Here is a 71890-nt window from a genome sequence, read left to right as displayed (position 1 = left end):
TCCCACTAGGTGTGAAACCTGCTTGAGATTCTTTCTCTCCCTCCCCCTCCACCCTTCCCTTGCTCGTTCTCTCTCTCTCAAAAACAAACAAACAAAAAAAAAAACAAAAAAAAGCAAAAAACACAACCCTGATATTCTAGAGAAAAACTGGAATGAGAAAACTTCAATTTATATGATTTTTAGCAAATCAAATACCACCAAACTTATTTCTTGGGACTTTGGAATACAGAAGACAGAGAAAAGGAACCTCATAAGCCTCCTAGAATCACAACCTTCTAGAATCCTAGGAAGTGGCTGAACGGCTCAGTTCCAGGCCTGGGACCACAAAGTGATTCATCCATCACCCTGTCATTTGGACTTCCAAAGCAAGAAGCATTCTGAAGAGAGAAGGAAGTAGAGGCAGGAAAGCAATACCTGTAGCCAAAGGAGCTTTGAAACCCACGAGCAATCTTGACCTTCATGGCGGCCCAGGCCCAAAGCCGAAAGCTTGTATTCTTAGATGAGTGGGTGAAGTGTTGGCAACTGATTCTTTCAATTCTTCTTGTGTGTTGGTCAAGAGAGAGGAAGGAGAGAGATATGGGGAGGGGTGGGTGTTACCAACCTTTGTTGGCTATTCATCTTTGTCCCTTCATGTCACACAGGAGACATCCCATACATGTTTGATGAGGGAATGAAGATATAATGCCCAAGAATTTTTTCTGTGATGAAAAATCACAGATCCAAGAAGTTCAGAGAACCCCAAACAGGCCCAACACACACACACACACACACACACACAACCACCTGCCACGTCATAATCAAACTACTGAACACTCAAAGATAAAGAGAGAAATTATCAAGGCAGCCAGGAAAAAAATGACTTATATAAGGTGAGAAATGATAATAATTATAGCTACTGCTTGACCAAAACCATGGAAGCCAAAAGACAATGCAGATATATCTTTACAGTAGTGAAAGGAAAAAACCTGTCAACCTAGAATTCTATTTCAAGCAAAAATGTCTTTCAACAACAAAAGCAAAATAAAGATTTTTCAAACAAGCAAAAGCTGAAATGATGTATTGAGGCATACCAGGTCTGTAAGAAATGTTAAATTTCTTCAGCCAGCAGGAAAATGATGTCAAATGAAATTCACAATCTCAATAAAGGGAGGAGTGGAGAAGAGTAACAGATATGGTAATATGGGCTCAATGTTTTAAAAACATTCTGTTCCTTAATATATAATTTTTTATTATTTAAAGCAGAGTTCACAAACTATAGCCCACAGGTCAAATCGTGCCTGCTGCCTGTTTTTGTAAATTAGATTTACTGAGGGGCACCTGGGTGGCTCAGTCAGTTGAGTGTCCAACTCTTGATTTTGGTTCAGGTCACGATCTCACTGTTCATGAGTTCAAGCCCCATGTCAGGCTCTCTCTCTCTTCCCTCCCCCATGCTCTCTCTCCCAAAATAAATAAATAAACTTTTTAAAAAATTTTAAAAAATAGAGGCGCCTGAGCGGCTCAGTCAGTTAAGCGTCCAACTTTGGCTCAGGTCATAAATAGGCCTAGATGGATTAAAATAAAAGTAAAAGCCTGGGAAAATACATGGTGTATAGACAACACTAATTTTAAAAGCTCAAGAGTTTCTATTTATAGCAGACAGAACAGACTTCAGGACAAAGAATATTATCAGGGATAAATACGAATGTTAAGGTGTACGGGGGACGAAGAATTGAGAAAAGGGTGGTCAAAAGGTATAAACTTCCATTTACAAGATAAGTAAGCCCTAGGGATATAATGTACAACATGGTAACTATAGGTAACATTACTGATTGATGTAAAGGAAAGCTGTTAAGAGAGTAGATCCTGAGAGTTCTCATCACAAGGAGACATTTTTGTTATTTCCTTGCTAGCGTATCCACATGAGGTAACGGATGCTAACTAAACCTGTCATGGTAATCATTTCACAGTATATGTACATTAAACAATCATGCTATCCACCTTAAACACATACAGTGATATATGTCAAATATTTGTCCATAAAACTGGAAAAAAAGAAGATGTTCTATTATGACAAATGGATCAATGCTTCAAGAAGCTATAAGAAAGCCGATACAGTTGCCCATAATAATAGAGCTTTCAAAACACAGAAAGCAAAAGCTGATAAAAAGAATAAATAGGGGCAGCCGGGTGGCTCAGTCAGTTAAGCGTCTGACTTCAGTTCAGGTCATGATCTCACAGCTCACGGGTGTGAGCCCCGCATTGGGCTCTGTGCTGACAGCTCCGAGCCTGGAGCCCGCTTCGGATTCTGTATCTCCCTCTCTCTCTCTGCCCCTCCCCTGCTCATGTTCATTCTCTCAAAAATAAATAATAAACTTTTTTTTAATTGTAAAAAAAAAAAAGAAGGAAAAAATTGACAAATGCAGATTTATAGGAGATTCCAACATTTTTCTCTTAGTAATTGCTAGAACAAGTAGACAGGAAAATCAGCAAAGATGTAGAAGACTTCAACAACACTACCAACCAACTTGACCCAATTGATATAGAACACACCATCTAAAAAGAGAAGAATACACATTCTTTTCAAGCATACGTGGAACATTCACGAAGATAGCATTCTAAGCTGTAAAACAAATCTCAATAAATTTTAAAGAATTGAATTCATACAAAGTATATTTTTCTGATCACAATAGAATCAAACCAAAAATTGACAGACAAAAAAATGGACTATACTCGATATTGGCTACAGTGTAGAAAAACAGCATTCTCATACATTGTTGACAAGAGTGGAAATTAGCATAACCCTTCTAGAAGTTAATTTGGCTCCATTAGAAGTTAATTTGGTACCAGGAACTTACAATGTGCATCCATTTAATCCAACTGTTTAGGAATTACGAGGAATTTTAGGAATTATGCTAAGGAAATAACCATGGATGTGGATAAAACTTAAATGCCAGAAGGTTCAACACAGTATTATTGTTAATAGGCAAAAAAAAAAAAAAAAAAAAAAAAAGTGTGCATAGGGGAGGGGCAAGGTATCTTAAATGTCCAAAAATAATAGATTAAATAAAGTTTTATGTAGTCATATAGTAGAGTACTATGCAGTACTTAAAAATATTTTTATAGTGGGGCACCTGGGTGGCTCCATTGGTTAAAGGTCAGACTCTTGATTGTGGCTCAGGTCATGGTCTCACAGTTTGTGGGATCAAGTCCTGCATCAGGCTCTGTGCTGTCAGCCTGCTTGGGATTCTCTCTTTCCTTCTCTCTATTCCCCATTCTTGTTCTCTCTCTCTCTCTCTCTCTCCCAAAATAAATAAACATTAAACATTTTTTTTAATGTTTATTTATTTTTGAGACAGAGACAGAGCGTGAGCAGGGGAGGGGCAGAGAGAGAGGGAGAGAGAGAATCCCAAGCAGGCTCCAGGCTCCAGACTCCAAGCTGTCAGCACAGAGCCCGACGCGGGGCTCGAACCCACGAAACACAAGATCATGACCTGAGCCGAAGTCGGACGCTTAACCGACTGAACCACCCAGGTGCCCCTAAATAAACGTTTTAAAATAAATAAATTAATAAAATATTTTATAGAAAAATACTAGCATGGGAAAATGTTCCCCCTAACATATTAATGTGAAAAAGGTAAATATATTATGAAACAGTATATACAGCATATCCCCAAAGTGTGTGTGTGGGTTCATGTATGTAAAAAGCTAAAGGACATACATCATAATGTTAACCTCAATTATCTCTGATCACAGAGTAACCGACAACTATAAATGTCTCCTTTGTGCCTCTCTATATAAAATCCAAAATCTTTGGAATTAATACGTATTGCTTTCAGAATCGGGAAAACAAGTTTTATTTAAGAAACACTTTTCTGTTATACCCGGTTAGAAATGCAACGTATTTAAACTCAAGTCTGCTGCTACGTTAGGCAGAGGCGCAGAAGTTTCGTTTCCTTTTTATTTGAATGAAACAAGTCTGCTAATAATACAAGTCTGTTATGGAACAAAGCCTGCTAATAATAACATCTGGGGTAGGCGTGGGTAGGAAGTTAGAGAGAGAAAAAGAGAAAAGAGCTACTAAGAATCGGGAGAGGTGCAAACAGTGCAAAGGGGGCGGGTTGAAATGCCAGTTTAAGCCACAAAGATACACACACACACACACACACACACACACACACACACACGGGGGAGGGGGAGACAGGAGACAGAGAGAGAAACAGAAAGAACAAAGAGAGAGAGCACTTTGGCCAGCAGGTCTGAGGAAGGCCTTCCTCCTACGTGTTCATGCCTCCCTCCAGCAGAATCACCTTGCGACATCGTGGGACTAGCCTAGCTCTGCCCAGACACACACCACACTTACCGCTACCAGCAGAGTCTCTCCGTTAGGTTCAAGAGGCACTTCCTAAAGCAAGAATTCGCCTTGCCGCTTTTAAACATGGGAAGTCACTTGGACCAGTGAGCTGATAAGCCCTCTACACTTTCATGTGAATTAGTCACATCAATATATTTCGGTGTGCTGTAGAAGAGACATGGAGTTATAAGAAAAAACCAAAAAACAAAACGGTATCGGGATTCCTGGGCCTGAGAGAATCTACAGGAAGCTTACACTTCCCCTAGAATGAGCTAACTTATGAGACAGCCGACTTGGAGGCAGGCGGATTCGCTGACTTACGAGACAAGGACCAAAGTAGAAAGATGCAGAAACATGGCGGGGGGGGGGGTGGAGTGGAGGGACTCGGACAGAGGGCTGTGGTAGTGAAAATATTTCTGCGAAATCTTTGAGACTCCTCCCTTCACAAGACGGAGGGTTGACTGCCTGCCTCTTGGGTGGGGGCAGGACGCAGTTACTTGCTTCCGAGGAATAGGATCAGGCAAAAGTGGCAGGGGGTTTCAGGGAGCAGGTTGTAAAAGGCACAGTGGCGTCCTTCCTCCCCTCCCCTCTTGCTCTCTCTCTCCCTCTTCCTCTGTGCCCTGCCCCACTCACTCTCTTGTCTCTGGTCACTTGCTCTGATGACAGCCAGCTATCATGTCATAAGGACACTCGAGCAGTCCTCAGAGAGGCCCACATGGCAAGCCAACCGCATGTCAGTGAGACTTTTTGGAAGCAGTCTCCCACCCCGGTCAAGCCTTCGGATGACTGTAGCCCCGGTCGACAAACGGACCCTGTGAAAGAACCTGAGCCAGGATCACACCACAGGCCACGCCTAGGTTCCCAAGCCTTGGAAACTCTGTGGTCGCTTATTTGTTGTTTCAAACAGCTACCGCCCGGGATGTATTTTTGCACAGCTAGATAATGAATACAAGAGAAAGAAGGGAGAAAACATAACGACTGGGTAGGCACTGGACTGTATGCTTTTAGCTTGATTTCAGGTTCACTTCCTCCCCCCACCCCCCAACATCTTTTGCCTGTGTTTGAGGAAAAGAAAGACCGAGAACTGGGGCACCTGGGTGGCTCAGTCAGTTAAGCGTCTGACTTCGGCTCAGGTCATGATCTCACGGGTCGTGGGTTCGAGCCTGATATTGGGCTCTCAGCTGTCAGCATAGAGCCTGCTTTGGATCCTCTGTCTCCCTCACTTGTGCGCGCTCTCTTTCTTTCTATCAAAAATAAATAAACATTTTTTTTTTTAAATACAGTGTGGGGCACCTGGGTGGCTCAGTCATTTGGGCGTCCGACTTCGGCTCAGATCATGATCTCTCAGTCTGTGAGTTCAAGCCCCGCGTCAGGCTCTGTGCTAACAGCTCCGAGTCTGGCACCCACTTCGGATTCTGTGTCTCCCTCTCTCTCTGCCCCTCCCCTGCTCATGGTCTGTCTCTCTCTGTCTCAAAAACAAAAAACAGTGAGCTGTCACGGGGAGGCACGGGGAGGCGTGAGGAATGCACTCCTTGCTTCAAGAAGGTCTCCATAGCAGTTGAAAGGCAAGCATGTTTTATTTTCTAGGTCAGAAGTCAAATGTGGTGTCTCTTTGGAGACAGAGACACTCCCAGGACACTGGGGAGAGAAAACTCGCAGAAGAACCCAGCATCCAGCCTGCTGGTGACCACTCTTCCTACCACAGCACAGTTGAGGCACCCACAGCCCCACCCATTCATCTCCTGGATCTCAGACACTCTCCCGACCCAGCCCTGCTCAGGCCTACATACCCCATCGTGTGTATTTCAGTTCAAGATGCTACCGAGGAGTAACGAGGAAGATGAACGTTGAACGCCAGCAGGGAATCCAGCCAGCACATGACTGCCCACCCCAGCACAGTACATCAAGACTGGTCCTTCTGCCTGTCAGTCCCAGATCGAGTGTCTGTAAGTCCTAGACGTAATCATCTGCAACAGACATGCAAGGACCTGTGCTATTACCCCTTATGCTACAATAAAGCTTCCCTAAAGACCAGCTCCCTTGTTCTAACAGCCCTGTCGCTTTCACAAACGACTACAGTCTGCATCCCTCTGCTCTTTTCCTTCAAGCTTCAGAAACTAAATTAGGACCCGGCTTCAATAGCTAGTGCATTTAGGTAATCAAAATGATCTGGCAAGCCCATTGATTTCTGACAGTTCAGATTTTACGAACAGAAAGTCCAGAGAAATTGTGCTCTAGGAGTTCAGGGTAAGAGCCCGGAAATTGGTGAGTACGTGGGGCTCCCTAACCTCCGTTTGTGAAGAGGGCAGAAACCAAACCCCGGGGGTTTGGGGACAACGCTGTCCTCCTGTCCAGGCTGTGGGGCTTCCTTCCTTCTCCACGGTGGAAATCAGTCCTGCCTGATCAACCACTCAGGCAAGTCTAGAAGCAAGATCCAGGAAATGGGAGCGGAAACTAAATCTACACCAAAGAGCATTGTTAAAGTTTTAGTATATCCATTCCAAAGACAGGAAAAAAATGTAGTGATTACCTATACCGTGCCCGGCATTGCTGGGTGTTGGGGCTGCCGAAAAAGCACCTGGGGTTTCTGCCCTTAAGGAACTGGCTGTCAGCTCATGATAAACCATACAGGAATACAAAAAGCACTGAAAAGAGTGACTGCAACCACCCGCTTTGTAGAGCAGACGCGTTTGAAGGATGAGTAGGAGTTTGCCAGGAGTCAAAAAAGGGCTTTGAAGGATGAGTAGGAGTTTGCCAGGAGTCAAAAAAGGGCTTTGAAGGATGAGTAGGAGTTTGCCAGGAGTCAAAAAAGGGCTTTGAAGGATGAGTAGGAGTTTGCCCGGAGTCAAAAAAGGGCTTTGAAGGATGAGTAGGAGTTTGCCCGGAATCAAAAGGGGAACAAAACCATGGAGAGGCCAACAGGTGTAGCATGTTTAGGGGATTTTGGAGCAGAGTGACCAGAATATAACGAGATATGACAAGGTTGGAAAGGAAAGGGTCAGAGTTTGAAAGCTTTTATGTACCATACTAAGTTTATGTTTTACCCTTTTTGACAGCCTGGCATTTAGTCTGCTCATAAAATAAAGATCTTAACTAAAGCCTTGGTTCTAAGCTTTATCAGATCCCTTAAGGATGAAAAGTGGCTTTCTTATTTCTTTCCCTTCCTTTCTCTTATTTTTAACCTTTAGTGAATACTTTACCCACCATGATTTCTTGTTCTCTCTTACCCTGACATGCAGCTGCCTAACAATAGAACAATTCATTTCTTTATTTCTCAATATTGACCTTTGGAAGGTTTTTAGGTTTTTTAAAAATCTGAATACTTTCGGCTATTGTGATTCAGGGAAAGCCTGAGGGCACTCCAAGCACAGCGGAGAGGTCAGCTTCCGGAAGACAAAGGGGGCTTGTTAGATCTAATCATGGGCTCCCCACCAAGAGCACTGGGCGCAAGAGAAAAAATGCAGAGGCAGAAACTGAACGGAATTCTATGTGCACAGGAGGAGTGAGTTCTAGGGCACGGTGTCCATGAACTATCTCCCACAATAAATAATGCAATGCTTCAGGATCTCCTTCCCCCTCTTCCTACTTGTTCCAGGTGGCTTCAAATACGAGCAATATCCTAAAGCCTCCAAATGTCATCTCCCCGACCCTAGCTGCCTTGACGCGTACATCCACCTGCCTGCTCAACAGCCCCATACAACAGCCCCATACAAACCTTCCTCCCTCAGGTGGCAGATTGTATTTTCTGAAGAGAGAACCACAATATCTCCCAGCCCATACGCTCTTCTACCATGTGATGTGGACGCCTCCCCTTGAAACTAGACTGGTCTTTGTGACTCCCTCAAGCAATAGAGAACAGGAGAAATGCGCTCTGAGACTCCCCAGGCTAGGGCATAAAAAACGTTCATGCACTTGTTTTTGGAAGGCTCACCCTTGGATCTCAGCCACCAGGCTGTGAGGAGACCACCAGCCACACGGAGAAGTGAGGTGTGGGAGTTCTGGCTGACGGTCTCAGCCGAGAGCCCAGCCCGGCCACACGGGATTGACGAACCCCAGAGCGTTCCAGCCAGCATCTGGGTGCCCCCACTCACGCCACCTGCACCTACTAAGTCCCCACTGAGCTCCGTCCAAACTGCAGATTTGTGAGAACTAATGATGACCGATGTTTGAAGCCACGAAGCTTGGGATGGTTTGTCACTCGGCAATAGACACAGTCAACTGGGCCTACTCCTCCCGCCGTCTTCCCTCCCTCAGATAGTAGAGCCACTGTCTACCCCACTGCTCAGGTCAAAAAAAACCCGGATTCATTTCTCTCTCACATCCCACATCTCATCTATCAGTAAATCCAGTCGATTCTGCCTTCAAAAGATATCCAGAAGCCATCCACTGCCATCGTCTTCCATCCAAGCCTCCATCATCTCTCAGGGTTGTTGCAACGGCTCCCCAACCCCTCCCCCTGCCTCCAGGCCTTGCCCCGCTGTGGCCTAGTCTCCCCATAGCCATTAGCGGTCTCAGAGCCTCTTGGGGCTAATTCACTCAGAAGAGAGCCAGTCTCTCCTCAGTGGCCTACAAGAGCCCATACGCTGCCCTCACCCTTTGCTGACTCAGTAATGCATGGTCCTCGCCGCCCCAGCCTCCTGCTGCTGTCCCCCAATATCCAGCACACTCCCACAGCAAGGTCTTTGCCTTTGCTCGTATCTCCTTACGGAGGGCTCCTGCCACATATCCAAAGGCTTGCTCCTTTCCTCTCCCTTCAGATCTCTGCTCAGAATGTCTCCTTATCAAAACCAGCCATGATCACTCTCCCCCAAAATGGGGACCGCCACCTCCCTGGCCCCTCCCCAGCACTCTGGACTCTGGGCCACCACCTGTTCTTCCATGGCATCCATCACTCCTGACATAGCACATATTAATTTGCTCACGTTCCGTCTCCTCCCACGAACAAGTCTGCTTCACGAGGCCAGGAACTTTGCTTCGTTTCCTGCCGCATTCCCAGGAACTACAACAGAACCTGGCATTAATCGGCATGCTGTGAAAATTTACTACTGAGATTTACTAATTTACTAATATTTACTAATCGGAATGCTATGAATATTTACTAATCATGCTATGAATATTTACTGATGGAGGAATGAATGAATGAATGAGTGAATGAATGATTTTGAAACTAGCCCCAACGGGCACCGTTGACACAGAGGTGAGTGAATTAGAAGAGCCTACCTTTGTGTCTGCTAATTTGCTCCCCTGGCTTAGATTTTTAAAAAAAAAAACAAAAAACAGCACAACAGAATCTGACTTCTTTAAAAGAAAATCCACCAACAAGCTGACAGGGAAAATACCAACGGGTTGTCTTCACTGCTGGACATACTCAGCTATTGAGTAAAACATTTAGAAAGTACCCTGCATCATCCACCTCTGGGCTTCCTGACATTCTTTGAAGACATTAGAGCTAAATAATAATAATAATAATAAGCACTCAAGTCAACTATTTCACTGAACTGAACATTTATAAATATAACCTTGATAGAAGATGCCTTCAAGGTAAAACGGTGCATACCAGAGTCGCCTGGACTTTCTGCTGCTCTAGAAACCATTTCCTATGTTAGGTGCAGACTATGTGTGATTTTATCTGTATTAAGAAAGAGAAGTCACAAATTACAATGAGACCTTACCTTATTGCAGTCATTATCATTTGGACACCTAGAAAAATTTTTAATTTTTTTTTTAACGTTTATTTATTTTTGAGACAGAGAGAGACAGAGCATGAACAGGGGAGGGGCAGAGAGAGAGGGAGACACAGAATCTGAAACAGGCTCCAGGCTCTGAGCTGTCAGCACAGAGCCCGACGCGGGGCTCGAACTCACGGACCGCGAGATCGTGACCTGAGCCGAAGTCGGATGTTCAACCGACCCAGCCACCCAGGCGCCCCTAGAAAAATGTTTAAATCACATAAGCGATTCATACACCTTACACAAAAATTGGAAAACGTAAATAAAAAGAGAAAAGAAAAACAGTTCAAAATCCCACTCCCCCCGGAAATCACAATTATTACCATGTTGATGCACCTGCTTTTACCATATACATATTTGTACACACATATTTACATTTTTCTTGTTAAAATGGAACCATATCGAAACAACTGCTTGTTTCCTTAACATGCAGGCAGGTTCCCCAGATGAGTGGGGCCTTCACAAGTTCTCAAAGGGGGTTTTCACTTTTCCCATATGAAGCATAGTATGTTTCGGGAAAACAAGCCAGTACATGGGCTCAGGGCATCTGGATCCTGGTCGCCAGTCGGCAGAGTCTTAGATGATCGGACATCTGGTAAAGACACTGTAATTTTCGGAACCTCAGTCTCCCTTTTTGTTAAAAGGGGACAAATGGCTACCACCAGCAGGCAAAAGAAGCTTGGTGGCTTCTCCCTTTAGGCACTAAAATGTTACAAAAGAAGCAGCATCTCCCTGCCACCCCTGGCTTACTGGAGACATTCCAGAAACTGCTGACGCCCCAGGAACTGCTGAAGCTCCTGCCACGTGTATTCAAAAGCCAGGTGATTTACATGCTGATGTACGTTTCCTTGGGGAAAATGCCATTCATTCATCCACTCACTCATTCATTCCTTCTCTCCCTCAACGAATGCACATCAGGCAGCCATTCTGTGCCAAGTGCTGGGGAGAGAGAAAAAGGTTAGAGAGATGCCTGATACCCACCAAGGAATTGGTCTAGTGATAGCAGAGAGGCAAAGAGATTAGAAATCACAGCCCGGCCCAGTGATCATTGTGGAATGTGTCAAGGGCCACTAGGAAGGAATGGCTGGACTGCCGGCGTTGACCGGGACGTCCACAGAAAACTTCATGAAAGAAGCGACACCCTGAGTCTTAAAGAAAGAACAGGGTACCAGAGCACAATGATGATGGAGGAGGTTTGGAGAAGACAGACGGTGACAGGAGAGGAAAGAACTCTGAGGAAGGGAAAACTACCCCATGCAGAAACCCACAGAATGTCTGGAAATTACCAGTCATTCGGAAGCACCAGAGTAAGGAGTGTGAAGTGTGTCCAGCCACAGACGGGACACAGAGTGGGGCAGTGAGGCTGACAGAGGGACACCTGCTTTAGAATCACAAGAAACTCAGTGGGATCTTGGACCCTCTACATCTCATCTCTGAGACATTTCTTATCTCCAAAGTGTGAAGGATAAAACTCACTCCTTGCAGGGTTCTTCTAAGGATTAGAAAGAGTACGTAAAGTGCCTACCACCCAGGAGACACTCAATATGCTAATGTTGTGGTCACTGTTACTAAAAGTCAGCTGGAGTCAGATTGCCACACTGTAACCAATGTTTGATCCGGCAGGCAATAGGGGTCACGGAAAGATTTTAAACAGGGAGTTACATAATTATATTTGTGTTTTACAAAGATCTCTGTGGACCATGACCTTAGAACCTCTTGAAATTCGATCTAGGATAGTAGTCTGTGTAATTGTATGTGTGCTTTACTGGAGGAGGGTCCCCTAGTCCTCTTTAGAGCTCAGGGGGTCTGAGGCACAAAAAACGGTCAAGAACCACTGCTGAAGGGAAGAACGTGGTGAGGGGAGCAGGCGGGGGCAGGGGTTGGAGGAATGAGGAGATGGAATATCATGAAAATACTCGAGGTGACCCATGGAGAGGACCACATGGTAAGTTAGGACTGAGGCCTCCTGCCAACAGCCAGATGAGAGCGCCATCTTGGAAGTGGGTCCCCTCCACCCCCGGTCCCAGCCAGCTTCTTGAGTGCATCCTCATAAAAAACCCCAAACCAGAAGCACCCAGTTAAATTGCTCCAGATTCTTGACCCACAGGCCCTGTGTGAAATAATAAACATTCATTGTTTGGAGACAGTACACTTTGGGGTAATTTGTTACAGACTAACCATTTTCTGATCCCTCTAATGCATTCCAGCTCCATTCCTGGGCATCACTGCCTTTGGCTCATTTGAGAATCAAGTTTTCATGATATTCTCCTTCCTGATATTCTCTTTTAAAAATATATATATATATGTATTTTATAATTTATTGTCAGATTGTCAGATTTATTGTCATATATAATTTATTATATATATATAATTTATTGTCAGATTGGCTTGGATACAACACACGGTGCTCATTCCAACAAGTGCCCTTCTCAATGCCCATCGCCCATTTTCCCCTCTCTCCCCACCCACCCTCAGTTTGTTCTCTGTATTTAAGAGTCATCCTTGACATTCTACATGTGGACCCAGGAAAACGAACTGCAGGGCCTAGATCTCAGCCACTGCACTATACTACCTCTTGCTACATAATAACATCACATTTTCACAGTGCTCTACCGTGAACAAAATGTGCTTACATACATGATCACCCTTCACCCTCACAGGAACCTTGGGGTAGGGGAACTCTTACTTTTGCATGTTTGCATTGGCGATTGATAAAATTGAGGCTCAGAGACACTGAAGTGATATGTCCACCGTCACACAAGTTGTTAAGTGGTAGCTGGGGTCCTGACTCAGAATCCCAGACTCTCTCTGCATTAGCTCGCTGAGGCCGTCATAACAACGAAGCACAAATAAATGTCAAACGGGCAGACACTTACTCTCTCACAGCTCTAGAGGCAAAATCAAAGTGTCCACCCAATTGGTTCCTTCCGGAAGCTCTGAGGGAGATCTGTTCCTTGTCCCTGCCTGAGCTTCTGGTGAGGCTGACAATCTTGCGTGTTCCTTGGCTCAGAGCTGCGTCACTTCAGTCTCTGCCTCCCTTCTCACGTAGCCTTCTCCTCCCCTGTGTCCCTCTCCTCTTATAGAAGGACAGCATCCATATTGGATTTAAGAGCCCACTCTCCTGGCCTGATCTTAACTTACTTCTTAATTATATGCGCAAAGACCCTATTTTTAAATAAGCTCACGTCCACAGGTATCAGGGGTTAGGACTTCAACATATCTTTTCTGGGGAGGTCACAAATTAGCCCACACCACTTTCACGAATTACATTCTTGCCTAATAGACAATCCACAGAGAACCATCAGATTGGGCCTAAACCAGAAGTAATCCTTGCTGCTGTGGTCTTGCGTTGCCAGAGCCAAGGTTCCTGGAGAGTACATCGAAGTACCACAAGGGGGCACCACTTGACCAAGAAAGTAACAAAAATACCTGCGCTCTTATTAAATCCCTCGCTGAATTTGTTCCTCAACTTTTTTTTTCCCCTAAGTTTATTTATTTTGAGAGTGTGTGCATGAGCGGGGAAAGGGCAGAGAGGTGGAGGCGGGGAGGAAATCCCAAGCAGGACCTGCGATCAACACGGAGCCCGCCACCAGATCATGACGCCAGCCGAAATCAAGAGTTGGACGCTCAACCGACTGAGCCACCCAGGCGCCCCATCTTCATTCTGTTCCTTAGATCAGGATCTTCAAACAGGACAGCCCAGAGAGATTCAAAGATTTCCTGATTTCCCAACGATGATTTCCAAGCAGCTTCAAAACTCACTGTTCCCGTCGTGTAGCAGTGGATCTGCCCTGTGCTGGTAGATTTTTCAGGAAGAGAGAAGTAGCTCCTCAGTGTCCTTACCACGGGGCACCCTCTGGGGATTCCAGAAAAGCTCAATTAGAGGGGCCAGAAGCTCCCACTGAATCCAAGATTCAAGTGAAATCACTCATGAAAAAATAAGTTGAAGAGTAAGATGGCCACCCTTCCAGGGATGGACCAACCTTGCATCTCTGAGCTAATTTTCAATGCTAAGCAAATCTGGCCAAGAGAAGTCTGCATTAGGCCACCACTTCCTTGTGGACCCCATCACTCCACCCCTTCTTCCATTCAGACACATGCTCCAGCCACCTTGTTCCCACACCCCCATTGCATATTTGTTCCCACAGAGCCCCTCAAGTTCCGAAACCACTTCTCCTGCAAACAAAATTTCCATCCCTTTAAGCTCAGTAGAGAGGAAAGACGCCTCTTGACTCAAACACGGTGTGAAGCCTTCTAGGCTGAGCAAACAAAGGAGGCTGGAAGGAAAACCCATAGAAAGAGCCTCAGTAAAAACAATCTGATTCCTACCCCTAAGTGATTCACCTGTTCCTTGGTACTCTGGCACTTAGCCTCCACACAGCCTTAACATGGACTCATCTGAAATGGTTTAAAGGCTCCATATATTCTCCACAGTCAGCTCTGCTGTTTACAGGTGGTAACAGCATTCATTTGTTCATTCATTCATTCATTCATTCACTCATTCAATTCCACAAATACTTTGAGGCACCTAAAATGTGCCTGGCACTAGGGCAGGTGCTAGAGGGGGGAAAAGAGTGAGAACAATGAAGGTCAAGTCTCTGCACTCAGAGAGTTTACATTCTAGTGTCAGAGGCAAACTCCTTGCCTGGTGAATCCGGGACTCTTGCTAAATTATGGGGCAAGCAGAGAAAAAGAAAGAAAGAAACCAGACTGTGCTCTTAAGGAGATTCACCACCTCAACAGAGGATCGAGGGTAAGTCTTTGAGTCAAGATCCTCTTTAGGAAGGATCAGTCGGTCAAGTGCCCAACTCTTGATCTTGGCTCAGGTCACGATCTCACGGTCCGTGAGTTCGAGCCCTGCGTCGGGCTCTATGCTGCCCGCTCAGAGCCTGGAGCCTGCTTCAGATTCTGTGTCTCCCTCTCTCTCTTTACCCTTCCCCCCACTCATGCTCTGTCTCTGTCTCTGTCTCTCTCTCTCTCAGGAAGGAATAAACATTTTTTTTTTAATTTTTTTAAAAAAAGAAGAAGCACACTTCACCCAGCTGTTGGATGGAAACGGTATTGACTGCTGTTTGGGCTCAGAGAGCAGCAAACACAAAGGAGATTAAAAGAGGGAGAAAGACAGTCTGTCAAGATGTCTGCAGTCAGAGGAAACCGTGGTTAGTCTCTGCAATGGGAAATCCCTACCCAATCTCATATGACATATTTTCTCATGTGACAGCCAGTAATCCTCTATCAAGGCTTCCTACGTCAGCCCAGAAGGCATTGCAAAGGGACGTGGAAGAAGTTTGCGGGGGATATAAAGGTTCTATATCAAGGGGCGCCTGGGTGGCTCAGTCGGTTAAGCGGCCGACTTCGGCTCAGGTCACGATCTCGCGGTCCCTGAGTTCGAGCCCTGCGTCGGGCTGTGGGCTGATGGCTCAGAGCCTGGAGCCTGCTTCCGATTCTGTGTCTCCCTCTCTCTCTGCCCCTCCCCCGTTCATGCTCTGTCTCTCTCTGTCTCAAAAATAAATAAAAAACATTAAAAAAAAATAAATAAATAAAGGTTCTCTATCAAGATTGTGTTGTCTTTTGTCACACAACTATGTATAATTTGTCAAAACTTACGGAATTGCATAGTTAAAATTGTTGAATTTTACTGTATATAAATTATACCTCAATAAAGCTGATTAAAGTAAACAAATCAGCTCATAACATAAAGTTCTGGCTAAACGTATTTGGTAATCAGGAGGAAAATCCAAAAACAAAAACAAAAACCACTCATTTTGCAATCTTTTTTTGAAAAAAAAAATTTAACATTTCTTTCTTTTTGAGAGACAGAGTGAAACAGAGCATGGGTGGGGGAGGAGGGGGGGTGGGGGGGGGACACAGAATCTGAAGCAGGCTCCAGGCTCTGAGCTGTCAGCATAGAGCCCAACGTGGGGCTTGAACTCACGGTCCACGAGATCATGACCTGAGCCGAAGTCGGATGCTTAACTGACTGGGCCACTCAGACGCCCCTACAATCTTTTTAACAAGAAACCAGACTGGAAATAGGCCAGTTGATTCAAAATGTGTAGAAAAGTTTAGATCTAAAGATTTAGAAAAGAAATGGAAAAATAAAACAAAGATAATTGTAGTTTTAACAGAAAATGGGAAGAAAACACATGTATTCTAGTATCCTCAGTCGGATAGTTAATCTGAGCTCTAAAACATGATTAAAAGAGGGGTGCCTGAGGGGAGCCTGGGTGGCTCAGTCGGTTGAGCGTCCGACTTCGGCTCAGGTCACGATCTCGCGGTCCGTGAATTCGAGCCCCACATCGGGCCCCTGTCCTGACAGCTCAGAGCCCAGAGCCTGTTTCAGATTCTGTGTCTCCCTCTCTCTGACCCTCCCTCGTTCATGCTCTGTCTCTCTCTCTGTCTCAAAAATAAATTAAAAAAAATTAAAAAAAAAAAAAAAAAGAGGGGTGCCTGGGTGGCTCAAGTCGGTTGAGCTCAGGTCATGATCTCACATTCCGTGAGTTCGAGTCCTGCTTTGGGCTCTGTGCTGGCAGCTCAGAGCCTGGAGCCTGCTTCCTATTCTGTGTCTCCCTCTCTCTGCCCCTCCCCTGCTCATGTGCTCGCTCTCTCTCTCTCTCTCTCTCTCTCTCTGTGTGTGTGTTAAAAACAAATAAACATTTAAAAAAGTTTTAAAATATGATTAAAAGAAAAGAAGAACCAGAAAACCCTCTTTACTGAATGCAGAACAAAAATCAAAAGGACTCAGAAAAAAAAATCTCTGAGTATCAATGTTGTTAAATGCAGAAATAAGCAGAGAAGCATTCCCATTAGAACTAAGAAGATTTGCTGGTAACTTTCAAATTAAAAGGTGAAGGTGAGGGACTATTACGTCACCGAACTAAGCACTGTGCCCACAGCTCTAGCCTCTACCTTTCATACTGTTACACAGAACATTTGCAGTATATTCTTGTTGGGTAAACACAAGTCTGTTTGCCTTTAGAAACAGGTTCAGAGACTTGAGTGGAGTACTGGAGAATTGGATGTGACCTTCAGGGTTCATGTTCTAGCTTAGAGCTAGCTTGAGCTTATGCTTAATTTATAGAGGTGCTCAGGGAATTTTTTTCTCCAGGAAACACTTTCCCACTCCTGTCTCCGTCTTTATTTAGCATCATAGTGCAGTAAAAAAAAAAAAAAAAAAAAAAAAACCCTGGCCTGGAGCCATCCTCGACTATACAAGGAGGGTGAGGAAAACCACCTTGTCAGGAGACGGTCAGGGAAGTTACATAAAGCATCCAGTACAGGGCAAGACCCCAAGGGCACTATTTTCCATAGGTTCCCTTCCATTGAACAGTTTGATGCCTTGTGAAGTCACGCTTGTTTGGGATGTTTTTATACTGCATTTTCTTCCCTGTTACACACTATCGATGAAAAGGAGAGGTGTCTAGTTTAGTGTGGGTTTAGAGAAAACTCCAAACATTGACACACATTAGCCCTGAGAATTGGGGCAGACTATATAATGCACCCGGACCTTTGTTTCCTCATCTACAAAACAGGATAACATCTCATGAGTCTGTAGTAAGAAGCAGGTTTTGCAATAACACGTGTGATGCAGGAGAATCTCAAGCAGGCTCCGTGCTGTCAGCACAGAATCCAACGTGGGGCTTGAACTCACGAAACCGAGATGGTGACCGGAGCTGAAATCAAGAGTTGGGTGCTTAACCAGCTGAGATATCCAGGTGCCCCACCAAAGGCTATTTTAGGCACGAGGACAGACCTGAGAATAAGAGAGATACAACCCCTTCTCTTATAGACCGTGCCATCTAGAGGTAGAGTAGACAACATACTAATAAATGATATATGTGTTAGGTGGTGGTAAATGCTATGAGGGGGCACCCGAAGTAAGGAGTGTATGAAATGCTGTGCGGGGGGGGGGGGGGGGGGGAGCAGGGGAAGAGGGATCACTGTTCTGAAAGGGAAGGCCTCACAGATGAAGTGCCATATAAGCAGAAAACATAAAGGCCACGAGGGCACAAGCCATGTAGAGATCCGGGACAAGAGCATTCCAGGCAAAGGAAAGGGCACATGCAAAGGCCCTGAGGCCAAAATCTTCTTGATGGGTTCAAAACACAAGAAGGCCTATGTGATCAGAGATAAGAGAGTAAGTGTGAGAGTGGAAGGAGAGAAGTTGGGAGACCATAGATGATCTTTCAAGCCAGGGTAGGTAAGATGAAGTGTTTTGAGCAGAGTGGCAGGATGGAACTTACATTTCCCTTCCCTCCTTCTCCACCCACCCACCTGCCCCCAACCCTGGCTGCCTTTAAAGCGGTATTGTTCTTCTTGCTTTTGTTTTTGTTTACTTACATTCACTGGGATCGCTCTGGCAGCTGTGTAGAGAACCGACTGCCAGGAGACAAGGACAGAAGCAGGAAGGCCAGTTAGGAGCATAATGCAGAGAGAGGTGATGCAGGCTTGGACCAAGAGAGAACGACACAGGGGTAAAGTGGCCGTGTTCTGGATGTCTTGAAGGCAGAAAACTTGCTAATGGACCAAACGTAGGCATTAGTGACAGTGAGGAGTCAAGGAGGAAATCAAGATTTTGTCCGGCACAAACTGCCACTTAACTGAGATAGGAAAGATTGCACAAGTTCGGTTGAGGAATTTGGATGTTTGCTTTTTATTCTTTTAGTGTGAAGAAGCCTAACAAACGTTCAAGTGAAGGTAGCAAATGAACAACTGTATGTAGGAGCCCAGGCAAGAGAGAACTTCAGGAAGCATCAACTTTAGATGGTATTTAAGGCCTTTGCAGCTGGATGAGATCCACTAATGAGTAAGTGAATTGGACACGGGAGGAGAAGGTAGCACTCCCTGAGCTCGGGAGACGGTGCTGGGAGGCCATGGAGGCTGAGAGGTAGCTAGGGTCCTCAGGGCCCAGTAAGGGAAGGAGGGAGCTGTGCAGAGACATAGCACCAGAGATTTGAAAGGGTTCCCTTCCAGCCCTCACCTACTGATGGGTGCAGGCACCTGGGGGAAGTACCCAGGGCCAGGTAGAATCACGTCTAAGGGCGCCTGGGTGGCTCAGTTGGTTAAGTGTCTGACTCTTGATTTCAGCTCAGGTCATGATCTAACGGTCTGTGAGGTGGGGCGCTGGGCTGACAGTACAGGGTCTGCTTGAGATTCTCTCTCCCTCTCTCTCTGCCCCTCCTGCACTTGCTCGCTCTTTCTTTCTTTCTTTCTTTCTTTCTCTCTGTCTCTCTCAAAATAAATAAAGATTAAAAAAAAGGGATCCCCTCTAATTTTTACATCAATCCCCAGCATGCACACAAAGCCCAGAAGAATTCCTAAACCTTATATATTATACATACAATTAAACAAAGTAAGCTCCTCAATGTCTGGCATCTAATCAAAAATTACCTGGCACGTAAAGCAGGAAAACACCACCTACAACAATCAAGGGGAACTGTGTCAGAAATTCCTCAGATGATAACATTAGTAGAAAATGACGTTAAGAGCATTATTATAACACATTCTATACGCTCAAGAAGCTAAAGGAGAAAATGAGAATAAGTACTGAACATGATAGGCATATATGCAAATGGAACTTCTAAAAATGAAATTACAACGTCTGAAAGGGAAAAGACACTGGATAGGATTAACAGAGTAAATATCGCAGAAAAGATTAGCGAACTTAAAGACATGGCAGTGGAAGTGATCTAAAATGACACAGAGAAAGAGAAAAGGTTGGCAAAAAATGAACAGAGCATCAGTTACCTGTGGGATAAATTCACATGGCCCGATAGATGTACAATGGAGTCACCAAAAGAGAAGAGAGGGAGGGGCAGAAGAGACATTTGAAGAAATAATGGCTGAAAAAAAACAAACCAACTCCGATAAAAACTATAAATTCACAGACCAAAGGAGCTTAATGGAACGTGAGGACAAGAACTAGGAAGAAAACCACATGAAATCACATTGGAGCACCCCATACAAAAATGCATACACTGGTAATAAAGACAGCATCTTTAGGGGCGCCTGGGTGGCTCCGTCGGTTAAGCGTCCGACTTCGGCTCAGGTCGCGATCTCACAGTCCATGAGATGGAGCCCCGCGTCAGGCTCTGTGCTGACAGCTCAGAGCCTGGAGCCTGCTTCCGATTCAGTGTCTCCCTCTCCCTCTGCGCCTCCCCTGCTCACGGTCTGTCTCTTTCTGTCTCTCAATAAGAAATAAATGTTAAAAATTAAAAAAAAAAGATAGCATCTTTCAAAAAGGCAGAGATTAAAAAAAAAAAAACCCAATGCATACAAAGGAATCAAGAATGGCCACAGACTTATCAGAAACAATATAAGCCAGAAAACACTGTGTTAGAAGGAAAAAAAGAAAAAAAAAACTTCTGAGAAATCTAAACTTAAGAAAAACATCACTCAAAATAGAAGTGAAATAAAGATATTTTTAGATATATGAAAGCAGAAACAATTCATTCCCAGCAGACCTGCCCTTCAGGATCTGCAAAGAGAATTACTTCCAGCAGAAAGGAAATGATACCCCATGGAATCTGAATCCACACAAGGGATGGAAGAGTGCTACACATAGTAACTAGGTGGATACATGGAAGTATTTATTTAAATCGATTGAGGACAGAATTTTCTGGAAACTATTCCAGAATTTTCTGGAAACGCATATGTGTATGCGTGTTTTATAGATCTCATACACACACATAGAATGTACACACACACACACACAGGAACATTATTCATTCTCGAAAAGGAAGGAAATTCTGACACATGTACAACATGGATGAACCCTAAGGACATTATGTTAAGTGAAAGAAACCAGTCACAAAAGGACAGATACGGTTTGACTGCATTCATACGCGGTACCAGGTTCTTATACTCTGCATAAAATGGCATGGCACTTGAAGGTGGACTGTGACAAGTGAAAAACCTGTACCATGAACCCTAAAACAGCCACTAAGATAACCTTCCAAGAAGGTATTCCTAATCAGCAACAAAGAAGATAGAATGGAATCGTAGAAAATGTCTCCACTGAAAAGGCCCACAGTAGTGACATCCCAGTGGCACAAGCATGGGTAGACACCTATACCAAAAGTCATCACTTGTGTACTTCAAATACACTTCAACAAAGTTGTTTCAAACCAGAGCAGACCGAGCTGCCTCGACAGGTACAAAGCCCTGTGGTGGTCATCACATCTTTCCAAATACACCCTCTTCTCCTTTCCTTCTGGGACATACAATGTGGTACCCCCCACCCTCTTCGAAATCAGGTGTGGGCACGTCACTTGCTTTGGCCCATGAAACATAAGTGGAAACGATTCTATCCATTCCCGATGGAATCTTCAGGAGCGGATGCACAATCGGTGCCGGTTCCTTCTCCTGCCTGGGTAATGGTGGGAGCGTGTGTTTATCCGAGACTTGGGTCAGCCTGGGTCTATGGGTGCTCACGCGGAGCTGAGTCTCTGCACCATGAGTGGGGCAGGTGGTCTGAGAGATGAACGCCATTGTGTCAGTCATAGGCATGTTGGGAGATCTTTGTCACCGCACATAATTTAGCCCATCCTGACTGCATATTCCCGAACAACAGGCGTGTCCAATGAGAGACGTGGTAGTCTTGTTCGGCCCTGGAGAGCAAACTGGTCTAGTGGCCTCTGAGGTCTCGTTCAACCTGAAGAGTTACAGGTCACAGGTGTCACCAGCCTGGGTGTTTAACTGAGGTCACCTTTTCAAGCCTCTACCTACCTGGGCAGAACCTGGGTCCTTCTTTTTGTTGTCGTTTTTTTTTTTTTTTTTTTTAATTTTATTTGAGAGAGCATGCAAGCAGGGGAGGCAGGGGAGAGGGGCAGAGGGAAAGAGAGAGAGAATCTTAAGCAGGCTCCACGCTCACCACGGAGCCTGACAAGGGGCTCGATCTCACGACCATGAGACCATGACTTGAGCCAAAATCAAGAGTCAGACGCTTAACCGACTAAGCCACCCAGGTGCCCTTCTTAAAGTAACACCAAGACATTTCTGAGTCTTCAAGGACCCAGACATAAGTTGGCTCGTGTTCTTCAACTCCAGCCATCAAGTAAAGTCACCAAACCACATAGGCTGTAACCAATGCTCTCCACCAAGCCTAGCTCCACCAAGGATGCCATTTCCTTTCATTCCCAATGCCATTCCTTTCTGGGCCATCAAGGCTATGCTGGATTCTCATTCCTAAGCCTTTTTAGGGCTCCACTCCATGGGACTGGACCACTGGTCTCGGTCCAACCCTTGCCTAGGAGTCTAAAAGGCCCCTTCAGTCATTGTCCACCTGTGCTCACTGTTTCCTACAGAGACCGCTGTCCCTACCCCTGTGGTCCTCTGCTGGTCCTGGAGAACATGAATCCTTGTGAGGCCGGCAGCCCCCTGAGATTCCTAACTGCTCATTTCATGTGAAGCATTGCCAGGGAGCAAGAAGGAAAGTAAAGGAGGCGTTGGAGGAGTGGATCTTCTGGAAGAAATCCTTCTCCCTTCATTTCCTGTGGACACATCCCCAGTGTGCTGAGGCTTTTGGAAACTTACTTTTACTCCACCACAACCCCCCCCCCCCGAAAAGAAAGGAGAAAATAACTGGAGAAAACACTAATTTTGCAATAAGTTTTCCTTCCACAATCAACAGCACCTCAAAATCAAAGGTGGTCTCGAAGAGATTTTAGGAGAAATTTGGTTTCTCTCAAAGATCCACAGTTACTGAGATGCAAAGAACCTTCCACACTGCTATTCCAAAAATGTGGCTCCTTCAAGCCTCAGCTCTTGCGTATTTCCTTTTCTAATTGTGATATGTGCCTCTGTATTTGCAAACTAGATTTCTTTGGGTAGTTTTTCCAAAACAAAGAGTTTTCCCCAAAGGTCTAAGTTCATGGTCCACAGAATAGAAAACGTCTCTCAGCTTTGAAACAGCAGCTTAATTTTTTTATTTCTACCACTCTGTCCAGGTTTCAGAAATCTTGAGGTCCAGTTTTAATCAATAACCCAAGCAATCACTGTAACTCGGTGATTTCTTTCTTAGCCACAAAAGCTTCTGGCAGGCAGAAATCTTAGATTTAAAGAATGGGATCCCTGTCTTTCGTTGGAAATCGTCTCCATCAGATTAGCCTGCTATACTCAGGAGTGTAAATCAGAATTAACATGCAGAACACCAAATTAAGAAAGCAACAAAGTATCTCAGCCACCGAACAAGAAATATATGCAAAATAATTCTAGATTATAGTCCTCACAACATTGCAGCATGGGGCTTCTCTGTGATTTAGAAGCAAGGATATCTATTTGCTATTAAGATCAGAGAGAAGAGTAAAATGTAGAGCCAAATGGCCATTGGGGAAGAGGGGAAAGTTCTCAGTCGAAGTCTGATGCCAATTTATGAGGAGGATGGAGCCAAACGGACTCGAAAAAAACGTATTTACTAGCCTTTTCCCCACAGTGCATGTTACTTGCGAGCTTAGCCAAGGCATATTTTAGTATCTATACCTTTTGAATAAGGTTGGGCCTTAGGACATATGACGTGACTCTGGTCATGCTCAGACGAAGCAAACTCCCAGCCAAAATTCTCTTCCTAATAAACATTTACCTCTGCACTTCCAGCAGAAGGGGATTCTGAATTCAGCTTTGCGCCTTAAATCAGAGTACCCAGCCACCGAATCCTAACCTAAGCTGAGGTCCGGGAGATGCTTCCTGCCCGTAAGCCAGATTCCCTTAACATGGGACGCAGAAGGGCCAATGTCTACAGTCTTCTGGGGACTCTCTCCAGCACCAGGGCACCTTAAGTTCTGACCGTTTTCTCCAGACACCAGCTTAGCCCTACAGGAGAGGGCCTGGCAGGTCTGCGTAAAGCCGTTTCCCGGCTAAGCCAGCCTCCTCGGCCACAGGGGCTGGTCTTCTAGCTGGACAACTGGGGCTACCGCCTCCTAGTTACCCATTAACCACGTTCCCCGGTTGACCATAATAGTTTAAAGAAGTCTCTTCCTGCCTGCGAGCCGCTAACGACGACGACGACAAAGTCTTTACCGCGGAGGGCCAATCCGGCAGGACTGTCTTCCCACTGCAGGCATTTTGCCGTCCCTGCCCAAGAGCTAGACCCCACTGTCCCCAACACTCGGTCACCCCACAAGCCTGCGGATCGCAGGCCCCTCCCCACCCCTGCAACCCGACCTCGGCCAGCCGCAACCCTCCGTCCGCGCCCTGCCCCACCCCGGTGCTCCCACTCCAGCCCCCGCCTCCCCGCGCCGGGCGCCCCCCGCCCCCGCCTCCCGGCGCTCCCCGGCCCCGCCCCTGGCCCGGGCCAGCTGCCCCCCCGCCCCCGCCGCCGTCTGCGTGCGCACGCGCGACCACGGAAGGGCCGGGCCTCGCGCCCCCTTTCCTCCTCCTCCTCCTCCTCCTCCTCCTCCTCCTCCTCCTCCCAGTCCCCGTCCGGGCCCGGCGGGGGGCGGAGGCCGTGCGCCTGCGCGGAGCCCGCAGTCCGGCAGGGCCGCAGCCGCGGGGTGGCCGGCCGTTGCCGTGGGGACCGCGGGCCCCTCCCTCCTCCGCTCCCCTGCCGCTCGCCGTTCCCACCGAGGCGCGGAGGACGACCCCGGCCCCCCACGCCCGCCGGCCCGGCCGGAGCTGCAGCCGGTGACCCGGCGAGAGGCGGTGCCGCTCCCAAGATGTCGCAGACGGCCATGTCCGAAACCTACGGTACGAGGCGGCCGGGCGAGGCGGGCGGGTGCGCGCGGGGCCGCGGGTCTCGGGGGCGCGTCCGGGCCGCGGGAGGTCGGGGGCGGCGGGGACGCGGGGGACGCGGGGGGCGCGGGCCCGGCCGTGCGCAGCCCGTTTACGTGATCTGCTTTCTCAAGTTTCCTCCGGCCTTTTCTACGCGCTCACGCGCGGAGGGTTTTCCAATTTTCAGTAGCTCCGGGTCTGGAAAGCCAGTTGAAGACTTTCCTCTGCGATGTTGTCCCCGGCGAGGGGCCGTGAAGGACTTAGGGCGACGCCTGTATTTCAGTGTGTTCTTCGAGTATTCCAGCATGACCTTTCCTGGGTTGGAATTCCTTTCTTTGCCCTGGGATTACAGTGAGAAGTAATCGATAGACTAACCCGTGTCTTCGTGCGGAGACCTCTTGCCTCATTTATTTCTCTCCTTCTCCGTCTCTCGGGTGTTTAGTCCTTTCTGGGTTGCATTATGGCTGTTTATAAATGTGCCTTTTTAAAATCATGAACACCCTGGAAGCAGAGCCCTATCTGCTTAATCTTTGCTGCCCCTGTAGCACCCACACCTGGATGCTATAAGGGAATCATTTTTTTTTTTTTTTTTTGAGTAATCGAAAGCCTTCCCAATTCATATACTGTGTTGTTGTGCTTTGTTTTAGTCCTGCGTGGTAAAAATCACTAATATCGTACACGTCTCCTTTGCATCAGGCTCGAGATGTTTACCAGTCTCTGATTCCTTGTTCGGAATTGTGCGTTCTCAGATTAAGACTTTGATTGGGAGTTTTACAATCCCAGGGAGAGGTTCAAGTTCAAAAGTATGTACCCGGACTCAGATCACGTGTGGTGGCCCGCTGCTCCTTCAACAGACACGCGTGGAATGGCAGGGTGGAGGCAGCAGGATGCTGCAAATACCGCAGGCCACGCGACAGGCGTGGTTCTGGTCTCACGGAGCATGCAGTCTAGTGGCGGATACAGGGTTAATGCCATCAGGACACTAACGAATGAGTAGTTAAAACAGCGGGCAGGAGTTCTGGAGGATTGTGCCTTCGGAAAGTATGTTAGGAGGAACCCTGGCCCAGAGTGAGGAGCCTAGGCGGTAGTAACTGGTCAGGGCGGCAGAATGGCAGATGCCCAGGGCTGGAGAGAAATGGAGTTCCAATAAGGGGAGCCTAAACAGTGGTACAGAGGTGAGGGCGAGGTGGAGAGAGCCTATGGAAGGTTCCATCTTTCTCCTAAGAGGGGTGAGGTCACAGTGCATTTGCTTCACCTTCAGCCTCTCCTGTGACTTGTGATTGCCCTGTTCTTGGTGCCCCTTGGGGCATTACACCCATTCCTAGAAGGCTTAGGACATCCTCCAGGAACCCGATGGCTTTTGAAGTGTTGTCAGAGCCACAAATGGTCGCGTTCGTCCATGTGGTCGGGTCCTCCCTGTACAGAACCACAGTCGGGAGATTTTGCAAAGAAAATACGCTTGTCTAGCGATTTTTGGTTGTCCTTGTGCTTTTCTTTATTTTCGAGTGCTCCTTACCCACACTTTTTTTCTCTTACCTGGATAGGAGCGTTAGGGAGGGGTGGAAAGTCTGAATAAGAAAACCAGGTGGGGATTTTGAATGAGGAGGAAAGGACTGGAAGAGTTCGGGAGACGGAGCTTTTACATTTCATTTGTGTTATATGAACTAACCTTCATAAAATATCGCATATCTCTACTACACTTTGGATGCAGTTAATTGAACTTTTGAGCATCACAGATTAACTGATTAAATTATGATCATAAGGGGGCACCTGGGTGGCTCAGTTGTTTGGGCATCCGACTTCAGCTGAGGTTATGCTCTTAACAGTTCGTGGGTTCGAGCCCCACATCGGGCTCTGTGCTGACAGCTCAGAGCCTGGAGCCTGCTTCGGATTCTGTGTCCCCTCTCTCTCTGTACTCCCCTGCTCACGCTCGCTCGCTCTCTCTCAAAAATGAATAAATGTTAAAAGAATGTAATAAATAAATAAATATCATAAGGCTTTAAGCAACAGTATTCTTTTGTCATGATTCCATCCAAATGTGTTTTTACTCACAATTTAATCTTTTTCTCTAATAGAGAAAGTTAGAAGAAACTAATGGAATAGAAAATTGGTTTTTAGGGGCACCTGTGTGGCTTCAGTTGGTTCGGCATCGGACTTCGGCTCAGGTCAGGATCTCGCGGTTTGTGAGTTCAAGCCCCGTGTCGGGCTCTGTGCTAACAGCTTGGAGCCTGGAGCCTGCTTCGGATTCTGTGTCTTCTCCTCTCTCTCTGTCCCTCCCATGCTCATGCTCTGCCTCTGTCTCTCAATAATAAATAAACGTTAAAAAAGAAAAGAAAAGAAAAAGAAAGTTGGTTTCAGAAACAGCAAATGTGGCAGTTGAAACAGCCAGCCAAAAGTCGTAAGCTGTCACCTTCATTTATCATTGACCATATTTGCACAGCATTGTTCCCCAAAAGTAAAACAATCAGGTTCCACCTTCCAGACGTGTGCCTCTTGGCTAGCTGGTAAAGGAATGTTTGCCTAACCTTTAAACTCCTTTGTGCTCTATACTTATTTTCTCTTCCAGAAAAGGAGGCTCTGTGTAGCTTAACAGCAATAGGGTGAAAAATAAAGAGCCAGTGCTTATAAAGTACTAGCGATGAGCTATATCTGCCTTTAATGCTTTTTAGCAAATTAAGGCAATATGTCTTCTTCCATAGACTGAATAGTAAACATTTTGCCCGCCCTGAAACTAATAACCACATGAATACTGTATGTAAGATTGTAACACAAAGTTAAAATCTAAAACAGATCTGTTTCCGTTTGAAACCCTTGTCTAAGTATATCTAAACTGAAACAGTGTTTCCCCAGTGTAGATTTCAGAGCATTCTTAAAGCCAGTTAGTATGGCTAAAGAACTCCAGCCATCTGAGACTTGGGAGGTGACACAAATTGGCCTTAAGTAATTCCTGACACCAAGATTTGCGAGACAAAATTAACAAGTGGATTAGGTAGTCCCAAGCAATGATGGCCAAGAAGGGGCTAAAAAATATATAAGTGGTGCAGAAAATGCTAGGGGAAAAAAAGTAAGGACTAAAGCAGGCTAAGACTGAGGAAAAAAATCTAAGCTCAGTCTCCACACTTTGGACTTTATGCTTTCTACAACGAACATGGTTTAATGAAACAAGAACGCGAATTGTTAGTCGTGTGCTGAGTTTATTACAATATAGTCTTCATATTTTTATTTTGTGCCTTATTTGGAAAGCACAGTATTACAGTATTTACCACATCACTTGGAGAATTATCAAGACGTTTTCTTTTAGAAATATTTCATTGTAGGCCGTTGCGGGTTGAATTGGATCCCCCGAAAGATACGTTCAGGTCCTAACCCCAGGTACCTGCGAATTGTGACTTTATTTGGAAATAGGAATGATGTAATCCGGTTAAGATGAAGTCCTGTTGGATTCGGGGAGGCCCTAATCCAATGACTGCTACCCGAATAAGAGGGGAGAGATTTGGGTATAGACACGTACAGGGAGAATGTGATACGAAGGGCAGGCTGAGACGGCAGTGGCCAAGGACCACAAAGGGGGTGGGCACCCACCAGAAGCTAGCAAGAGGCAGGGATGGGTCCTTCCCTAGAGCCTTCAGTGAAGGCATGGCCCTCCTGACATCTGATTTCAGACTTCTAGCCTCTAGAACTGGTGGACAATAAATTTCTCTAGTTTTAAGCCATCCGGCTCGTGGCATTTTGGTATGGCATCTCTGTGACACTAAAACATAGGCCTTGGTAGTCAGAATATGACTCATGGAGAAATTTGGGCTTAATAGGGGAAGTAGAGTAAGGATATTTGGGGTAAAGGAAGTAACATCTTCAAAGGTATGTGGTGCCAGTAAAGTATAAAATAACTTACTGTTAGAGAAATCACCAAACTAACCATCACCTGAATTTCATAAAAGACATAAACGTCAGTCAAGGAAGCGTCTAACAGCGGCATAAAGGACCTTTCTCCAAATCGAATCTATTTATCATTTCTAATGTTTGTGTTTTCCTTTCCTCATGTGCTGGAAACGGGTGACCATTTAAAGAACTAGAGTGTGGGGAACACTACACCAGAGGTCCTCAAACTGCTGGGCCCCCGAGTCCCCTGGTGCGTAAAGTGGCAGTTCTGATTCAGTAGATGGGGGGTGATGGCGGCTCCACGGCTGATCAGCTCGCAGCCCACGCAGGTGCTGTTGGTCCAGGGACCTGATAGAAGGTCGAGATCCTATGCTACATAATGGCTCCCGTGCCCAGACCTTTGAAAACTTGTTTGTTCGCTTTTTGGTGGTGTGTTTGTTTGTTTGTTTGGGGGCATTCTTGAGATCAAGGCTGCCCTTTATTTTTTTTTTTAATTAATTTATTTTCCAACATATATCCAAGTTGGTTAGCATCTGATGCAACAGTGATTTCAGGAGGAAACCTTGTTCTTTAGAAAAGCAAAAGTGGACGATAATTTTCAGTCACTTGAACTATAAAGCATTCCGTCCCAGTCCTTGCCTGTGACTTCTGCCACTCCTGAATCTCTGTTTCCAGTCATATCAGTCCCTCAGGCTTAAGAGCCTGTTTTGAACTCCATACCTAACTATTCCATTTGGATGGCCTGGGGTATCCTCACACACTGCATCCCAAACCCAACCAACCCATTCCTACTCCCCAGCCTTCTATTTGTCCCTGGTACCCATCCGCCTGAGAGAAAGTTGGAATCTTTAATTCCTCATCATCCCATCTCCTGAGTCCAGTTGGTTTCTGTCTTTTAAATAGACCCCTTAACATAGTTCAAGTTACTGTTAACCCTAGAGGAGGCAAGGGAAAGTTATCGGGGGGCCAGATTAGTGGATTATAAAGCAAGGTTAGTGGATTATAAAACAATGCCTGTCTCCAGGCACAGCAACCCGAGTAGTTGGACCAGTCGTTTGCTGCTGGTGGTATGGCGTCCTTGTAACTGGCGGTAAAGCAACCTCTGTAGCTCCTGCATGCAGGAAGGGAAACCGACCGCCTGGGCAAGGGTGAGGTGGGTTCGGGTAGGGGTGAGTTAGAAGGGGTCCTGGTAAAATCTATTCGGGAACCCGGACTACTGGCAACTTAGGCCACAGCTTCACGGGAATATCATCATGATTTAAGTAAATGGTGTTTCCAAAGCTTCTTGTGCTCCTTGAAAAATAATTCCACGTAAGCCTAAAATGTGAACTTTCCTTCTTAACTTAGTAATAATAGTAATACCTCTTCTGTTAAGAACCACGTCACCAATGTGTTTTGAAAAGTATCTCACGCTTTGGGCCCCGAGGCATGGAATTAGCCATAACACGATTCTTTCCACTTTTAGCATATCTAATCAGGCAAGCGTTTTGCTCTGAATATTTCTTTGGAATGAGGAGAAAGCTGATGTTGTTTCTTGAACGTCTTCTCATAATCCACCCTCTAGAGATTGGTTAGGCTAATGGAATAGATTTTCCTTTTTCCCAGTTCCTGAAAACTCCGTTAGGATACATGCCAGTGAAAATAGTTTGAGAGAAAAACCTTTGAATCCTCTGTGCTCTGTGTTCTCTGAATATCGCTGCTTTCTCTACCAGTCTGATCTTAGTAATGGACCATGCTCTGTATGTTTGAAGAATCCTCTTGTGCTTCTCTGTAGCCGTGAATGTAATTTAAAAGCTAAAATGACATGCAGGGTACTGTGGTTTAAAGGGTGAATAAAGCTGGGTAAATGTGAAGAATAAACACCACTGTAACATATGAGTCAAATAAACGCCGTGTAACTACAAGTTTTCTCCCTTTGTAATCCCCCTCTGAGCTCCCCAAACCAGGGTAAATTAATGTGGAGAGGTTTGGCCAATACCAAGAAGTCCCTGATAATGATGGCTGTGACACCTGGAGAAAGATGCTTTGTACTCTGCCACAGCCAAGTGCATTCTTGCGCTACTCAGAATGGCAGGCTCCTGTATGACAACGCGTAGTTATCTTGGTCTTTGTTTCTTTCTGTCTCTCTTCTGTGCTGTGTCTTTGGCACCTAAGTCCTTAAAAAAGCAGCTAACGATATTGAGGTGTGCAGGGTAGGGTACACCGTTCATCAAGGGCTAATAAATTATGGGCGAGTGGACGTACGTTAGAGGGAGGCTTGTAATTTTTCAAATATGAATTTTTAAGCATGCAGAAAAAATTTGGAACTTAAAAACAAAGTATCTCTCTCTTTTGGTATCATTCAAAATGTTACTGTATGTGGTGTGCTCCCTTAGTTATAAGACTGTTTCTCTTGTTCATTTGCTTATGCCCTGTTATTGCAGAAGTCCTCATAAAATATATACTATCTTTGCACTGGACTTTGCATGTCTTTTTTTTTTTTTTTCTATGTTTATTTATTTTTGAGAGAGAGAGAGAGACAGAGCAGAGCATGAGCAGGGGAGGGGCAGAGAGAGAGGGAGACACAGAATCCGAAGCAGGCTCCAGGCTCTGAGCTCTCAGCACAGAGCCCAACGCGGGGCTTGAACTCAGGAACTGCAAGATCATGACCTGAGCCGAAGTCGGAGGCTTATCTGACTGAGCCACCCAGGCACCCTGCATATCTTTTTTTTTTTTTTTTTAAGATTTTATTTGTTAACTAGTCTCTACACCCAGTGTGGGACTCGAATCCACAAGCCCAAGGTCAAGAGTTGCATGCTCTATTGACTGAGCCTGCCAGGTGCCCCAGGACTTTGCATATCTCTTTTATAATTTGCTCAAATCTCAATTGCGACAAAGAGAATGTTTCTTTCAAGATGAGACCATGAGCTCTTTGAAAGCAGGGGTCTGCTGAGACGTCTCTGTGTCCCTGGTGCTCCTGGACACAGCCTTCTGGGACTGCTAAAAGCACCTTTGATTTGATTCCGTTTGAGAGGTGGCGTTTTTCTTCTGAGTTACAGAGTATGAAACAAAAGGCCAGGTTAATAGGAAAACCGACTTTAAGACATAGTTTTTTTTCTTTATGGTAGAAACCAAGCAGTCTTTACATCATGTGTAATATAAACGCAACACTAATTAAAACGTCTTCCACAGACCACGTTTGCTTGACTTAAAGAGGTCACACAGGGCATCCTTTAAAAAATAGATTTCCCTTCTAAGAACTCGGATCTGAAATCAGTTCACAGTCCACGGTGGGGCAGAGAGTTGTGGAGGTACTTTCACGGCTTCCTGGAGCTTCAGGGCCTCACGGCTGCCCAATGGTGAATGTACCTAGGGAGAGAACAGGTCGACCAAGTGGAAGGAAGTTGGGCAGGCTTTGGTGTATCCATCAGGCACTTCAGCAGGAGACTGGCACCCCGCTCAGTAGCCCGGGAGCACTTGGGGGCAGACATAACCCTGTTGTGATGGCAGATGTCTCAGATGATCTGAATGTGTGGTTCCTAAGCATTCAGATGCCTGGCACTTGGTAGTTGCCAAGTAGCCAGTGGTTGGGTGAACTCCCCTAGTCCTAAATCCCGGCTTACTTGACCGCCTTTTGATTTTAAACCGATTCTATATGACCAAAAATAAAAGAATTTTTGAAATTGTGCGTAACACAGTTTCTGTTTAGTCGATGATAGGTGATGAGCCCTTTGGGTCGTTTCATCAGGCGGAATGCTTCCAACTGCAGGGGGCAGAAAACCCCACTCAAAATGCTGGAGGTAATATGGAAAAGTATTTTTTTCAAATAACTGTCAGTGGGGAGGGTGTTCAGGGTTGGCTGAGTCAGGAGCTCAGCTGTGAGGGCAAGGACCTGTAGCACCGTCATCCTCACCCCTGCAGAGCCATAAAATGACTACTCTTTGTAATCCGAGTTTCTTTCTTTCTTTCTTTCTTTCTTTCTTTCTTTCTTTCTTTCTTTCTTTCTTTCTATTTATTTATTTAGAGAGAGACAGAGAGAGTGCAAGCGGGGGAGGGGCAGAGAGAGAGAGAGAAAGAGAGAGAATCTCAAGCAGGCTCTGCACTGTGAGCGCAAAGCCCCACTCCCGGGGCTCAAACTCTCGAAACTGAGATCATGACCTCAGCCGAAGTCAAGCGTCAGATGCTTAACTGACTGAACCACCCAGGCACCCTTCGGTCACTTCTTCTTACGTCCGTAGGAAAGAGGAGCTCTTCCCTGCATTGATGGAGTAAAAGTTCTTCCTCTCCACCCGGTTGAGCCACATTGGGTCAAGTCCCTGTCCCTGGACCCATTATGTGGCCAGGGTAATAACACTTTGCACTGATTAGCTTAAGGCTGTATATTTTTCTTTTTAAAATTTTTTTTAAGTTTATTTTGAGAGAGAGAGAGAGAGCGAGCAGGTGAGGGGCAGAGAGAGAGGGAGAGAGAGAATCCCAAGCAGGCTCTGCACTGTCAGCACAGAGCCCAGTGTGGGGCTCAAACTCATGAACCTCAAGATGATGACCTGAGCCAAAACCAAGAGTCTGACGTTAACCAACTGGGCCACCCACGCGCCCCAAGGCTGTATGTTTTTCTAATCCAGTCTGGCAGGGAGGAGGGGGCTTGGAATGGCCATAATTGGCTTAAAATAACCAATGCCTGTCTCCAGCTTTGGGGTCACATTCACCTGTTCCTTTGGCTCCTTGGGGAGTAGCTGTTAGGCAGACAGTTATCTGCGACGACAGCATCTACCGCAGCCTCCAAAACACGTAAGCTGCAGTTCCCTTTCAACTGTTTGTTCCAAGTAAGGATCTTCCCGAAGAAGATGATGGGCTTAAACGTTCCTTCACGCCTCCCCTCCTCCGGTGAGGAAGCAGTCCGAGAAAGCAGCACAGTAGTGGAAACAGCGTGGGCTTCCACATTGGCCGTATGCACACACGTTAGAATCCCTTGTCTTCTTAGAAAACAAGAAATTTCTCCTGTCGTTTTGCAAACGGGATACACTTGCACTCGTTCTTAGTTCTTACGGTCTTTGTGAATGCACTAAAAATATTTGGTGTTTTGAAGACTAACGTTCCTCTTCAGAGTCACTTTGACCATGGTAATATTTGGGGGGGAAATGGAAGTTGCTATTTGGTGGCCATCGCTATTTTCCCACTTGTCGTACATTAGCACCTTGAATAATTTTGTCATAAATATGTATATAACCTAGGATACTATATAAGAATGAAGTCCAGGGGCTCCTGGGTGGCTCAGTCGGTTGAGTGTCTGACTTCGGCTCAGGTCATGATCTCACAGTTCGTGAGCTCAAGCCCCGCGTCGGGCTCTGTGCTGATGGCTCGGAGCCTGGAGCCTGCTTCAGATTCTGTGTCTCCCTCTCCCTCTGCCCCCCCCACTCCACCTCGCTCACACTCTGTCTCTCTCTCAAAAATAAATAACCATTAAAAAAAAGGAGAAGGAAGTCTATATTTTGGATTATCTTTTTTTCAATTTCATGGAGACCTCCATAAGTCTGGACATTGACTGGTAAAACTTTATTGGTAAAATTGATTTTGAAGTGTCTTCTGTTACCATGTAAACAAGTTCCTTTAAACGTTTACAAGTATAAAAACATTGTGAGTTAGAAGTGACCCATCTCTGTATTTCCTCTGGGACCTAGTATACAATAATAATTTTCCCTATTACATTTTGCCAAGAACAGTGTTATTTCTAGCTATTGCATGACCAAAGAAGCTTTTAGGTCAGTATCTTTGAATATGTACCGATTGAAGATTCTTCTGGTATTAACGTGTTGCTCTGTTTCCATGGTTGTACAGGAAATTTTTCCTTACTGAAAAACCGATGGTGTGCCGAGCCTAAATTATAACTCTTACCTCTGGATAAAGATGAAGTTAGGGCACGTGGTTGGTTCAGTAATAGAGGATGCACCTCTTTTTTTTTTTTAACGTTTTATTTATTTTTGAGACAGAGAGAGACAGAGCATGAGCAGGGGAGGGTCAGAGAGAGAGGGAGACACAGAATCCGAAACAGGCTCCAGGCTCCGAGCCTTCAGCCCAGAGCCCGACGCGGGGCTCGAACTCACGGACCGCGAGATCATGACCTGAGCCGAAGTCGGACGCCCAACCGACTGAGCCACCTAGGCGCCCCAAGGATGCACCTCTTGATCTCAAGGTTGTAAGTTGAAGCTCCACGTTGGGTGTAGACATTGCTTTAAAAAAACAAAAAAGATGAAGTTCTAATAATCTACACAGAATAATCTACTGGGCTTTGTGTCCAGTGTCTCTGACCCTTACAACAACAGTGTAAGGTAAACACTATGTCCCACTTACAGGTGAGGAAACTGAGAGGTTCGGTGCTCTGCCTGAGTCTCAGAGCTGGGAGTTGTAGAGCCAGAATCTGGGCTCAAATTTGCCTTGTGTCACATTCTCAAGGGTAGTTAGGTTTTTATTCTGCATATCTTGTACAGAAATCTCTTCCATAAAATCTCCGCTCAGTGGTGACCCAGATTAAACATTGCCACTGGATGTCATTGCTCCCCTGCATGTTCTAAACAGACATGGACATTTAACATGAGTCAAAATCTATCTCTGAACTCAGGGTAGAACTGGGGGGTGGAGGGTAACGGGGACCAAAGCTTATACCTTCCAGACCAACGCGGAAGACCTTTAACATTCACAAGGGATGCTTTCACAGATCTTTGTAACTGTGCAAATATTGTTAACGGTATTCAGGTTTGCTCCAAAGTCGCAAGTCAGAAAGACAACATTTTGTGTATGTGTCCTCCAATAGAAAATTAACTGTTCACGTTCTCTTTTTTAATTACACCAGTTGGAGTGTTCTCTGAAATATTTGACAAACAACTTGCCCTTACTTCTTAATATGATTTTATCTTCTCGTGTATCAGAATCAAATGGAACATCCTACTCTTGGAAGTATCCAAAACTGGGCACCTGGGTGGCTCAGTTGGTTGAGCTTCCGACTCTTGATTTCAGTTCAGGTCATGATCCCAGGGTCATGGGACTGAGCCCCTTGTCAGCTCCGTGCTGAGTGTGGAGCCTCCTTAAGATTCATTCTCTCTCTCTCTCTCTCTCTCTCTCTCTCTCTCTCTCTCTCTCTCTCTCTCTCTCTCCCCCCCCCCCTTCCCCCCTCTCTCTCTCTCCCTCAGTCACTCCGCCACCCCTCCCCCACTCGTGCATGGTCTCTGTAAAACAAATAAAATGAAAAAAAAAATGCTTGAAGTATCCAAAACTTGTTCCCTGCTTAAAGACGATTGTTTTTATTAGGTCTCTTTGTCTCTGTGTACCACACTGGTCACTGATTTCCTTTTCGGGACAGTTTTGCATGTTGGGAGAATTCTTTCTGTTTTTATGTTATTACATCACGTAGAAAGCAACTAGGAACTCACAGCTTCAGTGCTGGTGGCTGACCAGGCTCATTCACCTGCTAACTACCTTGCATCCACACCCCCGGGCCCCACAGCGGATTTGATCCAAATGAGGTCTTCGGCAAAATCACAGAGCCCGTCACCGGACCTTGAGCAACCATCAGAGTCTGTGGTGCAAATGTTAAATCCACACACATCATGCTTCCTCTCTGCCGGCATCTAACTCAGAGTACCAGAGTTGGGCTTTAGGCTTTGCCTTCTTTCCCACCTCCCTTGCCTTATTTTTACCTGTCCTTCACAGGTCATATGTTCTTCCACCACCCAAACCATCTCTCTCTCCCAAGCCAACACTTCAAGCTTTTGCAGCTTAATTCCTGCCTGACCAGCGTTACCAGAACGTTTTTCTCTTTGAAGCTCGTGCCATCTTGCGTTCTATGCCCTACTCGATCCTGCTCATCGCTGTGACGTGATGACCTCGGGGCTATGCCTCATTCTACGAGGTCCCCTGGTGTAGGGTCTCATGCCCCGCCCCCGCGCCTCACCGCTCCTGGGTGACTGCAGCGTCCGTGCAGAGGGGTCAGTCCTCAGCTTAGTGTCCATTTCGTCACTTCGTCTCTAGGCACCTTCTCTTCCCCGCCCCCCCTCCCCCCCAGGTACTTCCCTGGCTGCTCATTGGACACAGTCGCATGGCACCTGCTCCCCTTCTGTCACGTGATGAGCTGCTCGCTCTCCACACGTGATGCTGTGATGCCGTGATGCCGTCGCCTTTCCTTCCACCCGTCCCTTCTTGGTCCTTCAACCATGCAGATCCCCGGCCCTGGCTTCCCAACCCGCGTGACCTGCCACCGTGCAGACAGAGCGCTCTTTAGATTAAGCTCACTGCGGATTTGTGGTCTGCTTCGAAGGGGCTCTCGGTAGGACTTGGCGATGCCCTCTCATCCTGGCCATCTTGCCCTTTGTCCCCACCTTCGCTAGACCCCTTGTCTCCTGTCCAGTAGGAGACAGGGGAGAACGTGCCACGCCCAGGAAACCACCTCTCCTCCCCTGCCCTTCTCCAACACGTGAAGTGACTTACCTCCACACTCGCTCGTCCTCTACCCTTCTCTTGCAGTCGTGGAAGAAGGGAGGTCTCTCTTCCTGTCTGCGACCAAGCCCTCCCTCCCACCTTGGACTCACCCCTCGAGTCTTCAGACTCGCGCCACCGATCACCCTGGAAGTTCCACTTTGTTCGCCCTACACTCTGCAATCCCCTCGGACGCCCAGGCTCCTTGTGAGGCTGTCAATACTTTTCATCCACCGCGTCCCGCCTCTAAATCTTCAGCCGACTGACTTTGCCCCGTCTCAGGCGAGGATGAATTCACCTGGGGTGCTGGGGCCTCCTCCCTTGGGAGCACCGCTCCCCCCACATCTCCACCGTGTCGGCTCACCGGTATTTTAAGTTTCACCTCTCTGTATTTGCACTCATTATTTTGCCATGAAATGGATTCCTCTTCCAAACCTTCAGTATCTCTTATCACAGGTGTTGGTGTCCCACACCAGCTGGTTGCCAAAGCCAGAAACCAAGGAATCCTCTCAGGTGGCCCCACTGTCCCAGCACGCCACATTTCTTCTGCCGGGAAGTGAAACGTGGAACCAGTCCTGTGGCCCGGGCCACCAGCCCTTGCCTCCTTTCTGACCTTTGGAAATCTTAAATGCCAAACCATTGCTCATGGGAGAAACTAGGAAGGCAAAGGCCAGCTTGTCTGCTCACTATGACTTAATTTTCTGGAAGATTCAAGGTCATCGTTGGCAATCAATTGCTGAATAAGTGTGCTGTGCTCTTAGAGTCACTTCCTGGCTCATTTCCTGGTCCGTGGTTGCCTTTGCTGTGAGCACTTGATTGTCCTTGTACCTGAAGTTCACAGTCCTACTTAGTATATATGCTTCTAACCTGCTCTGGTCTGAGAAGTTAGAGGTTCTCGAAAGGAATGTAAAGACAAGTCAGCAAGTCCCCAGTGAGTGAGGTTTCTCCCACAGAGTTAATCCTTTGGCTCTCTGTTAGCTATTTCACTTGGCATGGAGGCCATTTGTTCCTGATCTCTACTTTGTCCGTGTTCCTGAATTGCTGACTTTTAAATAGGAACTGATTTTTATTTATGTGATACCTTTCCTATTATCACATTTAAATTTCTTGTGAAAAATTAAAAGTACATTGGTAGCATATATTCATTTTAGATTTTCTACTTTGGGCTATGGTCTTTCCCCCACTTCTAGGCTTAATTCATGCCAAGAAAACCCTCATCAGGTGAATGTAATTATCATAGATTCGATGCAGAAAACTTCTTTGTGATTTTGAGCCCCCAAGTTAGCAACCATTATTAATAAAACTACATCAGGTCTGCTTGAAGTAAACCTAATTATTTAACAAGTTCTCTTTAGGTTATCTTATACAACCCACCTGGGCATTTTTCCTTCCTTAATTACTCTGTAATATGGTTAGTTACCTGCTCCTAATTAAAGCCTTTTGTAGCCGTTAAGCACCGTCCGCTTGACATATAAAACGTATATGTACTTTATATTTGATGTGTATGTCCTTCAGTTTCAAAGACAAGAGAAAAAGAAAGTAAAACCCCACGGTGATAAAAACAAAATAAGTTAGTAAAATCAATTCACATTCTACCCTACCCACGCACATGGGGGCATGAGGCCATCAGACCTCAAATACTACCTCTCTGAAGAGAAAACATCAGGCTGTACTCCTGACCCCGGGGTTGAACATGAGCACACGGGGCTCCCGTCTCCTGGCACTCAGTTACAAGGAGGTGTGTGACATCCAGATCCCCTTGTAAACAGGAGGGGCGTTAACTGAAACTCCTCACAGAGTTGGATTCTTCTCACCTACAAAGAATAACTCATTACCCATTGTGGTGCTTGGTTTTATCTGTGTTAGCCAAACACCTATATCTCCAGGCAGAAAATAACATACTGACTGCACTGCTTGGCTTGGTAGCTGCCCTGCTTCCTTCTGGGTACCATTTCCTTCTTGAAGCACATCCGTTGGTAACTCTTCCAGTTTAGGACTGTGCATAGTAAACTTACAGAATCGTTATTTGATATGTTCTCCTTTTTTTTTTTTTAATTTTAATTTCTATTTATTTTGAGAGAAGGAGACAGAGAGAGAGCACATGCAAGCACAGGGGAGGGGCAGAGAGAGAGGGAGAGAGAGAATCCCAAGCAGGCCCCATGCGGTCAGCACGCAGCCTGACATGGGGCTCGATCCCCCCAAACACAAGATTGATCGTGACCCAAGCCAAAATCAAGAGTCAGATGCTTAACCAACTGAGCCACTCAGGCGTCCCTATTGTTTAATTTTTTGTAAAGCTTTTTATCTTGAGATAATTATAGATTCACGTGCAGTTTTAAGCAGAATTACAGAGATCTCATGTCCCCTTTGTGGTTTTTCCCTGGTGGTAACATCTCGAAAAACTTGTAAGACACCACAACCAGGATATTGATGTGGCCACAGCTGCAGGTACAAAACATTCCTATCAGCACAAAGATCTATTGCCCTTTATAGGCACACACTCTTCCTTCCTGCCCCCACCCCCTCTGGAGGCCCTGGCAACTACTAATCTGTTCTTTATTTCTATAATCTTGTCACTTCAATGATGCTGTATAAATGGAATCATGCATTGCATAATCTCTGGGGATTGACTTTTTCATTCAGTGTATTTCTCTGGCGATTCCTCCAGGTGACTGCATATGCCGACGGTTCATTCGTTTTTACTGCCCAGTAGGATTCCCTGGTATGAATGTACTAGAGTTTGTTCACCGGTTAAAGAGCATCGGAGTGTTTCCAGCTTGGGGCTATGACAAATAAAACTGCTGCAAACATTCATGTGCAGGGTTTTGTGTGAACATAAATCTTAATTTTTCTGGGATAGATGCCTAGGAGTGCAATTGCTGAGTGATACGGTAGTTGCACGTGTAGTTTTTAAAAACTGCTATTTTCCAAAGCAACTACACCATTTTGTATTTCCACCAGCAGTGTGTGTGATCTGGGTTCCGAGCATTCTTGCCAGCATTTGGTGCTATCACTATTTTTTATTTTAGCCATTCTGATAGGTGTGTAGTGATACCTCACTATGGTTTTAATTTGCATTTCCCTGATGAATGGTTAATGATGAGAGACATATTTTCACATGCTTATTTGCCATTTCTCTATCTTTTCAGTGAAATATCTCTTCATATTATGTGCATTTTCTAATTGGATTATTTGAGTTTTTATTGTGGAGTTTTGAGAGTTGTTGTTTGTTTGTTTGTTTAACGCATATAACCTAGATGCTAGTCCTTTGTTGGATATATGTTTTGCAATCTTTTCTTCCATCCTGTAGCTTATCTTTTCATTCTCCCAACAAAATTTTCTACAAAGCAAAAGTTTTCAGTCTTGAGGAAGACCATTTGATCAGTTTTTCCTTCTCTGGCTTGTTTTGCGTTTTTTTTGTTGTTGTTGTTTTTCCGAGTCAAGTCTAAAAACTCTTTGCTTTTTCCATAGATCATGAAGAATTTTCTCCTAATTTTTCCTAAAAGTTTTATAGTATGATGTTTTACCTTTAAGTCTATGATCTGCTTTGAGTTAATTTTGCATAAGGCATGAGACTTAAGTCAAGTGTCATTTTTTCCCCTTATAGATGCCCAGTTGCCACAGCACTATGTGTTGAAAAGGCTAACTTTCTGGCACCGAATTACTTTTGCAGTTTTAACATCAGTTGGATGACTTCGTGTACGTCTATTTCTGGGTTCTTGATTCTGTTCCATTGATATGTGTCTCCTCATGTCAGTACCATTCAGTCATGATTACTATAGCTACATAATAAATTTTCAAATCGGGTACAGTGGTCCCTTCCACTTTATTCTTCTTTTTCAAAGGTGTTTCATCTATTCTAGTTCCTTTGTCTTTCCATATAAATTCTAGAATAAGCTTGTCTGTATGTACCGAAAAGTCTTGCTAGATTTCTAGTAGAAACTATTAAACATATGTATCAATTTAGGGAGAATCGACATCTTTACTGTGTCCAGTCTTCTAATCCATGAACATGGTATATCTCTCCCTTTATTTAGATTTATTTTGGGTTTTTTTCCATTATCATTGTATACTTGTCAGTATAGAAGTCCTTTACATGTTTTCTTATATTGAGACCTAAGTATATTTTTTGAGTGATTGTGAGTGGCATTATATTTTTAATTTTGATGCCCACGTGTGTGCTGTTAGTATTAGAAATACAGTTGATTTTTATATTCTCTAATCTTCACCTTGATGAATTCACTTATTGATTGTAGGAGGTTGTTTTGTTTGAGAGTCCTTGGATTTTCTACGTAAACCGCCATATCGTCTGCCAATAGGAACAGTTTTATTTCTTTTTGATCTGTGTGGCTTCATTTCCCTTTCATGTCTTATTGCCCTGGCTGGAACTTCCTATATGATACTGAATAATAGTGGCGGGAGCAGATATCCTTACTGTGTTCCTCATCTTTGGGGTGGGGGGGGGGAGTAATCTTTCATCATTGAGTATAAGGTTAGCTGTACAATTTTTGAAATGTTCTTGATCAATTTGAGGAAGTTCTATATTTATTTTTTTGAGGGTTTTATCACAAGTGAGCATTGACTCTTGTGAAATGCTTTTTCTGCACCAATTGGTATGATCGGCTGGCTGACTTTTCTTTTTAGCCCAAATAGAGTAGTGACATTGATTTTCAAATATTGAACCATCCTTTTATCCCTGAAATAAAGCCTACTTGGTCATAGTATATAATTTTATTTAAATTTGTAAATGTAAACATTACTGAATTCAGTTTCCTAGTATTTTGTTAAGGATTCGTGAGAGATATCGTTCTATAGTATGTTTTGTTTTAATACTGCCTTCTTCCGGTTTTGGTGTCACTGTAATATATGTAAATAAAAATTTTTAATATTTTTATAATATGCAATTATGTATTTAATAATACATACTTAATATATTTTTAAGCTTAAAATATGTATATGTATATAAAACATAACATATTTAATATATAACATTAAATATATAACATTAAAATATTTAAATAAAAATGTATAATAAATCAGGTAATAATAAATATCAGCTTCATAAAATGACTTGGGAAGGATTCCCTTTTCTATTTTCTCAAAGAGGTTATATGGAATTGTGTTCTTTTTTAAATATTTGGTAGAATTCTCTAGTGAAAGCATCTCAGCCTGAATATTCCTTTTTTGTGAGTTTTAAAATTACAGATTCAATTTCGTTAGTCACTGGAGGGCCATTCAAATTGTCTATTTTATGTCGGGTGAGTTGTGGTACTTTGTGTTCTCAAGGAATTGGTCCATCTCATCTAAGCTGTCGAATTAATGTGTATGGAGTTGTTCGTGTTATTCCTTTGTTATCTTTTTGATGTCTGCAGGGTCTCTGGTGACATGCCCTGTATTATCCCTGAGATTGACTATTTGTGTCGTCTTTTTTTCCTTGTTATAGAAATGGATTAAAGATGGCCCTGTATATTGGTCCCTCTGTTGTTTTCTTTCTCCTGGCAAGCTGGGACATCAGTTCAGAGTCTACCAGCACTAACCTCAAATTCTTACACACTCAGTTGCTTAAAATTCAGCCCAAATAAGCATATTTTTAGCCATTTAGAGACTTCCTGCTTTGCATACCCTGTGAAATTACATGCACCATCTGCTAACCTTTGACAAACTCAAGGGCTATAAAGGATCTCAAGCTGCTAGCTGCCCCACCAGACTGCTGGCGACATCATCCAGACACATAAATCCCCTCTCAAATCCCTTCCCCCCCAAAAGTCCCCTTGCCCTGTTCCCCTTCTGGGCATCTTGTCTGGAAGTTCTCCTGCTGAGAGGGATGTCCCCTCCGATGCAGCCTGTCCAAGTGTGCCCAAAAAAGTTTATTGTGCCGTCTCACAGTCTTGCCTTTTTCCTTGCTCAGACCTCAGTTCCTTGAACTCATTACGGTTTTGCCAGAAGCTTATCAATTTTATTGATCTTTTCAAGGAGCCAGCTTTTGTTCATGGGTTTTCTCTTTCGTTCTCCTATTTTCAGTTTCATTGATTTCTGCTCTTTATTATTTCCTTCCTCCCGCTTGCTTTATTTTGCTCTTCTTTTTCTAGGTTCTTGAGTTAGGAACGTAGATAATTGCTTGTGACTTTCTTTTTTTCCTGATGTATGCATTTAGCGCTCCAAGTTCACCTCTCGGCCCTGCTTTTGCTGTATCCCACAAAGTTTGATAGGATGTGTTTTTTTTCCATTCGGCCCAATATACTTTTTCGATTTCCCGCGAGACTGCTTTCAATCATAGATTATTTAGAAGTGAATTATTTAGGAGCACCTGGGTAGCCCAGTGGGTTGAGCGTCCGACTCTTGATTTTGGCTCCGGTCACGATCCCGGAGTTGTGGGGATTGAGCTCCACGTCAGGCTCTGTGCTCAGCATGGAGCCTGCTTAAGATTCTCTCTCTGTCTCCCTTTCTCTCTTTCTTTTCTCTTTCTCTGTCCCTCTTCCCCACTCGAATTCTCTCTTTCTCTCAAATAAAAATTAAATAAATGTTAAAAAAATTTTTTAAAGAAGTGGATTATTTATAAGTATCCAAGTATTTGGAACTATTCCTACCATCTTTATCTTATTGATTTCTAGTTTGATTACATTGGGGTTGTAGAACACATTGTATGTGATTTCAGTTCGTTTAAATGTGTTGAGGTTTGTTTTACGGCCCAGGATATAGTCTAACTTGATGGGTCCCTGAAAAGAATGTGTGTGCTCCTGTTGGGTGGCATATTCTATAAATGTCAGCTGGGTCCGGTTGGTTTACTGTGTTTTTGTTCTTTATGCTTGCTGATTTTCTGTCTCGTTCTCTTGGTTGTGAAGAACTCTCAGTGGTGTTGAAGTCTCCAACCATAATTGTGGGTTTCTCTGTTTTTCCTTTAAGTTCTCTCAGTTTTTGCTTGATAAGCTTTTTAGCTCTGTTATATACACATTTAGGATTCCTAGTCTTTTTTTTTTTTTGAAATATAAATGACATAGCATTGTATTAGTTGAAGGTGTGGATTCCTGCATCTTACTGGTCGATTTATCCTTTTATCGTTATATAATAACCCTTTTGGTCGTAGGCAGTTTCTTTGCTATGAAGTCTGTTTTACCTGATAATAATATTGCTTTCCTTTGATTAATGTTTGCATGATACGGCTTTTTCTATCCTTTCACCTTCAGCCTGCCTGGGTCATTATAATCAAAGTGAGTTTCTTGTAGACAGCCAATAGTTATGGCATATTTTTAATCTAATCTGCCAATTTTTGTCTCTTAATTGCTACATGTATACATTACCCAATTATTGTAATTACTGATATATTAGGACTTATTTTTGCCATTTTTTTATTCTGTTTTTCATTTCTCTTTCCAGCGTTCCTGTGGTTTATGTGAACATTTTTAAGAATTCTTTTTTATTTATGTATACTATTTTTGAGCATCTCTCTTTGTATAGCTTGTTTAGCGGTCGCTCTAAGTATTACATTGTATATACATCTCAGTCTACTGGTGTCACCACTGTATGCATTTGAGGGAAATATAAAAACTTTACCTTCTTTGACATCCCTTTACAGCAACCCACCTTTAACAAAATTGTCTGAAATGTTTTCTGCACTCATATTTAGAATCACATTGGACAGTGCTAATCATTGTTGCTTAAATAGCCAGACATAATTTAGAAAACTCAACAGGACAAGAAGAAAAAGCCTATTGCAGTTATCCATGGTTTTGTGTCCCATGGTCCTCCTTCCTTTGAGGATAGGTCTGTTGCTGACAGATTCTGTAGTGTTCCTGCCCCCCTCCCCAAGAACGTCTCGATTCTCCCCTTCATTCCAGAAGGTCACTTTCACCATATATAAGATTCTGGGTAGAGAGTTCTTCTGTTCCAGCCCTTGAAAAATATTGTGCCACTTCTTTCTGGCCTCTCTGGTTTTTGATGAAAACTCTGCGGTCATTTGGATTACTTTTTTCCCTATTAGGTAAGCTGTGATTTTCTCTGGCCTGTCATTTTTCTCTGGCTGCTTTCAAGATTTTTTTTCTTTGTCTTTAGCTTTCAGAAGTTTAGTTATGATGTACATTGGCATGGATTTATTTGGATTCATCTTCTCTGTGATTTACTCAGCTTTTCAAATCTGGGTTTATGTCCCTTGCCAGATTGAGAAAGTTTTCAGCCATTGATTCGTTGAGTATCTCTGCAACCTTGTGGTCTTTTTCCTCTCCTTTTCTGACTCCAGTGACACAAATATTAGAGCTTTTTTTTTATAGTCTCAAAGGTCTGTGAGGCTCTACTTATATACTTTTAGTCTATTTTCTCTTTGTTGTTCAGAATTGGATATTTTCTATCATTTTGTCCAGTTCACCAATTGTTTCCCTGCCCCTTTCCATTTTGCTGTTGAGCCCATCTGCTGAACTATGTATTTCAGTTACTGTATTTTTCAATTCTAAAATTTCTACCTGATGGTTCTTCCTTATATGTTTTATTTCTTTGATAAGACCTTCTCTTTGCTGAAGATTTCTGTTTTTCATTTGTTTAAAGAGCAGTTAATGTGTAAAAGTTTTCTCTCTTGCTAGGTTGCCCTTGCCTAGTCCTATGGCCAGAGAGAATTGACTTTTGTTTATGTTTTTTATTTAATGTTTATTTTTGAGAGAGAGAGGCAGAGCGTGAACAGGGAAGGAGCAGAGAGAGAGGGAGACACAGAATGTGAAGCAGGCTCCAGGCTTTTAAGTTCTACTGAGCAGGAGGAATAGGGAAAAGTCTCCTATTCTATCTCTTGGAAGCAAAAGTCTGCCGTGGCATTGAGTATAATATTGCGTGCATTGAATTCTGCATTAGACAGTTTTTGGTTTGTGCTCCTTCCTTCAATACTGTGAAGGTATTATCTCATTGCCTTCTCCTGTTTGGGGTAAGGAACTTAGTTTCTTTATAGGGAGTTTTTCCATTCTTTCTGATCGCCTTTATAGTGTTTGTCTGTAGTTTCACTATGGTAATGAGGTGTTTAAGTGTGGATTTACTCTCCCTGACAGTCCCGTGTCTGGGCCCCTACTGCTTTTTTTCTGTTTCTTCTCTGTTCCAAGCGTCTAGAATTTTCCTTTCTTTCCTGAAAACTCCACTGTGCATTTTTTTTGGGGGGGGGGGGAGCGGGAATGTGATATATTTTATCCAGCATTTCTAGATGGTGACACAAAAGGGTTTTCCAGCAAAAGGGTTTTCCACTAAAGTATGAATACTTAACCTGTTTGAGCTACAAGACAGAGTATAAAGAGTTTTTGGAGGAGCTTTTACATCTGGAGATGACATATCTTTTGTCCAGCAAGGTGCAGCTCAGTGGATATGTTACCCTTTTGCCTTTTGGAGCTATGGGACAATCCGGGTAGCAGTTACCATAGTAAAGTACATTTAGCAAAATTTCCAAAGGAGAAGAAAACAGTGGAACAAGAGTCAAGCCAAAGTCTATGTTTAGCTGTACGAGTTTTTGTTCCAGGAGCACGTAGATTTGTGGTCCTCATTTTTCTGTGTAAACGTAAAACATAAACATTTCAATTTGCGTGTATAAATTCTTTTCTTTGTCAGTACTTACTGTTGCCTGCATATTGGCAGCATCTTTATTTAGCCCTCACCCTTTTCTGTTTCTAACTTACAGGGTTGACTCTCGAACGACACAGGGGCAAAGGATGCCAACCCTCTGGACAGTTGAAAACCTTCATATAAATTTGACCACTCAAAAACTTAACTGCTAATATCCTCCTATTGACGGGGAGCCTTACTAATAACATAAAATACCAGTTGACACGTATTTTCTATACTGTATGTGTTATATATCACGTTCTTATGATTAGGCAAGCTAGAGAAAAGAAAATGCTACTAAGAATATCACAAGGAAGAGAAAATACGTTTACAGTACCATACTGTTAAAAAAGATCCACACGTAAGTGGACACACTCAGTTGTTCAAAGGTCAACTGCACAATGATCGGGCTTTATATCTTAAGTAGAAGAAGATATTGAACAAGATTGAAAGATTCCAGTGTTTTCATTTTAACCTGGCAATCTTAACCATCTTCCCTTCGACGTCTTAGGTTATAGAAGCCGTTTGATGAAAATGATTAGATTTGGCATGTTTTAGTGTGTGTGTGTGTGTGTGTGTGTGTGTGTGTGTGTGTGTGTGTGTGTGAGTGTGGTAGAATTACGTAAGATTTGCCATTCCCCCCATTTTTAAGTCTGCAGTTCATTTGCATTTAGCACATTCACATTGGTGTACAACCGTTACCACAGTCTGTCTCCAGAACTTTTTCATCTTTCCAAACTGATGCTCGTTTCCATTAAACAGCACCTCCTCGTTTCCCCTCTTCCCCAGCCGCTGGCAGCCACGGTTCTACTGTCTGTCTCGGAGTCTGATTACTCTAGGTACGTTATAGAAACGGAATCATACAGTATTTCTCCTGTCGTGACTGGATTGTTTCCCTTAGCATAATGTCTTTGAGGTCCATCCGTGTTGTGACATGTGTCAGAATTTCCTCACTTTCAAGCCTGAGTAATATCCCGCTGTTTGTATGCGCCATATTTTGTTTATCCATTTATTTATAAATAATGCTTCTTTTGGACTACTCCGGATAATGCTGCCGTGAACCTGAATGTGCATGCTTTCAAAACACACAACGAGAAGCATAAAACTTGTTATTTTTAAGCGCCGACAATTCTGATAGCACTATCCACTAAGCTCATTGCCTGTAACCTTGTGGAAATCGTGAGAGGTTGAATCGGCTTAATCTGGGAGTGATGATGAATATAGGTCTTAAGAAACAGGACTAGGCTAAGCTTCAGCAAAGAAATGGGCTGTGTGAGCTTCCTTGGGGGAAAGAGGGAGCCAGGGCTCGGAGCGCTTGGTCTGGGTTTGGAAAAGATGTATGGAGGCAACACTTTCAGAGGTGCAAACCGGGGAACCCGCAGTACAGACTCATCAGGGCTACGCAATGAGTCCAGCAGCATGGGGGCTAGCGGTCGATGGGTTCTGATCAAAGTGGGAGGGGTCGGGGTGGGAGGGGTCCTCTGCAGCACCTGGGCTCCGCATAACTCAAGTTCTTTGCTAACAGCAAAAGCAAAATGGATTATTAAGGCATCGTGGGGCTACCGATGCTACATCATACTGATTAAATAACAAATTGCACTGGAGAGTCTTCATTTCCATTTCATGTAAAATAATGTCCCAAATTAAACATATTACTCTGTGTAAAGAAGAAATGAGAAATTCTTTCTACGCTGAATGAGACAAATTTCACATTTGGAATGCTGACTCAAACTTGGCTCAAGTGTCCTTCCCACAAGTTACAGATAAGGGGATAGAAGCAAGACCACAAAAATCCGCAAGGGTGGGGGGAAGCGTACCTATTTTTTTTTTATCTTTTTAAAAAATTTTTTTAATGTTTTTATTTTATTTTTGAGAGAGGGACAGAGTGCGAGTGGGGGAGGGACAGAGAGAGGAGGAGACAGAATCCAAAGCAGGCTCCACGCTCCGAGCTGTCAGCGCAAAGCCCGACACGGGGCTCGAACCCACAGAGTGCGAGATCACGACCTGAGCCGAAGTCGGACGGCCAACTGACTGAGCCACCCAGGCACCTCTGGAAAGCATACCTATTTTTAAAAGGAAAGGAGTGAACTTCTCAAAGTTTCCCAGGGTTTTCCTTTTGTACAGAAACACTTGAAATTTCTAGGCTATTTTTTCTTGTCACTGCTTATGCATATTTCTTAGAATAGTGACTCGCAAAGGGACAAATTTTATACATTACAAGAACAGTCGCCAGACTTCCAACATGAAAGGAAGTTGTCCCAGGAGCACAGTTTGGGAAACCACTGAATTGGCATGTAAGCCAAATATCCAAGAGGTGAAAAGGTAAGTTGACACATGTATTGTTGTTTTCACAGGGTAGTTACCTCTCTTTTCTGTTAACAAGTCAGGTCTTACTTTTTTTTTTTAATCATAGTCTAAGAATAAACATAGCACGTTTTAAAGGTTTTTTTCATAGTCTCTTTTTGTTTTTCAGATTTTTTGTTTAAGTTCTTGGTTATTGGAAATGCAGGAACTGGCAAGTCTTGCTTGCTTCATCAGTTTATAGAAAAAAAATGTAAGTGACATCAAATGGTCAGTGTTTCGTGCATGTCTTTTTCTGAGAGTGCTCCCTTGCTCAGATTTGTTTGTAGTAAAACTTGTGAATATATTTCAGCAAAGAGTTATAGTTTAAAATCTGTTAAAATAACGGTAAAAGTTTATGTCGTATTAAGCTTTCAGCAACATGCCTGTGGTTTTCGTCAAGTTATTTCAGTTTCGTGATGGCTCATCATTCAGTATATTATCATACCATCCATTTTCCCACATACTCAGATACATTCCAGATACTGAGATACAACATGGTGAAGCGGAAGGCAAAGGAGGAATGTCATTCCCTGACAGGGAGCCAGCCGCCCAAAAAGCCCTAGCGGCACATTGTAGATAAGCCAGTCATGTGGGGTCCTCGGCAGCCTTGTACTACAGTGAAGGCAGCTGTTGTCCTCAGTTCCGTTTCGCAGGTAAAAGGCGCAGGTGTAGAGAAGTGGGTGTGTGCTCTTGGGACGGTCATCCCACCACCTTGGGAGGGTAGTTGATTAGACTCAAGCCCGGACCTTTTGACCACAGACCCATCTTTTTGCCATTGACTTGGCGCTCTTTTGGTAAGGGAGGTTGGAATTTTTACTCCGAGATATTGTAAAAGACTTTGTTAGACCTAGAGACCCTGAAAATAAACAGTGCTCTTAGAGCCATGGAAAGAATGGTGGGGAAAGACCTGTTTCGCGGCAGGTGGGTAAAGGCACGGAAGCAGAATTAACTGCCCTTGCTGAAGTCGGGGTGGGTAAAATGGGCAAAGAGACGGCAGAGGGTATCCAGGCAAAGAGCTTTGAGGAGTAAAACTGTAGAAGTGTATTCTGCTATTTCCATTTTCAATCTCCAAGGACTTGTTGGAACCTCTGTCGAGTGACACGGCCCCAGCATGGATTAGTCACAGAGCCAGTCCTTACCGAGTGGAACACATATTCCCCCCCTGGGGGCCCAGGTCCCCTCACAGGTTGCCAAGACTGCATTGTAGCATCTCAGAAGAGAAGGCCCCCAGGACATTGGGCCCAGTGCCCACCTGCCTATTAATCCTTGTGTCCTCTCTCTGTGGCGAGCTCTCCCTTGATCGTCCTCCCCTTAAGGCCTCGCCACAGAGACCGGTACCTGTGTGGTGTTAGTCCGCGTGGTCTAGAGCATCACGGGAAAGGTTTCACTTTATTCCTCTTGTGGCCATGTTGTAATCAGAATGCCCTCCGACCTTAGCCATCACCCTTTGAGCCTTTTACTCCGAGGTTTCTCGGTAGCTTGAATTCTAGAACGTCCACACTAGCTCCACACTGTCTGGGACAGGCTTGTGTGGTCAGTATGAACCTGTTTTGTGCACCTGCACGTGCGCGTGCGCGCACACACACACACACACACACACACCAGGAAGCTCAGCACCCCGTCACGTGGCATCCCTGACTTTGGCCCTACGGCTATAAAGTGGAAGCCAGTCACAGGCCATGGAGCCACAAAGTGGAAGCCAGTCACGGGCCGTGGAGCCATCCTCGGTGTTCATCACCACAGCAGTGTTCCTTCACAGACCGCTTACTCGGGGTGGGCTTAGCAAGCTGCTTATTTTGCCCGCCTCCCGGCACAGAGAGTATTGACTTCTCCAACAAGTTCATTCCAAGTTATTGCCACACAGTACTAAAATCCACGATAATACGCATAGAGGCTTTGGGTTTGGGGTTTGTTTGTTTTTGTTTTTGTTTTTGTTTTATCTTCCTCTTTTTCCCTTCATCTCTGGTGTCCATCAAGTTTCTTTTGGGGGCTACGGTGTTTTTCCTCCCCTTTGATTTCTTTGGAATATTTATCCATTCAAATAGTGGGAATTCTCACCTCTTCATTACTGACTGAGGTGCAGTGGGCCATAAGCCCTTTCGGGGGGCACCCGGGTATTTTATGCAGTCACCATTTGTGAGTGCCCTCCCCGTGGACGGGTAGATGTGGTTCTCATGTGGTGTAGCCATTTCCAAGCCTAGACTTTAAAATGTATGGTTTGTTTTGGGGGTCTTGCAAAAGAGCCTTATCGCCTCCTTCAGAAGAGGAAGTGTGTGTGTGTTCTGTTTAAAACAGTGAGTGCTTCGTATCAACTGACTGTCGGAAAAATGAAAGGCTACAGTAAATTACATTTCCGTTGACCTTAACCCTTGATTTCACTTGTTTAAATCTGTAAGCCTGTTTCCTTAATGTTCTAAAATTAAATATCTTGTTCTTTTTCTTTTTCAGTCAAAGATGACTCAAATCATACAATAGGAGTGGAGTTTGGTTCAAAGATAATAAATGTTGGTGGTAAATATGTAAAGTTACAGATATGGGATACAGCAGGCCAAGAACGATTCAGGTAGCTTTCTAACTTAACAAAAATATTTGAAAATTGGATTTGAAATAACCAATTATAGCCTTTTAATATGTGTAGTTGTCTTCTCCCCTACACAGATTTCAGAACCTTCACCTCTGGAAGCTTAAAGAGCAGCTTCTTGTCTTAAAGGACTGTTTTCTCCAGGTGGCATTGACTTGCTAAAGAACGCGTTAGAATCTCTTTTGAGCGAACGCATCCTAATGTAGAGGCTGAGTTATTCTTTGGGACTAGCGAGTACATTTGGAGGATGTGACATTGTATATTCTGCAGTATACTTTGAGATTAAAATTAAGGCAAAGTAATAGCACAACAATTTCTTCTCTATCTTCCACTTTTAAAGGAGAATTTTTAAAAACCTCTTTTGCGGTTTTATTTTGTTTTACATTAACTAGCACGTCCTGACGGCTGGTATACGTTCCACCAAATATTCTCTCCTGCACATTTTTATTACACTGTAGTCATAACTGATGTTTGAAATTATGACCCCAGATCACTGCATAGGAGGTTACATGTTTAATAGTCTGTAACTACTAAAGCAAGAAAGTAGATTGATATTTTAGGTGTGTTTTTTGAACAGATACACAAAGTCAAAACAGAACGGATATTCACGGTCTTAAAATTCAGTTAAGTAAAACTCACTGTCACTATAAGCATGTCATTTCATTAAAGTCAGGAGTATATTATATTTTAAATGTTCAATAATTGTTTGCTTCAGAAATATTGAAACCATTTTTAATCACGATCATTCTTCTGGAACCACTGATCAAACACACAGACTTGTGTTTTCTCAGCCCCAAACCCTCACCGGAATGACTATAAAATAACAGAAATGGCATTAACTCGCCAACACCCAGAAAGGGAGGGTACGTGATTAGTGGATGGTGACTGACTAAAAGCTACATCTGAGTGCCCATAATGGGGGAGGCCAGGGAGCTGGAGGCCACGTCCTCCTGCTGAGTCCCAAGAAAGGTCAGGATTTGGAAGCTTCAGGTTCTACAGGAGGGAGGTTTAAAGTGTTTCTGTATGTGCGCACGCACACACACACACACACACACGATGAGAAGTTCAGTCTCTGAGTTAAAGCAGGGTCTAGACGCGAAGTCATAAGGCGCAGCAGAGGACAGGGACGAGGGAAGGACTGAAAAGAAGGAAATTGGTGAAAGTCTGCGAACCCTCGCCCTCTTCTCCCACCTCTTCCCTGGCTGCTGGCCGCCAGGTGCGTATTCAGGAGAAACAATTTTTCTCTGCAGAAGAATGAGTAGCCCCAAAGGAAAGGCCTAAATATAATAACATGCTGGCGTCTCCAATGAAATAGCCCAATGTCTGTGATTTTTCTACTGAAGAAACGAGATTCCAGATGAATCGGGCCCGCCTTAGACCAAATGCAAATGAATGGGGCAAAAAATCCCAACTGGCGTGCATGTCGTGTGAAATTTCAGAGGACAAAGAGGCAGTGGAGACACAAAAAGATCCCCAGAAGAAAAACACAGTCACATTAAAGGAGCAGAAATGGGGATTGCATTTCACCATTCAACAGCAGCATGCAGAAGCCAGAAGATACGGAAGCCTCACCCTGCCAACTCAGCATGAAAAATCCCATTCCGACCTTCGAAACTTAGCCAAACTATCAACCAAGTGTGATAGATAATAAAGTCAGAAGACCTTCAGATATTCAAGAGTAGGGGAAACAAAGGTTATCTTTCACACACTCTTTCTTAGAAACTTCGGGAGGGTACGCTTCATCAATACAAAGAAGTAAACCCTGAAAGAGGACGGTGAAGCACCGCAGGCCAGTCGGTGGCAGGCAAGGGTGCTCCCCGGGAGGAAGAGGAGACGGAGGGAAGGGGGTGGGAGGTTATGAGTGTGCTAGATTCTTATCAAAGCAGGAAAGCAGTAAGCCCTGAAACTCACAAGTCGAATAGTTTCATAAGCATCTTACAGAAAGATGAAAGCAAATGCCGGAGAAAGGAAACGAAGATCCGTGAAAGTAGGGATGTTTGTGCGTTTCTTTGTTGCTTCTTCAAAGCCCTGGGGAGAAGATAGCACGTAGGTGTTCAACATGTATTCTGTTAGTGACTTCATTTAGGAAAAAAGTCAAGTGCAAGGGAAGGAACTCGCCTTGGGAGTGGGGCTCCCAGGAAGAGTGAGGCGGGAGACAGCGGAGTTTCATGTTGAGACTTTCAGCACTATTTCCTTTTCAAACTACGTACCTGTATTACTCTGCTTTAAATGACTTTTGAGAAACATTAACTGCCTCAAAAAAAGTACTCTTAAATGCTTATATTTGTATACTTGAATAATTTGTTAGACACCACATGTCAAAATACCGTGTTTTAAAGTGAATGACGCGGCCGATATAATTCAGTTTATCTTGAGGAAAACTCTTACCCCTCTCTCTGGATACTAGATGTCTGCTAGTTTCTGGAAACTAAAATAGAAAAGAGTTGCCTCCGTGTATGTGGAGAAGAGGCCTCCCTCCAGTCCGAGAGGCGGCCCCAGGAAGCACTCACAATGCGGCCCTTCCCACGCTGCACCTGTCCGCCAGGTCTCCAAGCATATGCCCTGCAGAGCGCGGTCGACGGGTAGAAAGGAGAAGCCTCAAGCTATCTGTGTGCCTTTGGAGTTTAAGAGCCAAAAAATACATTCAAAAATAGCTGCCCTTTTCAAAGTATCAAACTAATCATGAGTCATCTTGTTTGTTTTTGATAAGTTCCCCAGTTTCCTTTTTGCCCTAAAGATAGGCACTGTTCTGTGATGTGTATTTTCGGACACCAAACGGGGGGTTTTCCACACCTGTTCTCCAGTTTTCCGATACCAACTCGGTGTCCAACAATTCAACTCCAATTCTGACTCTCTCTGGAGTCAGCATCCGACCCCACAGGCTAAGGGGTCCCACAGACCTGCTCCCACTTCATACACTAGTCCTAAATTAGGTGCCCAGGCCATCCTCCCTTCTGCCCAGCAAAATACAAATTCACAGGTTCCCACAACACATCCCCCAGGTTCAGTAATTTGTTAGAACAGCTCACAGAACTTAGGAAAGCACTGCATTCACTGTCACCAGTTTATTATAAAGGATACAACCCAGGAACAGCCAAGAGATGCATTGGGCAGTGTATGTGGGAATTGGGTGCTGAGCTCCCAGGCCCTCTCCGGGTGCTCTGCCCTCTCTGCCCCTGCAAGTGATCATGAACTCAGAAGCGCTCTGAACCCTATCATTTAGGGGTTCTTACGGAGGTGTCGGTAGGTGAACACGGTTGATTCAATCATCGACCGTTGGCAGTTGAGGTCCATTTCCGGCGTCTGAGCACAGGAAGCCTTGTAGGTGTTGACGAGGAATTTGGTTGCTCAGGAAAATGGACCAAGGGGCACGCGTGGTAGTGGGTGGCTGCAGGGATCCAGGCGGAGACCGGTGGTTTGGGTTAGGATGGCCCTGCTGAAGCTGGAAGAGCATGGGCGACACAGGAGACGTCAGTTAGCGAGCCAAGACCTACTGGTGGGTCCAGTGTGGAGAAGGTTGAGGATAAAAGCAGAGTTTTCTGGCTGATGAACAGAGGGGCGGTGGCGTTCCCCACCCCCCAAACCAGAATGGACGTGGCGGGTAGGAGCCAAGACGTCCTGTCTTGTAAATGTTAAGTGTGACGTGTTCATTAGGCAGTCACGAGGGGGCGTTGGGGCAGCAGCCGGATCTTCCAGAAGTAGCCCGAGCCGCAGATTACTCTCGGGTCAAGGTGTGACTAGAAGAGAGAACCCGGGACTGAGCCCCAGCTCCGAGGAACTCTGGTACAAACAGGGCAGGCTGGCTCGCGAGAGTGTGACCCCGAGCTGGAGGAGGAGAAGCGGCCAGTGAGGGAGGAGAGCGGGGCGGCTGGTTCAGGGAGGGGTGACGCGGGGTTGGAGGGATGAGGACCCAGAAATGCCGCCGGACTCGGAGACGCGGAGGAGCGGACACGGACGCCAGAGCAGTGGTGAAGAGAAGGAAACAGCTGCTGGGGACAACTGCTTTGGAGGAATTGGGGTGCAGAGAGGAACAAACAGCGGGACGGTAGCCGAAAGGACTGCGCCGCACGTCTTGCTGTTCAAGATGGGACGTAGCGGAGCACGTTTTATGTTGCTGATGGGGGGTGGAATCGAACAGAGAAGGAGAGGCTGATACTACTGGGGAGAAAATGTGTTACTGAGAGAAAATAATCCTGAGGACCGTGAGAACGGATAAGATGTGTCAGAGGCACTCAGTTGGCATAGGCGAAGCGGCCTTTCCTTGTTAGGAGCGGGGAGGGGAAAAGAAGGTGAGTACGGGGGCGGTGGGGGCAGTGGCTTCCCGGTTGGAAGATGTAGTGGATTCCCACCCGAGGACTTCCCTTTTCCCGGGAAAAGAGGGGGGCAGCTACGCAGGGCCATGGAGAAGGCCTGAAACTCCCCAGAGGAAGCAGGGCAGGAGTGCTGGGTGCTGAGCGCCCGCCTAGGGGTTCTGATGGCTCCCTAAGACGCTTTGCCCCTCCTTGTAAGTTCAGAGCCGATCTTGGGTGCTGGGGGAGAGCTTCATCTACCTGTTAGGAAATGTCATCGTTGTCTCAGCCGCACGTCCCCCCACCTCCCCAGCATTTCTGTGACGTGATTTCAGACAGGCGAGCCCGTCGTGCGCTCGCTCAGATGTCTGCATCATTTCTGTTTTAATGCAACACCTGTCCCCGCGTGGTGGTCTGCAAAGCAAAAATAGGTGACAGTGTTCAGTGGGAGAGGATCTTGATTGGCCGGAAGTAAGAGTAGTGTAACTCTTTCAGGTCTGTGACGAGAAGTTATTACAGAGGTGCCGCGGGAGCACTCCTCGTCTACGACATCACCAGGTAACGTGACCCCTCCCGCCCCAGTCCCCACCCCCGGTAGAAGAGGCAGCCCTGCTCCCCGGAGCCTGGTCTTGCCAAAGCGCACCTGCGTGCAGTGTGTGCTTTGTGCCTGGGCTTCTGGAATCCCCTCGGCCCCTTCATCCGGGGCTTTAGAGGTGTCTGAGCCAGCCACTGCTGCCCCTTTGCCATGTAAGGAAATGCATCAGTGAGGTTTTAGATAAAGCATCCCCAGCGGTTCATTATGTTTCTTAGCTTGATGCTTTGACACATTCCTCAAGGTTCCCAAAGTGAATGTTTAGGTGTGGTAAATTATTAGAAGTCATCGATGTCGACGAAGGGTGAGGGCCCAGGCTCTGGGCTCTGACCGCCTGGGTTCGCATGCAGCTCTGGGCGGCTAGCTGGGTGGTCCTCGGGGAGGGTGCCGTAGCGTCTGGACTTCAATGTCCTGGTCCGTTACAGGGAGCGCTGATAATTGCGTAAGACTTGGGAGGTTTGCAGCTGGTTAAATCGGTTGGTGTAAGGCTCTTGGCACATCATAAGGATCTGAGTGCACTGTCACCCACATATCACGAATTAAATTAGAAATTTGGTTCCTTGGTCTCACTTGCCCCATCTCGAGGGCTCAGTAGCCTCATGGGACTGGTGGCTGCTGAATTGGACGGTACGGATTATAGAACATTCTTGTCCTTGCAGAAGTCCCATCAGACAGCACTGATCTCAGTGTGTGCCGGCACCACCTTAACGTTTATTTATTTTTGACACAGAGAGAGACAGAGCATGAATGGGGGAGGGTCAGAGAGAGAGGGAGACACAGAACCGGAAACAGGCTCCAGGCTCTGAGCCATCAGCCCAGAGCCTGACGCGGGGCTCGAACTCACGAACCGCGAGATCATGACCTGAGCCGAAGTCGGCCGCTTAACCGACTGAGCCACCCAGGCGCCCCCGGCACCACCTTAAAAATGTCATCTATACCCTATCATCTGGCAGCTCTTTCCGGTAGGAACTTGCCCAAAGAGTGTCACCTTGCTGCTGTGACACCCAGTCTGTATGTTCGGAAGGAGGCACGCTGGCAATGAGGTGGCAGCTCCTGGCCCGGCCCTGCCGCACTCGCTCAGGCAGTGAAAGGCTCAGCTTGCCAACTGCAAAGTCATCAGGCTAAGTAATCTGCCCGCAGGGCAGATGTGTCCCTGAATGTATCCGGACAGAAGACGGCAGATGGCGGAGCTGGTCCTGGAGTCCGACGGACCCAGTCAAGTCCTGGCTCCGCCACTGGCTGCTTGTGTGACTTTGGGCAACTTAATTAATCTCTCCGGGCCTCAGGTTTCTCATGGAAAAGGGAGGTAGAGTTTATGCACAGAGTCTTTATAAAGAATGTGATAAATTCCTACAAAGTACGAGCATGCCGCACGGACCTGCTACATGATAGCAGCTACCTGTTAGGACTTGCTTCCCCACGTTGCACACAACTGAGCCTAGAGCTAAGAGCTCAATAAATATTAGCAAAATGAATAAAGGAACTTCTGTTTCCTTTTGCACCGATTGGGCAAAAACAAATAGCAAAGTATCTGACTTGCTGTCACCATTTTTCTGGAAGAAAAACAAACAAACCCTATGGCGTGGTGTGTAATTGAGCGTTCAGGTTACCTGAGTAACCTTAAAGGTTGTTGACCTTACCCTGACATGTTTAAAAGCAGTGTGAGTAGTGTGAATGATTGGAAAGAGTTGCTAGTTTTATAAAAAACATGTATTATTTTCACAATCTTATATTATGCAGCCGAGAAACCTACAATGCGCTTACTAATTGGTTAACAGATGCCAGAATGCTAGCGAGTCAGAACATTGTGATCATCCTCTGTGGGAACAAGAAGGACCTGGACGCAGATCGTGAAGTTACTTTCTTAGAAGCCTCCAGATTTGCTCAAGAAAATGGCAAGTGACCTTTTACTTGATACTACCGCTTTTCAAATGGGTGGATCTGGGGGTAACAACATTGCTTTGGGTTTACCGTATCTACTGAAATTTTAGGATTAAGCCGTACTTAAGAAATGTGAGATCTCCTGTGGTTTTTAGTAAATTTAGACTTACTTAACCTATTTTCACTGTATTCTGCCCACCAGGTTACGATGAGGATAAAAGCAAATGTGCAAATACTGTGTAATGACCTTTCAGTCCAAGGTCTTTGAACAGCCCAGGCTTTGGTCTAAAGTGAAATTTATAATATTAATTTTTAAAGGCCCTAATCAGGTGATGTCCTGTCCTTTTTCTCCCCCCCCCCCCCCTAATGTAATTTGGAGCTAAGTTGGTAAAATGTTAGATCTAAATAGAAGAGGAAGCAGTGGAAGAGATACTAGGCTTATTGGCTTTATTTTAGTTACATTAAATTAAAGTCATTTGGTTCTAGATGCCCTTGAAACCTCTATGATTTTCCCTACAGAACACCAGAGAGCGACACTTAAAATTAATGGTTGCTTATAGATCACAAAACGATCAGAATTTAGACATTTTAAATAATTTTTAGAACCAGTCAAGAACTAAAATATCCTAGCGCCAATTGTCCCTTGGAGTCTAGGACTACCAAATTACACTCTTACAGATTGGTGTTGTGCTAAGAAAATAAGCATGGGAGAAGAACCTAAGCCATCGTGAGTTTGGAAAGAAACCATTTAGAAATACAGAAGCAAGGCGAGCCGGCCTCCCCACTGGGGTAGTAAGCGCCCCGGTGGATACGAAGAGTATTAATTCATAGAAGGCCTCTTCGCCGTCAGAATGACAAGCTGCCGTGTAGTCCCTTCCAAAATGAAAGAAAAACCTTTCGGTTGTATCCATGGTGACATGAAGAATATTTGGAGGATCTCCATCTCGTGTCGACAGCTGGGCCTTCTCTAGCAGCCTGCTTCCTTACCAAACGCTGGAGCTCGCACAGTCTCTCCAGTAGACTTAAGTGCTAACACAAGGTGTCTCCCGCTTTTCAGGAAAGCGTAGATGTCTTCTAACATTTAAAAAGCCGTATTTACATTTATTGATTTTATTTGCAGAAATATGTGGTTCCTAAGTAATAAATTCCTTTTTTGCCTGCTGTTCGAAGAGAATTCTGAACAGGCTGTCCGTTATTGAATTGTGATCGTCCTCTAAACATGGCTTCGTGTTTTGTTTGATGTCACTTTTAGAGCTGATGTTCTTGGAAACAAGTGCACTAACGGGGGAGAATGTGGAAGAGGCCTTTGTACAATGTGCAAGAAAAATACTTAACAAAATTGAATCAGGTAAAAAGTTTTCCATCAATAAACTTTTCTTCAGCGTATTTTACTGTCTAGCCCAGTAGTATCACCTTTTAGTTTTCCAGGAGTGATTTAGTCCAGGAGTGTTCTCTCTACATCCGCCAACCTAAAATTGCCACTTACGGTTTTGAAGGCGTTGTGCACATGGCTGAGGTGAAACCCCACCCTTGTTCATAGTGGCTTCCATGGCCCACTGGTGACAGAGGATGGGCAGTCGGGGCCTCAGTGGGTGTTGGCTTTCAGAACCCCGGCCTTTTTGGGATCCATCGCTTCGAGGAGGAAGATTGGAGCTCTGTTCGCTCTCTGACCACAGCTCACTAGCCCTGCTGGGCCACGGTCATGTGGCGTGATGGTGGACCGCCTGCGTGAGGTTAAGGAAGTTATGGGTACATGCACGATGTTGGTACTTGAAGCTTGTACCTCGTGGATAGTTTATTTCTGAAGCTAACTGAGCGTGCTTCGGTAGTAACGTGTCTCATTATTTTGTTGTATTTGTCGCTTCAGTAAAAATGAGTTTAAAATAACCTCGGGCTCCGGGGTGGCTCTGCCAGTTGAGTGTCCGACTTTGGCTCAAGTCATGGTCTCACGGTTCGTGAATTCGAGCCCTGCTTGCGTTCTCTGCTCTCGGTGCAGAGCCTGCTTCAGATCCTCTGTCTCCCTCTCCTCGCCTGCTTGCACACACTCTCTCTCTTTCTCTCTCCCAAAAATAAACAGTTTTTTAAAAAAACATAAAAAAATAAAATAACCCTTGTTTAGGCAGCCGACAAAATAGTATGTAGTTGTCATTATTAAAGTTGAGTTTTATTAAGATACCGAAATTATATGTAGATGTTCGCTTTTTAATTGATTCACTCAAATATCTGAAGGTTGGTTCTTTGTCAGGTGCTAGGATACAAAAACGAATTAATCACAACCTTTGCCCTCAAGAAACTGTCTTTCATGAGACACATCAAAAGAATTACAATACGGTGTGGAGGATACAATAATTGGGAGGCGCATAGAATCCTGGGGTCGCACAGAGAAGGGGAACCTGCCCAGCCAGGTCGCGGAGGTGGTGTCCCTCCAAGAGGAGGTGATAACCGAGCCCAGTCTTTCGAAATGTAGGAATGAGCCAGCCTAGGGAGTGGAGAGGAGGGTAGTCCAGCAGAAGGGACAGCAGGAGTTGAGACTAGCAGAAAATGACCGCAAAGTTGAAATCACTAGAACAGAGAGACTACAGTGGGGGGGTCGCAGAGGAGAAGGTTGGAGAGAGGCACCCGCCAGGCCAGTGATTCTCATCAAGGATCTGGAACTTTGTCCTGTGGGTTACTGAGTCTCACCTCTGGCTGTCCACTAGAGTCACCTGGGACACGAAAATTCAGATCCCAGGCCCCACCTCTTGAGATGCTGATTAATTGGGCTGAAGCATAGTCTGGGCATCAGCATTTCTAAAAGCCCTCGTATGTGATTGACTCTAGCGCTCCTCCAGGATTGAGAACCACGGCTGTACGGGATGGGAAGCTATTCAGGGATGGGAGCAGCGAGTGGTAAGGTCAGGTCGGGACCTGAGATACATCATGCATGTAGGCGGCCACGTCGAGGACAGAGTGAAAGAACAGGACTAGAGACCGGGAGAGCAATTAAGGCATTTTTGAGTAATCCAAGTAAAATATGACTGATTAAAGCTTTAAGGAGGATGTGGAAGTAACGATAAGGAGATATAGATGAATCTAAGAAATATTTTGGTAGCAGCGTCATGTGACTCCAACGCTAAATAGTAGGGCAGTTGGTTTTGGGGTGAGGGGGGCGGTGAGGCGGTGGGGTCAGGAAGGCATGAGGAGCCAAGGATAACTAGATGTCACACTTGGGTAACTCGGTAAAGAGATGTCATTAAGCCAGAGGATAAGCAGGCTCAAGGGCATGAAGGGGAGTCCGTTTCAGATGGGTTCCCTTTGCAGTGCCACTGGCACAACAAGCACGTGCAGTTACAAGCTCTGGGGAGAGGTCTGGGCTGCCGGTATCCATTTGGGAGTCATCAGTACGTAGGAGTAGTCGAAACTACGGAAGGAACGTGATCATCCGAGAGCAGTTGAGAGTGAGAAAAGCAGTGATCAAAAGCAGAGCCTTGGAGACCGAGAGAGAAGAGGAGGAACCTACAAAAGAGAAGGAAATGGTCAGAGATGTCTGGAAAGAACCAGGGGAAAGTGGGTATCATCTCAGCCCAAACACTAAGCGAGTCAAAGACTTGTTCGCGATCGAGTGAGATGGAGACCGGTCTGATAAGCTAAGAACTAAGCTAAGAAATAGCCACAGGGGTGGGTAATAGGAAGTCACTGATCATCTTCATCAAGAACAGCTCCAGCAGAATTATGAAAATAGAAGACAGCAAATGAGGAACAAAGAGGAAGTGAGAAAGCAGAGTGAGTTTTGATTCCTCTCTTGAGGAAGAAGGTACTGGTATGGTAGGGTACAAAGGGGTAAAGAGGTTTCGGTGATGGAAGACATTTTAGCATTTCTAAGTGCCGAGAGAACATGAGGTAGAAAGTAAAGGAGAGGAGGTAGGGAGAGGGCATGACAGAGAAAGTAGGGCACTGGGTGAGGTAGTGGGAGAGGGGGTCGAGGGCCCAGATACAAGAGAGGGACACTTCATCCTTCTGGATTTTCTTGATCTGAAAACAGAATATTTTTTCTTTACGAAATTTGGCACAAAAACTGTTACTTTTAAAGACTCTATAACATACATTGTTATTAAAATTGACTTGGTGTTGAGTGTTGCCAAGCTCAGCCTGAGGTTTTATTTAATTACCTTGCCGCCTTAATACTGCATCCATGAATATAGTACACATAAGTTGACTCATATAAAACTTTCAAGGTCTATTTCTTCTGAGATCCTCAAAATCATAATTATGTCTAGGTGAAAGAATATAAAGATATTAGTTAAAATTTTTCAGCAGTATTTTTAAAATACGGTTCAAAAGCCATCATTTCCTCCTCTTTTTTTTTTCTTTTTTTACACAAAAGTTAGCCTGCTATAAATTCTGCTGCATCTTGCTTTTTGTACTTAACTAGATCTACGGATGATTACAAATCAGCGTACAGAGACTTCCCTATACATACATATGCTAAGGTACATATGCATAAGGTATTTTGTGTGCACATGTAATATTCAGTTGTCTGTGTTGCCATAATGTATTTAACCAGTCTACTTTGGACATTTGCTGTCACAGATAATACTGCAGTAAATAACCTTTTATATTCTCGTTTCGCATGTGCGGAGTGTGTGTGTAGGATAAGTTCCCAGGAGTGGAATTGCCAGGTCAAAGAACCTAAGCATTTGGATATTAGGTCGAGGCTGTCACATTCCTGCTATATATGAGGAATGGAGCCCCACTCTAATGAATAGAAGTGCTTATTGCACTAAAGCCACGCCCACGGGGGATAGTACCACACTTGGGTTCGTACCATTCTGGTAAGTAGGCAGTGGTCTCCTTGTAGTTTAATTTGAAATTAATTTAGTTTTGTGTACATACTGCGTTCACATAATTCCAAATTCAAAAAATACAAAAGAGGATACAGTGAAAGTCTCCCTCCACACCCCTTGCGCGGCCCCTAGCCATCTAAAACTCCTTCTTTTTTTTTTTTTTTTTAACGTTTATTTATTTTTGAGACAGAGAGAGACAACGCATGAATGGGGAGGGTCAGAGAGAGGGAGACACAGAATCTGAAACAGGCTCCAGACTCTGAGCCATCAGCACAGAGCCCGACGCGGGGCTCGAACTCACGGACAGCAAGATCATGACCTGAGCCGAAGTCGGCCGCTTAACCGACTGAGCCACCCAGGCGCCCCTAAAACTCCTTCTTAAAGCCAGCCGTTATTATCACTTCTTTATATATCCTTCCAAAGGTATTTTTATGCCCATGCAAGAAAATGTGTATATGGTTTTACTCCTTTATTCAAAACATTGGGGTTTTTTTTTAATGTTTATTTATTTATTTTGAGAGAGTGTGAATGGTGGAGGGACAGGGAGAGAGGGAGTGAGAATCCCAAGCAGGCTCCACACTGTCAGTACAGAGCCCGGTGCAGGGCTCAAACTCATAAACCGTGAGATCACGACTGGAGCCAAAATCAAGAGTCAGATGGTCAACTGACTGAGCCACCCAGACCCCCCTCAAAACACTGTTTACACAGTGTTCTGCAGTTTGCTTTTTTCACTGAATATATCTGGGGCACCACAGAAACATAAAAACTTCTTTTAAAGAAGACTTGCTTGGTCCTCAGGTGAGCTGGACCCAGAAAGAATGGGCTCTGGTATTCAGTACGGAGATGCTGCCTTGAGACAGCTGAGGTCACCACGTCGCGCACAGGCCCCAAGTGCTCAGGAGTGTGGTTGTTAAAAGCAGCACGGGAGTGCACAGGTAGGTGCTCACATCACAGCATCTTGGCTGACACAACCTTGTACTCTTCGTTACTTGGGCGTTCTATACATGCTTAGCTGTAAAGGTTGCTGTCGCTTTTTGCAGCTACGTTGAAATGGAGAGGTGATTGTATCATTAAAATTAGGTGTTTTCAACAACAGCGTTGAAACATTCTTCTCAAGCTCACATGGAACATTCACCAAGATAGACAACATTCGGAGCTATAAAACACACCTCAACAAATTTAAAAGAATAGAAATTACACAGTGTCTTCTCTTAGACCACAATGGAATTGAACTAGAAATCAATAACAGAGAGATAACTGGAAAATCCAAAATCTGTGGAGGTTAAACAGCACAGTTTTAAATAACTCGTGGGTCAAGGAAGAAATCTCAAGAGGAACTTAAACACATTTGGAATTAAATGAAAATCAAAACTGCTTATCAAAATGTGGAATGTGGTGTAAGCATTGTTAGAGGGAAATTTATAGCATTGAATGGATAATTAGAAAAGAAGAAAGATCTAAAAATCCGTCATCTAAGTGTCCACCATCAGCAACTGGAAAAAGAAGAGCAAATTAAATTCAAAGTAGGCAGAAGAAATAATAAGAACTAGAGCAGAAATCAATGAGATTCAAACCAAGAAATCAATAGAGAAAAATGAACAAAATCAAAGCTGATTTATTGAAAAAGATCAATACAATCAATAACCTTGTAGCCAGGCTAATTAAGAAAAAAGAGAGACATAAATTACTAATATCAGAGATGAAAGAGGGGAATCACTGCAGATCCTATGGACATGAAAAGGATAGTAAAAGAACACTATGCCCACAAGTTTGATAATACAGGTGAAACAGACCAATTCCTTGAAAGACCTATTTGCCAAAACCCAAGAAAAAAAAATAGACAATTTGACTAAGTCTACATCTATTAAAGAAACTGAACCAATGATTAATAATCTTCGAAAATAGAAAACACCAGGCCCAGATGGGTTCACTGGTGAGTTCTACCATTTAAGGAAGAAATTACACCATTTCTCTACAATCTCTTCCACAGGACAGAAGCAGATGGAATACTTGCTACTCGTTCTACGAGACCAGCGTTACCCTAATTCCAAAACCAGACAAAGACATGACAAGAAAACTACAGACCAGTATCTCTCATGAATATAGATGCAAAAATCCTCAATAAAATTTTAGCAAATCCAGCCAACACTGTACAAAAAGAATTCTATGCCACTTCCAAGTGGGATTTATCCCAGGTATGCCAGGCTGGTTCAACATTCCAAAATCAGTTAATGTAATCCATCACATCCATGGGCTAAAGAAGAAAAATCACCCGATCACATCAAGAGAAAAATCATTTGACAAAATCCGACACCCATTCATGATGAAAATTCTCAGTAAACTACGAATAGAGGGGAATTTCCTCAACGTGGGGAAGAGTATCTATAGAAAACTGCTAACATCATTAAACTTGAAGCTTTCCAATTCATAACAAGACACAAGGAAGGATGTCTCCGCTCACCGCTCCTTTTCAGCATCATCCTGGAAGTTCTAGCTCATGCAGTAAGACAAAAAAGGAAATAAAAAGTACACAGATAGGGAAGGAAGAAATTAATGTCTTTGTCCACAGATAACATGGTTATCTATGTGGAAAATCCAAAAGAATCCACAAGCTCCTACGCAAGCGGTTATACGGCAAGGCTATATGGCAAGATACAAGGTTAATAGACAAAACTCAATCACTTCTCTATATACCAGCAATGAACAAGTGCAGTTTGAAATTAAAAACACAATACTGTGTATATTAGCATTCAAGAAAAGGAAATATTCGGGTCTAATTCTAACAAAATACATATAAGATCTATATTAGGAAAAACCAAAGTGATTCTAAAGTTGACACGGAGTGACAGAAGACCCAGAACAAGCAGCACTGTATTGAAGGAGAAGAACAAAGCTGGACAACCATAGATCCTGGACTTCAAGACACTATTCAGCCATAGTCGTCCAGACAGTTTGGTATTGATGAAAGCATGAACAAAGAGATCAGTGAACCAGAACAGAGAGCTCAGAAATACACCCACGTCAATATAGTCAGCTGATCTTTGATGCAAAGATGGTCCTTTCAACAGACGGTGCTAGAACAAGTGGCTAGCCACGTGCAAAAAAAAAAAAAAAAAAAAAGACTTTAGACACCACACACACACACACACACACACACACACACACTCCTACCCCTTACCCCCCTTTTCGCAAAGATTAAATCAAAATGGATTACAAACCTAAATGTAAAACATAAAACTATAAAACTCCTACAGGATAACGTAGGGGAAAAACCTAGGTGATCTTCAGTGTAATGATGACTTTTTAGATACAGCACCAAAGGCACCATCCACGAAAGAACCAGTCAATAAGCTGGGTTTCATTACAAAACTTGTGCTCTAGGAAAGACACCAAGAGAGTGAGAAGACAAGCCACAGACTGGGAGAAAATATTTCTGAAAGACATCTAGTTAAGGATTGTTATCCAAATAATACAAAGAACCCTTAAAACTTAACAGAAAACAACCCAGTTTATAAATGGGCCAAAGACCTTAGCAGACACCTCACCAAAGACGACGTACCATAGATGTCAGTGAGTATACGACAAGATCGTGCACATCATATGTCATCAGGGAAATGCAGATTAAAACAACAATGAGGTACCACCACAGCATACTTACTAGAATGGCCAAAATAAAAGACGCGCACAACACCAGATGCTAGCGAGGACGTGGAGCGGGAGAACTGTCATACGTCCCTACTGGGGATGCAAAATGGTCCGGCCGCTTTGGAAGACAGCGCGGCAGCTCTTAGAAGACTAAACATTCTCCTACGATGTGATCCGGCAGTCTCACTTCTTGGTATTTACCCAGAGGAGTTGAAAACACAAAAATCTGCACGTGAACGCTTAAAGCAGCCTTATTCATAATTACCAAAACTTGGAAACAAGTGAGATGTCCTTCAGCAAATGGATCACTGAACTATGGTACATCCAGGCAATGGACAATTCAGCGCTAAAGAAAAAACAAAACAAAACAAAAACTCTCAAACCATGAAAAGGCTACATATACTGTATGCTTCCAACAAGATGACATTCTGGAAAAGGCAAAACTATGAAGATAATTAAAAGATCAGGGGTTGGGGTTGGGAGGGATGAATAGGCAGGGCCTAGAGGATATTTGGGGCAGTGAAAATACTCTCTATGATACTGTAACGATGGATACGTTTCATTATATATTTGTCCAAACCCATACAATGTACAGCATCGAGTTAACCGTAGTGTAAATAATGGACTCGGGGGGATGACGATATGTCAGTGCAGCTTCATCCCTGGTAACAAATGTTCCACTCTGGTCTGGGATGCTGATCACGGGTGAGGCTCTGCATGTATGAGGGGCAGCGGGTATTTGGGAAACTGGGAAATCTATGAACTTTCCCCTCACTTTTGTCGTGAACCTCAAACTGCTCCCAAAAAGTAAAATCTTAGTAAGAAGAAAGTCCTAAAGCAACCGCTACAATAACATGATGAAGAGTTTTGGCTCATTAACCAACTTGGGAATGAGAAGGAAATAAACACATAATTAATCTAAATAACCAAAAAGAAGGCAGAAAGAGGAAAGGGAGAGTAAGGAACAGATCAGACAAACAGAAAACAAATAGGAAATGGTAGATTAAACTCTACAAATTAAAAAAAAATGTTCTGCTTAAAAGAATGTAAACTTTAGGCTCTTAGAAAGAAAGGAAGGGTGGTCGTTGATGGGAGTAATTGAGATAGAGATTCTTCTGCCTTTGTATCAATACGGAGACTTTTTTGGGTTAAGTGAAGTCTAAATGTGTCTGTTGCTAAAATAGGCTTTTTTTAAATAAAATTTGCAAGTAGAGATCGTAGCTTCGTAAAGCTTCCCTTTTCCCATTTACCACAGTGGACTTTTTTATGCACCTGCAACATCATCTAACAGGTGTACGTGACGTTTAAGTGGAGTAGGAAGATCTGTCCACCAAGTCCCTATGGGACTTTAAGCTGTATTTGCCTGCACGTTTATAGTTATGCGGATTTCTAAATTGTTCTTCATATTTTTTAGGTGTTCAGGTGTTATTTGGGGCACAGTTGTCGGAGCTTGAAGAAGAAGTTTTTTACCACCGTCTTTTTCTACTTTATACAGAAGTAGATATTCCTGCGAAGAAGAATTCATTTGGGGTGATATGCAAGCTAGTAGATGTGGCACAGCAAATGATATAATAAATCTCATTAAATGGACAGTTACCGTTAGAGGTATACATGTATGTAAAAATTTTCTGGTCCATATTTTCCCTTTCATCTTTGGTTTAAATCCTCACTGTGTGCTGTATATAGACTCTTACTCAATACGTCTCCACGGCATGGTATCTGATGTAGGATCTGATAGAACGTTGCTCCCAGTGCAGTCTAAAATTTTATTTTTCTTAATCGTCTGAACTAAAACCTGTCGATGGCGAGTGTACTTTGATCATCCTGTCAGCTACATTGCACAGTTGGTTATATTGATGACCCCGGTATTCGAAGACTCTGGCATTGACGGCCAGTGAGATGCTTCTTTACTTCCCATTTGCCACGGTCCACAAAGTGTTTACGTAACCCACACTTGAAATACTAGACCAGTAGTTACTCAGACACGGAAATAAAATGGGAAATGGGAGTTTTTCCACGAACTTGACGCTTTCCAGCACTCTGTTGATTTTACAGCACCTTCGTCCAGATCGATTCAGGAAGCGTAGCCAGAGTACCTGCTGTGTTTTAGGCACTGTGATCAGCACTAAGGATTCTGTTACCTTTACCCAGACTTACCAGGAAATCGATTCTGCTTTCGGCTGTTGGTAAATGCGACGGACGGTATAACTGGGGCCGCTCACCTGTTCCCCGTTTGCTGCTCTGTCTGGTCTCCCTGCTGGAAAACACTGTTCGTTACTGTGCTTTTCCTAGGATTCGGTGTATGACGTCACTGCCTCTTTTTTAAGTCTTTTATTGTTTTGTGTTCATTTTAAGGAAACCCACTAAATCAAGTTAATATTAAAGGAATACCACTCATCAAGAAATTTCTGTATAGCTTTTGCTGAATACTGAAATGCCTTACTACGGTTATCAAGTTGACATGTTTTTAATTCACATAAGGTATATCGAAGTGTAAAATATATTGTATTACAAAGACTTGTTCTAATATTTTAAAATGTCGATGCAAAAAACATATAATAGAACTTTTCTTTAAAGTTGAAATACAGTATTATTTAAGGCCAAAAGGTTAAAAAGCATTCTTCACCTTATATATGTTCTTTCACTGTGACTTTTCGCTGCAGACTGATTGGTGGGTTTCACTGCCTTTCAGTTAGAAGCTGCCTACTGCTTTTGTTGTTTTATTTAATCAACAGAGCACAGTGGCACTAGAAACTCTGGGAGGTGACTTGGGTAAAAAGATCAGTATGTATCTGTTTTAGGCGTCTTAATTTTGCTTTTTTTTTTTTATTATTGCCTGGAATATTTTTGTTTTGAAAAGTCAGAAAATGAAGTAAGTTTTCAGACTGAACTACTACATGGACCTCGCTGGAAGAATGTTCGATTCGGCATCTCATTTATGATAGTTCTGCAGGCTGCTCATTTTTGAACAGCTCTTTGCATGGGATAGGAGCATGTCTGTTCTGCCACATCGCTTGATTCAAAAGCAAGAATTTTTAAAATAAGATGTTAACTTGGTTTACAAATGAGCCTATTAATTAAACCACAGGTACTGCATATAATTCCACATCGTTTGACCAATAAAAGTTGCTGGAGAACCAAACCATGGTGGTTCTTAATAAAGGCCTTTCAGGAAAAATGAAGAAGGGAGATAATTTAGTATATTGGTCAGTGGAGTGTTTTCCAACGCCCTCAACCAGTTCTCTGATTCTCCAGAGGTACGAGGGGGCGGCCTACAATTCAGTTCCAATATTCTATACCTAGAGATAGCATCAGATCCCACAGGTTACGGGCTTCGTCTGCCCCACCCCAGCGCGCACACACACACACACACACACACACACACACACTTCAGATACCACTGGCACAGGGATGTGTTCTTGTTCCCCAACCTGGAACCTCATCACATCTTGTTGTTCAAGAGTTCAATCTCCAGCCTGCACCCCACCCTTCCCGAGTTGAGGTGGTGGGCCTGGAAGTTCCAGCCCCTCTAATCGTTTGGTCTTTCTGGTGACCAGTCCCATCCTGAGGCGCACGGGACCCCACCCTAAGTCACCTCATTAGCATAAACTCCAATGTGCTCAAAAGTGACACTTGGTGATTAACAGCAGACACCCCCATCGTGGAAATTCCAAGGGTTTTAGGAGCTCTGTGCTGGGAATCAAGGACGAAGACCAAATACATGTTGTTACATCATACGCCGGTAAATGTTATGTGTACGCTTTCCACGACTCACTACGTTTTCAGGATGCTCTCAATTCACGTTTCTAGAGAAGCGTTTTTTCAGTCGTCCTCGAAAAATACTCTAAACCCCATTTAGATTTGAAATTGTTTATTTTACAAGCCCAGCATTTAGTGAAAATGAGAGCATCCCAGGGTGGGAATCTGTAATGGTTTTTTTTTTTTATAAAAAACATTTTTGGGGACTTATAAAAGAGTCTTTGAAGTCTCAAGGAACAGTGGTATTACTCAGAGTGAAGAATCTGATGTTAAAATAAAATTTAAAAAAAAACACTTAAATGATTAGCAATTCACACTGCAAGCCAGTAGGGGGTTCTTAATTTTCTGTGAAGTTTATCCGTTTTTGTTTTTTGGGGGTTTTGGGGGGTTTTTTTGTTTGTTTTTTTGAGGAGAGGATTAGAAGGACTTTAAAACACCTGTGAATTTTTTCATAATTTTTTTTCTGTGCCACTTGTAGAGTGAATCTCTTTAAAGACTAATCATCCTGCCTGTTCATGGACAGTCACAATTTGTCCCAGCTAGCCGTTGCTTGGTTAATTCCCAGTTGTATGAAATTCTTCAAGGAGTTGTTTGTAGACCTTTAGATTTAGCCAAGAACACTCACCAGGCTCAGGAAGACCCGTGGCTGAGGAAATGACGGCCATCGCCCTCTCAGGTTAGAAAATACTGCTTCTTGTTGGAAAAGAACAGTGTGATCAGGGGATCACCTTTGTTTTATCGACCTTTGCCCCACATTTTAATGCTGTAGCATTTGGAAACACCCAAGGCATCTGTCGTTTCACCCGAAAATAGTTGAGTGTGCATCTCTGAAAAGAGTTTGTGATTTTATATAACACCAGAGCACTGGGGACTTCTCGAAAGACATTGATAACAAAGCCAAGAGTGGTTATGTTTATTGTTACCTTGCACTTACGTAAAGTTTTCTGCCATGTGTGGAAAAAGCAAAATGCACGTCTTTCATACAGTATTATCAGAGCATGTGGCTGATTGTACCAGAAGCTCTGTCCCTCAGCAGGGACAGCAGGGCAGCGGGCCTGCTCCCCACGGCCAGCATAGCATCGGAGTGGTTGGTGACCTTGCCGTATCGGTTAAGTATTTTCAGTATCCCCTCTGCCGGTGCAGTAGCATGAGAAATACTTCATTGAAATCATCCTAATGTGCTTATATCCCATTATGAAGAATGCATTTGACTTCGACTTACGCCAGCCAACTATGAGGTGGGTTGAGCCACACCATAAACTTGCAATAATGTCAACGTCTTTGTGTTAGAGGACATCGTCCCTAAACTTCTGTGTAGATAAGC

The 71890-nt window shown here is 44.4% G+C and overlaps 1 protein-coding gene and 1 long non-coding RNA gene across 2 annotated transcripts; one reads left to right on the top strand and one right to left on the bottom strand.

Moving 5' to 3' along the window:
* Positions 1–24480: 24480 nt before the first annotated feature.
* Positions 24481–69949, top strand: RAB4A (RAB4A, member RAS oncogene family). The gene is made up of 8 exons (XM_042961262.1): positions 24481–24741; positions 49127–49207; positions 51445–51559; positions 56362–56424; positions 58199–58353; positions 59592–59687; positions 63961–64097; positions 68222–69949. The coding sequence occupies exons 1-7, from the start codon at positions 24711–24713 to the stop codon at positions 64074–64076; spliced, it is 657 nt and encodes a 218-aa protein (XP_042817196.1). The 5' UTR covers positions 24481–24710; the 3' UTR covers positions 64077–64097; positions 68222–69949.
* LOC122232125 lies at positions 64111–69051 on the bottom strand. The gene is made up of 3 exons (XR_006209487.1): positions 68965–69051; positions 67073–67153; positions 64111–64202 (listed from the first exon to the last, which is right to left on the bottom strand). It is a non-coding gene; the product is annotated as an uncharacterized LOC122232125 (long non-coding RNA).
* Positions 69950–71890: the final 1941 nt, after the last annotated feature.

Source organism: Panthera tigris, chromosome D2 (assembly GCF_018350195.1).
Source record: "Panthera tigris isolate Pti1 chromosome D2, P.tigris_Pti1_mat1.1, whole genome shotgun sequence".
Lineage (NCBI taxonomy): Eukaryota > Metazoa > Chordata > Mammalia > Carnivora > Felidae > Panthera > Panthera tigris.
The sequence above is the reverse complement of the archived record's forward strand: the minus strand, read 5'-3'. Positions and strand labels throughout refer to the sequence as shown.

Excerpts from the sequence above, each read along its gene's own strand:
- RAB4A (XM_042961262.1), top strand. The coding sequence starts at position 24,711 with ATGTCGCAGACGGCCATGTCCGAAACCTACG. Across the intron at positions 49,208-51,444 it reads TCAGTTTATAGAAAAAAAAT|TCAAAGATGACTCAAATCAT; the intron begins GTAAGTGACATC and ends TTTCTTTTTCAG. Across the intron at positions 56,425-58,198 it reads CTCGTCTACGACATCACCAG|CCGAGAAACCTACAATGCGC; the intron begins GTAACGTGACCC and ends TATATTATGCAG.